The sequence below is a fragment of the Apium graveolens genome, chromosome 8, assembly GCF_009905375.1.
Source record: "Apium graveolens cultivar Ventura chromosome 8, ASM990537v1, whole genome shotgun sequence".
Lineage (NCBI taxonomy): Eukaryota > Viridiplantae > Streptophyta > Magnoliopsida > Apiales > Apiaceae > Apium > Apium graveolens.
Genome location: NC_133654.1, coordinates 19,171,910 through 19,243,998, shown reverse-complemented (window position 1 = coordinate 19,243,998; position 72,089 = coordinate 19,171,910). Strand labels below are relative to the sequence as shown.

Here is a 72,089-nt window from a genome sequence, read left to right as displayed (position 1 = left end):
TGGCTGATGAAGATACCATCACTTCTTCGACTGACTTGAAGTCCAAGAAAGTAACTTAGTTCCCCCATCATACTCATTTCATATTCACTTTGCATAAGCTTGGAGAATCTTTGGCAAAGCTTTTAATTAGTAGAACCAAAGATGATATTATCCACACAAATTTGAACTCGGATCATATCATCACCATGTTTCTTGAAGAAGAGAGTCTTGTCTATGGTACCTCTAGTAAAACCATGCTTCGGTAGGAAATCTGACAGTGTGTCATACCAAGCTCTAGGTGCATGTTTTAGTCCATATAGAGCCTTGAGTAACTTGTACAAAAAATTTGGAAATTCTGGATCTTTAAAGCCAGGTGGCTGTTGCACATAAACTTCTTCTTCTAGTTCACCATTCAGAAATGCACTCTTGAAATCCATTTGATACACTTTAAAATTCGAATGTGCAGCAAATGATAGAAAAATTCTTATTGCTTCAAGTCTTGCAACTGGAGCAAAAGTTTTATCATAATCAATTTCTTCTTCGTGTGAGTAACCTTTTACAACCAACCTTGCTTTGTTCCTGGTAACTACACCATTTTTATCCATCTTGTTCCTGAACACCCATTTTGTTCCAATAATGCTTTTATTCTTTGCTGCAAGAACTAACTTCCAAACTTTGCTTCTTCCAAACTGATTCAGATCTTCCTGCATATCAGATATCCAGTCAGGATCCATTAGAGCTTTATCAATTTTCTTAGGTTCTACTTGAGACAGAAAATATGCATGTAGGCACTCATTAGCAGTTGCACTTCTATTCCTCACACCAGTAGTAGAATCACCAATAATTACATCTCTAGTGTGATTTCTATCCCAATTCCTTGTATGAGTTTGTTGACTTGTGCCTTCATTTTTCTTCATTGTTGGTATGACTGTCGGATCCTTCTTCTCTTTCTCCCCTGAGTTTGTGCTCTCAAATTCAGGTGTTTGAGATGAGTTTCCATTTTCATGATATTCCTATTGAGTAGTCTCTTTATTTAATGTATGTTGTGCATCAACTTCATCTTCCCCATCAGAGTCACTATCAATATTGAGGTTTTCAAATGCCAGGGCTTCAGCTTCATTATCATCAAGGTATTTCAAGCCTGGACATTTGTCATCATCAAAGGTCACATCCGTGCTCTCCATAATCTTCTTTTGATCAATCACATAAACTTTGTAGGTTGTTCTTTCCAGTGAATATCCCATAAAAATTGCTTCAAAAACCTTTGAGTCAAATTTTCCCACATATTCAGAGTTGTCTTTCAAAATGTAACACTTGCTTCCAAACACATGAAGATGCTTTACAGTAGGCTTTCGTTAGACATGATTGAGTAAGGTGACTTGACATGTGCCTTGTTAAGGAGATATATGTTCTGAGTATAACATGCAGTATTAATAGCCTCTTCCCAGAAACTAGTTGGCAACTAGGCATCTTGCAGCATTGTCCTGACAGCTTCAACCAATGTTCTGTTCTTTCTCTCAACTACTCCATTTTGTTGAGGTGTTCTGGAAACTGAAAATTCTTGAACAATACCTTGGTATTTGCAAAAATCACTCAATATAGCATTTATGAATTTTGTTCCATTGTCACTTCTCAATCTTTTCACACAATTATAATCTTCAGCCTTTTTTTCTATCTTCTTGATGTGCTCAATTATGATGTGTGGAGTTTCATATTTAGAGTACATGAACTCTACCCACGTGTATCTTGAGAAATCATCCACCATCACAAGTGCATATTTCTTCCTTGAAATTGATAAGACATTTACTGGCCCAAATAAGTCCATGTGAATGAGTTGCAATGGTGTACTTATAGAATTCACAATTTTTGACTTGTGACTAGATCTTTTCATTTTTCCTTTCTGACAAGCTTCACAAACTTCAAATTGAGCAAATTCCAGTTTGGGCATGTCTCTCACTAACTCCTTTTTGACTAAGGTGTTAATTGCCTTGAAATTCAAGTGAGACAGCTTTTTATGCCATATCTTGCATTGTTCTTATGATGCCTTGGTGTAGAAGCAGCAAATACTATCCTTATTTGTTGAGTCCAAGTCTGCAACAAACAAGCTTCCTTTCCTTGCTCCTTTCAGAGAAACTTCACCAGTTTTCTTGCTGATAAAAGTGCATTCTTCTTTGTTGAATAAAACTTCAAAGCCTTTGTCTGCAAATTGGCTAACACTGAAAAGATTCACTTCAAGTCCAGCTACTTGTGCTACATCATCAATGACAACATTTTCAGAAACAATCTTGCCATATCCCATTGTGAATCCTTTGTTGTTGTCTCCAAAGGTCACCAATGTACCAGCTTTCTCCTCAAACTGCGATAGCAGGGCCTTATCACCTGTCATATGTTTCGAACATTCACTGTCAATGATCCATATGACTTTCTTCACTTTGCCCTGCATACAATGAGATTCAGGTGTGTTTAGTGACCCAAGCAGTATTGGGTACTTTCTTCTTATTAACTGATTTAGCAGAAGTAGAGTGAGTTGTTTCAGATAAAATAGAGTTCAAAGATTGTTGTGCATTTTCTTTAAGGTCTACTTTCAGTTTGTAGAAACTCTTCATCACTTTCAAGTTGCAAGGGATGCAGTCAAACTTGTCACAGAATGAGTAGGGATCATTTAATTCTACTTCATTGTATTTGCAAGCTCCTTCAGTTAGCTTGCTAACAACCTTTTTACAAAGGTGAGTTAGATGATTTGCATAGCCACATTTTTCACACTTCTTTCTAGGAGCATCTGCAACATAAGCAAGATTATTGCTTTTGTTTATCCCTATTTTCTCATTTCTATTTTTCTTCTTCTTTCTTGCATCTTCAATCTTTATTTCTTTGATAGGAATCTTGGTGCTTTGATTGTCCATGAGATTTTTTTCAGGCTTAGAAGATTGAGTTGAGTTTGCATTTTTCTTTTCATTATCCTCATCTGCAATTTCTTGCTTGATAATCAATTCTTCTTCACTGAAGTCTACTTCACAAGCCTTGAACACAGGTGACCCAACCTTTTTAAGCATTGCTGGAACATTTTAATTCTCTGTTGCTTTTCCTTTGCCCCTTATGTTTTTCTTTTTGTTGTTCAAAGCATCATAATCAAGACCAATAGCAGTATTTGCACATGGTTTGTTTTTCTAATGGTACTGACCAACTAGTTCAGATACATTATTAAAGGACTTCAACTTTACTTCATTTTTCTCCAGTTTTTCCCTTAGCACAGCCTCAATATCATTTGCACACTTGAGCTTGTTCTTCAGATAACCATTTTCTTATTTTAAAGCTTCAAGCTCTAATATCAACAATTTAGTTCCTTGTTTTTCATTCTCAGGCTTCTCATTCATTTTTTCCAGTCTGCTCACTTCTTCATTTGCAGCCACCATGCTTGTATGAATGTGAAATATTTCTGTACTCATCTTTTCAATAGTTTCCTTATATTGATTCACATTCAAATCAGTGGTGGTAAGAGTTGGTAATGTGATTTAGATGAGGATGATTCTCCTTGCTCCAGGGTCATGAGTGCATAGTTACCAAGTTCTTCATCTTTATCATTTTCAGAGTCATCCCAACTTTTACCTTCTGCAATATAAGCTTTGCTTTGCTGTTTCTTTAGAAGAGCTTCATACTTTGCTTCAAGTTGATAAGCTTTATCTTTCTTTGCCTTTTTGGGTTTCTTGTATTCTATAGCAAAGTGGCCTAGTTCATCACAATTGAAACACCTTATATTAGATCTGTCAACATATGCAGTTTTGTAGCCATTCTTGCTATTAGAATTGTACTTCCCTTTTTTCTTCCAACTGTTGTCTTTGTTGCAAGACTGTCTTTTAATCTTGAAGTATCTTGGCTTCTTTACTCTAATGTTAGAGAATTTTCTAGCCAAATAGGCCATTGACTGATCTAGCTCATCCAGTTCTTCAAGAGTATAGAACTCATCCTTTTCCGATTCCAGAATGACTTGCTCCTGTGAATCATTTGTTCTTTGCTCACTTGTTGAGGCAACTGGAGTTTGAGATCTCAGTTCATAATTGGATGTTTAGCTTTCATTTACAATTAAAGCACTTGAACCATCCATAACATGTCCTTGATCAGATCTCAATGATTGCCTTTGAATCATCTCTAGTTCATATATTTTGAGAATTCCATATAGAACTTCCAGAGTTATTCTACTCAAGTCTATCCCTTCCCTGATTGCTGAAATTTTCTGTTTCAAATGATCAGGGAGATTAAGCAAGAACTTTAGGTTCACTTCTTCAGCTTCATAAAATTTGTCATGAAGCTGCAAGTCATTTATCAGCTTATTGAATCTTTCAAACACATCAGTAATGTTTTCCTTTGGCTTTTCCATAAAACACTCATACTGTGAAATCAGTATTCTTCTTTGGTTTGACCTAACCTCCTCAGTTCCCTCACAGAGTATCTCAATCTTTTCCCATATTTGCTTGGCAGTGTCATATTTAACAATATTGCTGTACATCACATTGTCAAGTGACTCAATCAATATTAATTGCAAGCTGCTATCTAGGGAAACTTTCTCTTTTTCAGGGTCACTATACTCAGAAGGATCTTTTGGAGCATAATGAGCTGGGATAACCATGTCTCCATCTGTAGATTCCTCAACTCTAACCATAGTAATGAAGGGTCCATTCTTGAGGATCTGAATGTAGAGTGGATTAGCCATCCTGATAAACAACATTTTCTTTTTCCAAAGAGTGTAGTTAGCTTTGTCAAATGTAGGAATTTTGATGCTACTGATTTTCTGTGTATTCATTCTTCCAAGATCTTGAATCTATTTTTTTTTAGATTTTGCTCTGATACCACTTGTTAGGAAATGAATAACACACAGGGGGTGAATGTGTTTTACTGTTTTTGTGCTTTTCTTGAATGTTTATGGTTAAACAAAGTAAACTAAATCTTGTAATGAAATGTGTTCATGCAGAATTTAAGCTTGCAGAAAATAAAGAACACAGATCTTCAAAACTCACTTAATTTTATAATAAAATTAAGACTGTTTTGCTACAAAATTTCTACGCTCTTTGTTGATAAAGAGCTTAGCTTCTCCTTGAGAGTGTTACAAGAAATTTGATCTAAATTGTTACTCCTGACTAAAGGACCGGTGTTAACTTTATAAATTAGTTAATTGCTGGTTTACACAGGGTGTAATAAGATATGCTATTAGCTTTTCTAAACTGTCACTTGTCATTTCTATTTATATAAAAGTAGATCTTCCATTTCTGGCTTAACATATCTTTAACATCCCATGTTCAATCTTCCTTTGTCAGTTAATCTTTACCATTTATCTTGCACATTCTTCAAGCTGCTTTTGTAGACTTGTCAATCCAGCTGGTTGGATTGTTTGTTGATTGTTAATCTTGGATATTGAACTGGTCTGTGATTCTGTACTTTGAGAGTTTTACTCGAGATCTCCAGTTTAGGCACATAGAGATCTTGACATCTTGATAAGTAAAATAACTTATCGAGATCTCTAATGCACTAGTAAATTTGTCTTATAGAGGACTCTGAGTTCTCGAATGAAACTTTAGCTTGTCGAGATCTCTCAGCATCATGTCCTCACTTTGCCTTGTCGATAACTTAGAGTTCTCTAATGAATTTTAACTTATCGATATCTCTGAGTTCTCTAATAGACTTAGACTTATCGATAACTCAGAGTTCTCTAATGAATGTAGACTTGCCGATAACTCTGAGTTCTCTAGTGAAGAAATGACTTGTCGATATCTCCAATCTTCATGTCTTCTTGACTTTTCGATATCTTTCTGAGTTCTCTAGTAGCTTTCCTGACTTCTTTATAAGCCATTCTGGAGTTCTCGAATGACTTCTCTATAACATCAAATCTGTGACTTGTAGAGATCTTGTTTTAGAATATTTTCCTAAAACAACTTTATTCAACTTCAAGCTTCTTTATAATTCTTTTGAGGCATGATCTTCTTGATCTTCTTCCAGATAGAATTCTTAGGCTTGATATTATTTATAGAAAAAGGCTCCAGTCTGCTCCTTTGATATTTTTACAGACTTTAAATGTTACAAATACAAAATACAGATTAAGATCACAATACGACTTACTTAGGGTTGACAAAATATCTTAGTCTTGTTATGGTACAGGTATATCTTGCACATCAATCTCTCCCAATTGGTGAGAAGATTGCTTAACACACATTCATGCCTGTTAACAAGACTAACCCCAAGCTTAACAGATTCATTATTCTCCTTAGATCAGATGTGCATTTAGCTTTGCTTCATACGTTGATCAGGAACACTAATAATATTGTTATCTTCAGTAATCTTTGACATCATCACTTATGTATGATATTCATGATACCCATTGAAGAACCCTTACTCTTGGATTATTTTCTCTCAAATATATTATAAATTTTTAATTGTTTATTAGTTTAATTATTTGATTAATCACACACCACAAATTCTTCTACACACCTCTGAACTGTAAGAGATAAAAGAGTTGAAATTGGTGTTGATAGTAGTCCTTCCTTGCGAACGATAAAAATACCCATCAACACCTTGGCATCAAACTTTTCATACTCTTGCACAAGAACAACTCTTCTATTTTTCTTTATTGCCATTGTACCTTGGTACTATGTCTCCAAATCATCCCATATCTCTTTTACATTTTTGTAGGTAATCACCCTGTTAGACATCACATTGTCCAAACTGTTGTGCAAAATATTCTTGATTTTTGCATCTTTAAGCATTGCAGCCTTCTTAGGTTCTGACCATTCTAATTTTTCTTTTCTGATGTAATGTTCAGGAACAGTTGTTGTCATAGACACAACTTTCTCAGGGTAAGGAGTCCCTTTGTTGATGATGTCCACATATACATCATTAATAGCTTCAAGGAACATCAACATCTTTACGCTCCGTGTAGAGTAATTAACTTTCTTCGGAATATGAATTTTCATGCTTTCATACTTACTTCCAGACATATTTGATCTTTGCAAATAAACAATTAATTTGACCGTTCTGACACCACTTGTTGCCCAATAATGATAATTATTTAAGGGGGTTGGATACAATTATCAACTAAATTGATTGATTAAATAAGTAAAGTAAGAATAATAATTTAAAATTTGATTAAATAACAATTTATATTGATCTTTAATAAACTGTTACAAAACTCTCTCAAGAACAATATTCTTAAGAGCTGATAGGTTATGAAAATATTCGAGTTGCACACACCACAAATTGATAACCTAATCTGTGTTTATATATCACACATCTACAATCAATTCCTATCAATTACAAGATATGTTACAGTATGAATTATATAGTTTTTATACATATCTAAATCAACAACGACGATCCTATAAGTCAGCAGATTCTGATTTATCCTGTAGCCATGACTTACCCAATCATATCTTGACAGTCTTCAAATCCTGATGCATATCCTGACTGCATCAGATCCTGACGGCTTGACGAATCTTGATTATCAAACTGCTGCATATAAGAAAAGCATCAAGACTGTGATGTCTAGATAAGGTAAGTCAACAAAGATGGCCCTTAAGTTTTTATTAGGGAAGTAAGTAAGTGATATGGAGGTAAAGTACTTTCATCTTAAAAAAAGAATGAAAGTTTTGGAGGTAAAGTATGTAAAATTTAGATTTATGACCACTTGATTTCGTTCTTTTTAAAAACTTGGGAGCATGATTAGGAATGAAAGTGAAACTATTTTATTTACCTTTCACTTGCTTTATACGCTTTTTAAAATTTGGGAGCAAGAGCTTAATATTGATCACTGTAGTACATAAGAATACAACATATATAATAATTTAATTCAGGTTCAGCGGTATGATTGCTAGCATAGCTATATCTATTAACCCCATCTTTTTGGTCTTGGATTTTTATTCTTCCTCATAACTTCAATCCTTCCTCGGGCTCCTTTCCTTCTCCTTATTAACCTCGACTGGAAATCCTGATTTTGTGTAAACACTAATTAAACACGCGTTTCCAGCCTTTTTTTAAAATTATTATTTTATTGAGAAAGAAAACACCACACGACTTTGCATTTATAAAAAAAATACATCTTTAAGTTATGTTTTAGTGAGCCAATAAGGATCATTTTTTCCATGATGTTTGAGACCTTATTTAAAAAAATTGTGTCATTGAGGGCCAACACCATCATTTCATTATCATCTCAACATTTAGAAATTTATTTTTTTTTATCAAAGACAATATATAATTGTCAAGATCTATATGCAAGAATATATGATATCACATGAATAACATATAATTTATTTTTATTTTGATAATCAATCGTTATATATAATCTAGTATCATATTCTATAATCATTATATTTTAATAATCGTTTGTTATATGTAGTATCATAGATTTTATATAAAAATTCCCTTAAAAAGTATTAAATCATTATTTAAATACGTGTTATGTTTAAGTTTTATCTTTTTCATAAAATAGTTCTTTTCATGTGTTAGATATGGATTAATATTATCATTTAAATAGTAACTTAAATTAACACACACACATATATATATATATAATGATTAAAAAATATTATTATAACACTTATATGACAAATACATATTAAGTGAATTATTAAAAACACAAATAAGACATTAACCTAGTATTGTTGAAGTGTGTGGGTTAGTGGCTAAAATTAAATTCAATTCCTATTAACAACATTATTTTAAAATATAATAAATATACATGCAAATTTGTAATTTTAAATAAATAAAATGTCATTAATTTTATATCATGTTATGCTATTATAAATTGATTAGTATTATTATTTTAATAGTAACTTAATTCTTTTAGAAATATATAAATAATTAAATCTGTAATTATAAAAAAAATATGACTAAAATACTATTTTATGACTCTAATGTGACAAATACATATTAAATGTATGATTTAAAGAATAAATGACATATTAGCATATTGAAGGGTGCATTCTAGACCTTAGACTAAGGTTTAATTAGGAATAGAATTTCTCACTAATTTTAAATTTATGTTGGTGTATTATATAGATAAAGATTTATACAAAAATACCGTCGATAGACATACGTACATGGTGCAAATTCTACAGATGCTAATATACTGAAATTTGAAAATATCCTAGACGTGACTAAATACTGGTGAAATTAAATTTAAATGGTTGTATGCATAGTATCTATTAAATTAGTCGAAGTAACCATTTGGGTATGAGTCATTGCATGACAGAGGTAGAAATAAATTGTACCCTATCTTGCAGTAGACGGCAAATATTTATATTTTTTATTTTTTCTTGGTTAACAGAGTATGGTCTAGAATCTCGGATGACAACCAAAGGCGATACATATAGCTTTGGGATCCTGTTATTGGAGATGCTCATAGGGAAGAAGCCTACTCATAGTAGTTTTTGTGGAGGAATTAACATTCACTACTTTGTTTCAATGGATTTGTTTAACGATGTAACTGTGTTTGATTATTTATTTAAATTAAAGTATTTAAAATAAGTTAGTTGTTTGTTTATTTCATAGTTAGAATAAGTCAGTTGTATAAGGTGATTGTATGCAGCTAGAATAGGTCGTGTGAGTAGTTCAGATAAATTAGGAAGTTGTGGAGATGAATCAGGTATGCAGTTCCTGGTTTATCGTTATCATCTCTGCATTTTAAATACCCGCGCATGTATCATTTAATATTGTGACTTCTGTCTTTAAGTTTTTTCATTCAGAAATATTAGTAAAGTGAGTTGATTATAAACTTTGTTTATAGATTCTTATTTACACCCTATACCTGGTATCAAAGCCACGCTCAAACTGATACAAACAAAAAAATAAATGGCCATGGAAATAAGGGGAAGAAGAGCTCATTTGGGTTGAGCTATCAAATCCTAACTAAACAAACTACACGGCGTGGGCTATAAAAGTGAGAGTATTTATGCAAGCCCATGGTGTGTGGGATGCCATAGAACCAAAGGATTCCAAGGTTACTGTTTAAGAGAAGATCGACAAAAGGGTGATGGCGATTATTTTTCAGGGAATTACAGAGGACTTGTTGATGTCAATCGAACAGAAGAAAACCTCCAAGGAGGTGTGGGAAGCGATCAAGATGGTGCATCTGGGTGCAAACAAGGTGAGAAAGCGAAAGCTCAGACTCTCAAGGCTGAATTTGAGTCTCTCACTATGAAAGAGACTGAGCAACTCGATAATTTCTGTATGAGATTGAATGGGCTGGTAACAAATATCCGAGCCCTTGGGGAGAACATTGAAGAAACATATGTGGTCAAGAAGCTCCTTCGAGCTGTGCCCACCAGGTTCCTGCAGATAGCATCATCCATTGAACAATTTGGCGACTTGGAAGAAATGTCTGTGAAGGAAATAGTTGGATCCCTTTAAGGCCCATGAAGAGAGATTACGTGGGCAAACAGAGAGTGGTGTATAACAACTTCTTCTTACAGAAGAAGAATGGGCGAAGAGGGATAAAAAGGATAGTCAGTTACTTTTGACACATGAGGAATGGCTGGAAAGGACTAGAAGGGGAGGCATACGCAACAACAATGAAGCTAGAAGCAAGGAATTTGTACGTGGTAGTCACGACAGAGGGAAGGTACGATGTTTCAATTGTTTAGCCTATGGGCACTATGCTGCAGAGTGCCGTAAACCCAGACGAGATAGAGAACAAAGAAATGAAGTCAATCTAGTTGAAAAAAATGACGACGATCCAACGTTGTTATTAGCCAAACACCATGAGGTCAAGGAGGAGATTATATTACTGAATGAAAGAGGCGTGACACCAAAACTCAACACTGTGACGAATAATAAAGGCGGGCAATCAAATGTATGGTATCTTGATAATGGGGCGAGTAACCACATGACTTGCCAGCGTTCAAAATTTAAGGATTTGGATGAAGGCGTGACTGGGAGAGTAAAATTTGGAGATGGTTCAACCGTCGAGATCCAAGAAAAGGGGTCACTGTAGTTTATAACTAATGATGGCAAGGAATGTTTTCTAAAGGAGGTATATTTTATCCCTAACTTATGCAATAATATCATTAGCTTAGGTCAATTATCAGAAAGTGGTAGTCAAGTTGTTATTAAGGGAGAATATTTGTGGATCCATGATGAGAATAACATGCTGATATTGAAAGTCAAAAGATCGATGAATAGGTTGTATAAGGTGATACTTAGAGACAGTAAGAATGCATGCTTACTGGCTAAAAGTGATGAAATTTCATGGTTGTGGCATTCACGGCTGGGTCATATAAATTTTCAATCCATGTTGCTTATACCAAGAAATGGGATGGCACGAGGACTACCTGATTTACCAACCCGAGGAATGTATGTAAGGGATTCTTAATGTCGAAGCAAGCAAGGCGTTCGTTCCCATCTCAAACTGAATTCACTGCTAAAAAATGCCTGGAACTTGTTCATGGAGACATATGTGGTCCTATTTCACCACCAACCCATCTGGTTACAAATATTTTCTATTGTCTGTCGATGATTTTGGTCGTGCAATGTAGGTCTACATGTTGAAAAGAAAAGATGTGGCATTTACGTTCTTTAAATAATTTAAAGCTTTGGTGGAGAAAGAATCAAGCCAGAAGATAAAATTTTTGAGAAAAGACAGATGTGGAGAGTTCAAAAGAGTTCCGTCAATTTTGTGAGGATGAGGGCATTGTCAGATACTTCACAACGCTATATACTCCACAATAAAATGGCGTTGTGGAACGTCGCAATCGCACAGTGGTGGCAATGGGAAGAAGTTTACTAAAGGAGCGAAATATGCCATCATACATGTGGGGAGAAGCCATCAGACATATTGTTTACCTACTCAATCGACTGTCAACTCAAGCAGTATCAAGAGCAACCCCTTAGAAGCTTGGACAAAATTAAAGCCACAAGTTGATCACTTAAGGGTTTTTGGATGCATTTCTTACATGAAAATTCCTACTGTGCATATAAAAAGCTGGACAACAGAAGTATGTGTATTGTGCACCTTGGGTGAGAGGCAGTTACCAAAGCTTATCATTTATACTGTCTAGACACTGGGTCTATACACATCAACAGAGATGTAATTTTTGAAGAAACAAAAGCGTTGAATTAGGGTGAAACGGTAGTAACAAATACAACAGGTGACACAGTTGAGAAAATGCAGCGATGTCATCTACATTTGTTGTGGCTGATTCTCAGTTTACAGATCCTCAGAGAGAAAAAGCACCTTGCAGTGAAGAAAACTCACAGTTCAACACGATGGAAGGTGGTGAGGATGGACAAAGTTTCTTGTTGATGGCACACACATGTACATCAAGCTCACACAGTGGAAGTATGAAAACACAATCAGCCACACCAAATTCACATAGTGAAAATATGATTGAAGAACGGTCTTCACAAGATGATACTTATGATGGGAGTGAACCACCACAACGTTTCAGGATTCTGAGCGATATCTATAATGAAACGGAAGAAGTGGAGTTGACTGATGAGCTGAATGATGATTTATTATAGCTGGTACTGATGAGCCAGTCAGTTACAATCAGGCCGTAAAAGAAAATGCATAAAAACAGGCTATGGACTGTGAAATTAAAGAAATAGAGCGGAATAAAACTTGGAAACTAACAGACTTGCCACCAGGTCACAAAGCCATTGATTTAAAGTGGGTAATAAGGTTAAAAGAGACACAAATGGTGATATCTTGAAGCATAAAGCATGACTGGTGGCGAAGGGATACGTGCAAAAATATGGTATTGATTTGAAGAGGTTTTTGCCTCGGTAACTAGGATGGAAACAATACATCTTTTGATAGCATTGGCGGCTAAGAATGAATGGAAGGTACATCATTTGGATGTAAAATCGGCTTTCTTGAACGGTAATTTAGTTAAAGAGGTGTATGTGAATCAACCAAAAGGGTATGTTAAAGCAGGACATGAGGGAAAGTTTACAAGTTATATAAGGCATTATATGGACTATGACAAGCTCCACGGGCTTGGTACACTCGGTTGGACAAGTACTTGGGTAAACTCAGATTTATAAAATATCCCCTGGAATATGTTGTCCATACAAGGCGTGAAGGTGATGAATCACTGATTATAGGTGTGTACGTGGATGACCTAATTATATTAGAAACAAGTGTAAAGAATATTGTCAGATTTTAGAAACAGATGAGTGAAGAGTTCGAGATGACTGGCTTGGGGAAGCTTAGCTACTACCTTGGCATCGAAGTTGATCAGGTAAAGGATTATAAAGTTAAAACAAATGGCTTATGCTTATGCTAAAAAGGTTCTTGAGAAAGCTGGTATGTCTAACTGTAATCCAGTAAAATTTCCGATGGAGCCAAAGATACAGCTGCATAAGGATGAAAAATGCAAACAAGTTGATCCCACAGAATTCAAAAGCATGGTAGGTGGCTTAAGATATTTAGTACATACACGTCCAGACATCGCGTATGCAGTTGGGGTGGTAAGCCGATTTATAGAGAGGCCTACTACGTTATATCAACAAGCAGTCAAGAGAATCATCACGTATGTGCAAGGAACGATAAACTATGGGCTGGTATATACTAAAGGTCATGGGGATTATATGTTGTCTGGTTTTTCAGATAGCGATCTTGCAGGAGATATGGTTGACAGGAAGAGTACAGGTGGAATGGCTTTTTATCTTGATGAAAGTTTGATTACATGGGTATCTCTAAAGCAGAGGTGTGTAGTTTTATCCTCATGTGAAGCCGAATTTATGGCTACTGCTGCTGCAGCATGTCAAGGGATATGGCTACATAGACTACTCAGTCAAATAACAGATGTCGAGGCTGGACCAGTTGTGATTTATATTGATAACAGATCTGCTATTGATTTGGCAAGAAACCCAGTATTCTATGGACGTCCAGTAAACACATAGACGCACGCTATCATTTTATTTGGGAGTGTATGGAAAAAGGTCTGATTATTATCAAGCATGTATGCACTGATCAACAGAGAGTAGATGTTCTAACAAAGCCTATGTCAGTTGTTAAGTTCGAATGGATTCGGAGCTGCTGGGGTTAAAATCGTAATTACGTTTAGATTAAGGGGGAATATATTGGATTATTTATTTAATCTAAACGTATTTAAAGTAAGTTAGTTGTTTGTTTATTTCCTAGTTAGAATAAGTCTGCTGTATAAGGTGATTGTATGCAGCTAGAATAGGTCGTGTGAGTAGTTCAATTTATCAAGGAAGTTGTGGAGATGAATCATGTATATAGTTATCTTTGCATTTTAAATACCCGCGCATGTATCAGTTAACATTGTGACTTCTGTCTTTAAGTTTTTCCATTCAGAAATTATATCCTATATATAATTGGAATAAGGGAGTTTTTGTGGTATGTTCGTCACACATATGGTTGCACCTGCTAAAGTATAGTTGTAATATAGACTATATTTATTTCATTTATTCTATTATTTTACTATAATATATAATAATCAGTATAACAAAACAATAGGCAATTAATTAAGAAATTGAACTATGATTATATATTCTTAAATAATATAAAATAATATTAAAAGTACTATATTATATATAATAAAATCAACAATTATCTTAATAAAAATAAATACAAGTAACAATTAACAAATCATTTATAATCGGGTTAAAGTTGTATCATTTTTTTTAAAACATCGGAGTGGGTAAATTTGATTTCAAATATTTTGAATAGATAATTTTCATTTGTATCTTATAAAATAACAAAAAAATTTAGATTATATGTAGGTATAAATATTACATTATTTTATTTAGTTTTGTAAAAAGGGAAAATTATGGATTATCTTTCAAAAAAATTTGAGCACGCGAATACTCTAAAACATAAAAACGAGAAATATATATAAAAATAATAATAAATCTATTACAATTTAAAATGAAAACAAAGATCTAATATAAAAATATTATAGATTATATTTATTTTATTTATTCTATTATTGTATTAAAATATTTAATGAATTCATAACAAACATAACAAACATAATATGTAATTAATTAAAAAATTGAACTATAATTGTATATTATTAAATGATATAAAATAATGTTAAAAGTCTTATATATATATATATATATATATGTAATACAAGCAACAATTATCTTAATAAAAATAAATATAAGTAACAATCAACAAATTATTTATTTATCGGGTTAAAGTAGTATCATTTTCTTTAAAAAAATGGAACGGGTAAGTCTGATTTAAAATATTTTTGAATAGATTTTTCGGATTATTACTAGAATATAAAAAATAATAAAATATTGTTACAAATACGGAAGATGAAATCCCAAACAACAACTTTTAAATCTTTGATCAAACTCCTGAAAAGAAAATATATAAATAACAAAATAATTACGTAAATATATTATGTGGTATGATTAAAATATTCTCCTTACAAATTATGTGAAAAAATCAGGCAACGAAGAAATAAAATAAATTATAACACATATGTTATTTTTAGGCTATCAAGGTCAAATATAAAAATACAATAATAACTAAATATATAAGTAGAAAAAGTACAATTTTTTGAAAAATATATTTTTTACGAAAAATATAAAATTTGTTTAGGAATTAAAATTATTATATTAAAATTTAGATAAAAAAGAAAAAATATTCAAAAAGATTATATAAAAAAATAATAATAATCACTTGTCAAATCTAGTATTAGTAAAGTGAGTTGCTTATGACCTTTGTTTATACATTCTTGTTTACACATTACACCCTATAAACTGAAATTGCAGACCGGCAGGTAATGACATCGGGATGACAAACAAGTAAAGGAATGTCTGACTAGAATGTTCAATATTGGTTTAAAATGCTCCAGGCCATCACAATGGATCGGCCACATGCATGTCGTACTACTTGAGTTGGAATCCATTAGGAACAACTTTCAGGTTATTTAAACGTACAACCCGGCGTTTTAAAAATCTTTTCATATAAAGGTTTAACATTAAGTAATTACGTAATCTATTACTAAACCGTCTAAATTATTTTATTATTTATAATGATTCTTATACCAAAAAAACATATAAAGTGATTAAGGGGGAATATATTGGATTATTTATTTAATCTAAATATATTTAAAATAAATTAGTTGTTTGTTTATTTCCTAGTTAGAATAAGTTAGATGTATAAGGTGATTGTATGCAGTTAGAATAGGTAGTGTGAGTAGTTCAGATAAATTAGGAAGTTGTGGAGATGAATCGGGCAGGGTTTTATAGTTATCATCTTTGCATTTTAAATACCCGCTTGTTTATACATTAATGATTACACCCTATAAACTGAAATTGCTGACCTGCTCAAGGAATGCCCGACTAGAATGTTTAATATTGGTTTAAAATGCTCCAGGCCATCACTACAAGTGGATCGGCCATACATGCATGTAGGACTTTGTGAGTTGGAATCCACTAGGAAAAACTTTGAGGTTATTTGAACGTCCAACTGGCTTTTAAAAATCCTTCCATATAAAGGTTTAATATTAAATAATCAGGTAATCTATTACTAAATTGTCTAAATTATTTTATTATTTTCAATGATTCTTATACCAAAAAATAAATTTGTAACTTCATATGTTAATATTTAAAAAATCAAGTTTGAGTCTAGCCAATCATAAGGCATCAAACGTAGCTACACTCTAAACTATTATTATTTTCAACTATTTTTAATCAAAATAACATTTTACAACTTCATATTTTGAAGTTAACATTTAAAAAATCCTCGCATATAAAGGTTGAGTTTATGCTATTAAATTATCATTTTAAATTAAAAAAATAAATGTAAGTAATCAAATTTTATTTCATAACATAAAATATTTAGAGCTAATATATAAAATTTATATTTTAATATACAAAAATCATTGTTTATATTATATAATCTCGTAATTTTAAAAAAAAGGTAAGCAATCAAATTTATTTCAGATAATATAAAATTTAGAATTAATATATAATATTTACATTTTAATATTCAAAAACCATTGCTTATATTATATGATAATTTTGAATAACTTTGAGTTATTACAAAATCAATTTGGACTATTTTATTAGTTTTCAATGATTTTTATACTAAACAAATTTTTGCAACTTCATATTTTGAGCTTAACATTTAAAATATGTAACTATATTATGAAAAAAATACATAATTACAAAATTTTACAACCTCATATTTTGAATTTAATATTTAAAATTTTGTAACTATATATCATGAAAAACAAAATATACCAAAAATTATAATATAATAATCTCATCATAATTTGAAAAAAAAAATTAAAATTTAAAACTTATATAATAATTACATTTTAATATTAAAAAATATAAAACATAAAATTATATTTGACTATTAAAAAAAGAACACCGCCTAAAATTATATGTATTATAATATATATATATATATATATAATGAGCACTCATATTTGTAGTCCAATATTTAGAACTCAATTTAATTCAAATATATAATAACTTTAAATAACTTTGTTATGTAATTCTCTAGAGATCTCTATAATATAGTTTTAATTAAATTACCACCGCACATGTACATAATACATAGATTTCAAAAATATAACCAGCTATGATTTTTTTTATAATATACATTTAAAATATTATTATTAATATTTTAGATAGAGTTTATCATTTTGTATTATTTATTAAAAAACAATATTTTAGATAGAGACATAAATATCTTTTAACATTATTTACTCTTACTTATTACTTATTAGAGTCACCTAGTCCAATATTTAGAACTCAATTTAATTCAAATATATAATAATTTTGTTTGTTATGTAATTATCTACCGAGATCTCTATAATATAGTTCTAATTAAATTGTCATCACAGATGTACATAAATCATAATACATAAGATTTCAAAAATATAAGCAGCTATGATATTCTTTTTTATAATATACATTTAAAATATTATGAATAATATTTTAGGATAGAGACATAAATATCTCTTAACATTATTTCAAATTTGAAAATTCAAATTTCAAACTAAAAGATAAGTTCCGATAAATCTAGAATTTTTATATAAATATACATGTGCACAAAGATTTCACTCATAAAAATTTAAAAGTGCTTTGAAATGACACTTGATAAGAGCACATAGAATCAGTTTTCACAAATGCACCTACATCTTGGTCCGAGCCTCACTCCATTATCATCGGAAGATTATCCTCTATGAAGAAATTAAGTACATAATTCAAAACCTATTTTCATACATGATCACTTTCACATTCTCGTCACAAATATATCCTATGATAACAAGACCACCAATAGAATTGTAGCACCAAATATTTGGTCAAGTTTTTTTTGTAACTTGCATGAATTTTAAAATTATTATGTCAATATTGTTCACCGACATTATCTTTCAATTTTTCTTCTTTTTTTCTTAGTATTCTTGCACTATATTGTATTTTCTTAATAAAATTACTCATTATCTCCAAATGTGCTTAGTACAATAATTTTACGACATGATGGTTCTTTGTTACTCATTTTTTAAGATTATCGCATATAATTTTAATTATTAATCTTAAAATTCTTCTACTAATTTTGAAAAAAATAAAAAATATATATGTGTAATGTTATACAACTTAAGAATATTTCGGTTACACTTGAAATTACATGACGTAGAATTGTATCAATCCTATAGAAAGTAATATGTATTATTACTTTATCAAGAAAAATTATTTTAAAACTCTTCTGCTATTTATTAAATAAATAAAGCTCAATATAATCATTTTTTGAACAGATTTAAGGTTTCTGCTTATGTTGTGGACTCTACCACTGTCATTGAAGTTATATTTTTTGATCGTGAAATTAGAAAATTGACATCTAAATATGTGAACAATGTAAATGAATTAATGTAGGTATAATACTATACCAGCCCTCTCCCTTAAAGCCCGAGAGCTCTAGGTCTACAATATATATATATATGTATATATATTTATATTTATATATATATATAATGTTTGTGTTAAATTTAAATAACTCAATTATCATGTCATATAATATTATTTTTTTTTTAGGCTGAAAAATGTTCCTAGCCATGCTCAAGAAGACAAAAAATTAATACTTACACTTTTATTGGATAATAAAAATTATCAAGTTCATGAATATTTATTATATTCTATGACAGATGACTATGGCATCTCACCTGGAGACGATCACTATGCATGTATGGTAAATCTCTTAGGCCTAGCTCGGGTTACAAAAGAAGCTGAGGCCTTAATCCTAAATATGCCATCCAAACCAGGAGTCCTAGTTTGGCAGACTCTACTTGGTGCCTGTCGACTTCATGGGGATATTGATATTGCAACTTGTGCAAAAGAGCATGCTTTATATTTAGACAGACATACCCCTTCAACTTATGTATTGTTAAGTAAAACCTTCGCTGATACGAGCAACTGGTATGCTGTTGGAACACTGAGAGAACTAATGGGAAAGCGGGATGTTAAGAAGAGGTCGGGCTCTAGTTGGATTAGCTAAATGGAGACTAAAAAAAACAAAATGCAACAGGTTGGGATAGACCCTGGGAATCTAATTTTTCTTGATCCATTACTTTGTATACAACTATTTGAGAAGGGTATGATGTTGGATTCTAATCTAAACTGTTTGGGCTTTGGTTAAGTTGATGGGCCTATATTTTTGTTTATGTTTAGTGTTTAAAAATAATAATCGTTGTTGTATCAGATATAGCAGCATGAAGTAGTCAACCTCTTAGTGGAGAGATTATAGGAGGTAGTGAAGTTTATTTAGTAGTTGAAATAGTCTGGGAAGTGGCTGATATAGTTCCTAGTTTGTAGCAGCAGTTTAGTATCACGTACCCTGTACTTTGCTTATTTATTTGCAGCATGTAATTTGTTTTCTTAGAGAAATTAGAAGATAATACAATATAGTCCTAGAGAGCATTTCGGTATTGTACATATCAATTTTTCATCATGTTTATTATGTAGTTATCATTCTAGTACATCTTCTATTTTTAACATGGTATCCGAGGTACCGATCTTTGTGGCATAACAATTTGTTTTTCGAGAAGAAGCTTCAGGTGAGAAGGCCAAATGATGGAAAGAAGTCCCGAGAGAAGCCTCAGAAACAAAAGCAAGAGCAGACGAGAACAATAATTTTGTTATTAACAAAGTGGTGGTGGTATCTGTGAGAAAGTGATGGTAGTAAGAAAGCAACATACTGTTGTTGTCCAAGAGCTATTGTGCATGTGATGTGATGTATGTCTATTTGCAATCAACCGAGAAAGAAGAAATCACGGAAGATAGAATGATGGTGCTGGTTGTCCATATGAGTATACATATATATTACCTGTGTATGTATAGACTGGACAGAATATAGCAGAGAAAAATGGGAAGATGAGTTCAATGTTAATGATATTGCATGGGCACAAGGGTGAGGTTGGCGGACTGGTCAGGAGGATTGTGGTCTAATTCACAAGAAGTGATGAAGAAGAAAGCCAAACGGGCTTCTGATATTGTGAAACTTAAGGTGCCAGACGGGCAAGTTTGTAGTGCCAGGCGGGAAAATAAATGACGTGTCAGACAGACAAATGAAAGCCATACGGGCTGATTGTCAGATGGGAAAATAAGTTATTGCCAGATGGGCATAGAAGAAATAAGCTTAGCTTAAAACAATTTAGATTAAGGAGGTGATTGTTAGATTCTAATCTAAACTGTTTGGACTTTGGTTAAGTTGACGGGCCTATGTTTTTGTTTATGTTTAGTGTTTGAAAATAATAATCGTTGTTGTATCAGATATAGCAGCATGAAGTAGTCAACCTCTTAGTGGAGAGACTATAGGAGGTAGTGAAGTTTATTTAGTAGTTGAAATAGTCTGGGAAGTGGCTGATATAGTTCCTAGTTTGTAGCAGCAGTTTAGTATCACGTACCCTGTACTTTGCTTATTTATTTGTAGCATGTAATTTGTTTTCTTAGAGAAATTAGAAGATAATATAATATAGTCCTAGAGAGCATTTCGGTATTGTACATATCAATTTTTTATCATGTTTATTCTGCAGTTATCATTCTAGTACGTCTTCTATTTTTAACATATGATAGTTCCAAAGGGCACTATCAAAAGTCATTTGTGTAGTCACTCGTACATCTTACAAGGTTACCGGTAATGCTGTTGCAATGGTTGTATAGTGCTATCGGTAATATAATTTGCACCTTGGACACAAAATTGTTGCATTAAAGGCATGGTTTCACTTCAAGGAAGCTAAACATGTGTTCTTTTAAGAAATTATTTTACCGGAGAACTGTATATTATGTTCTGCAAATTAAATTTAGGTTTAGATAACAAAATTTTTTAGTTCAAAAAAAGAAAATTTAGGTTCAGAATAGATATCTATAATAAATTATATAATTCATTATAGTCTGTTGTAAATTTTGACAATGTTATATGATTTGAATACATAGCACAAATTCTGACAATGTTATATGAACGCGATGAGGAGAAGTGGAAAATTATTTAATCTCTTGTTATCGCAGAGGAAAATGATTTAATCTCTTATTGTCCCAGTTTCTGAGTTCGATTATCGCTCACCCTTGAATTGTTAGAAGAGACCTAATTATTCAAAAAGAAAAAAACTGGCGTTCATATAATTTGGGTTTTTGAAACCATTTGGTTGGATCATTACCAGATGGTATTGGTGCTTTAAAAACCTTAGTTGAATCGGATATTTCAGAAAATGAGTTTTTGGTTTATTTCCAACAGAGCTGGGTGATTGCATTATACATGCAACTATGCAAGACAACTTCTTCAACGGTTACATCCCCTTGTCAATGCAAAATTTATGAGGTCTACAAAAATTTAATCATTCTCGTAAGCTTATCTGAGAAAATCCCGTATTACTTTGAAACTCTGTCCTTACAGTATATATCTAACCTGGAATCATCTTGAGGGAGAGGTACCTATAGAATACAACTGCGTTCTCAATAGCAGGTAACAAAGGGCTCTGTCAAGGCATATCTCGGGGTCCGTCCTTTTTTTGGCACATTTATTCATTTTTATGGCATTTCAAAAAGGGTGTCATGCGAGTCGAGTGTGCATTTTTTTGATGAAGACACATTTTTCACTGATTTTTCAAATGTAGTTGGAAATTTTTTTTGTAAAAACTTTTTCCCGCATAATAGTACCTTTGTAATACTTTGATTACTTTATATTTTTTTTAAAAGAAAGCGTGAAAATTTAAGATTTGTAAATACCCAAAAATGGTAGCAGAAATTCATGATAAACTAAGAAAGAACTAATACATAACAATAATTCGATACAAAATTAAAATTAGCACGCAACTATTAATGATAATAACATTACCCCATGAAAGATACTACTAATATAGATTTACAATGCATAAATATAAAAAGAAAATACATAATGGAAAGATAATGCGGATACAAAATACGAAATCGAAAAATGCAGGCCGTAAAATCAAAACACAATGATTCTCATCAACATGCTGCGATCCAGATTCAACATCACCATGATCATGGGTCACCAATAATTCGTATCCACACAAGAGGTGTATTATTAACCCTAAATCTACATTGTAAATGTATGGATAAAAAATTAAGTTATATTTATTAGGCGTATTCAATTCTAAGGTTTGTGAGCTCAAGGCCTTTAATAGTTGCGCTTGTGTTTTTGGCTATAAACTACCCTCACAAGATACCTACGTATCTCTGTATATTTAGAGAATCAAGCCAAAATGTAGCTCGGAATGAAGGGGTGAGACCTTTTATATAGATGTTAGATTTCCATGTATTGGACTAGGGTTAGGAGATTTGGAGAGCAGGTCTCCGTCTTTGAATGGACGTTGGAGTCCTAAAATATAGAAAACAGATTTCTTATTGATTTAGGTGCCTTGGAGGCTACTCTTCACAGAATTGTATCCTTTATTGGACACATTTAATGAGCTGTTAATTTACCCTATTTATTAATTACGAAATTAATAAACAGTTGTAGATTTGGATCTCATTAATTGGGCTTTGTTATTGGACCATATTAGGTCTAATCAATTCAACATTTATTATGTCTCTCGGCTAATTTCGGGTCCATATCATTTGTCCCCCAACTTTTGCGAAACTGGGTAAAGATTTCGTAGAAGTTAAGTTTATATCAATTCTGGTTATCGTTTTTATTGTAAAGTGTGGAGCGATCTGCACTGTTACAGGGATTTGCCTTACTCGAGGCTTCAACATATTTTTAGGAAAAAATTTATAATTTTCCATATAGTTTTTCGTACCTACTCCCATTTTTAGGAATTTTATGTTATTTTCACTTATTGTTCCGGGACTCTCTCGTGTCTCCAAATATTTTTTGCAAATTTTCCTAATACTTTAAGAATTTCTTTGTGCCAACGGGCATTTTTCTCGTACCAACAGGACTTTTTTCCTAACATTTTAATAATTTTTTCGTACCAACAAGTATTTTTTCCTAATAGTTTAGAAAATATTTTATACCAACGGATATTTTCCTAATATTTTAGGAATTCTTCCATACCAACGGGTATTTTTTCCAAATTTTTTAGGAATTTTTTCGTACCAATAAGTATTTTTTCTAATATTTTAGAAAATATTTTATACCAATGGGTATATTTTCATAATATTTTAGGAATTTTTCCGTACCAACGGGTATTTTTTTCCTAAATATTTAGGAAATTTTCTTTACTCATAGGTATTTTTTCGTGATTTTTCCTAGTATTTTAGGAATATCTCCCTACCTCCAAGTACTTTTCATGATTTTTCCTAATACATTAGGAATTCTTTCGAGCCTCTGGATATTTTTCTTAAATTTTCCTAATATTTTAGGAATTTTTCAGTATATCCGGGTATTTTATCTAATATTTTAGAAATTTTTTCGTACCGAAAGGTATTTTTTCTAATAATTTAGAAAATTTTCCGTACCAACAGGTAATTTTTTTCTAATATTTCGGGAATTTTTCAGTACCAAGAGGTATTTTTTTCTAATAATTTAGGAATTTTTGATTTCTTATAATAATTAATTAATTATTTCAAATCATTTCTTTTGAATACTAAAATTATCATAGGACCCACCATTCATTCTGTCGGCGTTGGTGCACCACGCCTAGGAGGTGATCACCAAACAACGGCCAGGAGTTTTGCCTCCTTGGCGTTGATAACTTTTTTTCAATTTTTTTTGTCATTTTACTCACCTTTTTCTTTCGTCTTTTTCTTGATGATTTTTTTTTCTTTTTATTCATCAACTCCTCCGTCTTTTTCTTCATAAATGTTTTTTTAATTATGAACTCTTGTCATAATTTCAATGTGTCAGCGAACATATTTATTTTTTGTGCAAATATGCATAACATAACTAATTGGATAAAGAATAATCAAAATTATTTTCTATTTTTTCCAATTAATTCTAGTTTTGAATTCCTTAATTTTTAAGGAATTTATACGACTTTATTCGGAATTTTTGTTGTTATTAGACGTTAATTTATGCAATCGTGCATTAAATAATATTCTCTATTTTAAGAATTTTGTCTTCTTTTTTTCTAATATTTCAAAAAATAATTTAATAATTATTTCCTCTCTTTTTCTTTTTCTATTTTTTGAATAAAATATTCAGAAAGTAGTTTGATTGTGCACCTCCATCCTAGGCGTGGGTTACCACTTCCTAGAAAACAACTTCTTTTCCACGCCTATAAATAATGTTTCCTAGGCGTGGTTGGAGCCCGGATCCATCAGTACTAGACGTGGGTTATTCCCGCCTAAGAGGCAAGTTGGCAAACACGCCTAAAAACTTTATCTTCTCGGCATTGAAACCTTGCTTCCTGAGCGTTAATTGAATGCTTTCATGGTTGAAGCCTCCCTAGGCGGGGGTTATCCCCGTCTAGGAGACATATTGTTGAACACGTGAAGAAATCCCACCTCTTGGGTATTGGTTGAGCTTCAAACTTTATTTTATTTTTCCTTTTTTTAATAAGAAAATAGTATCTTCATTTGATCATAAATCATAGGCGTGGGTTACCCCCGCCTAGGAGACGGTATTGTAATGATGATTAAAAATTGTGCTTCCTGGGTGTTGTTGGGCTTCAAGCCTTAAAATCCTTGTATTTTACCCATATCCATGTCATCAACTCATAATTTGAGTTTGTACGTGTCTTTCTTTTTTTGGACAAGGCCATATCAGGGCTATTAGGTCTTCTAATGAGTGATTATCGTGGCCTTGCATGGCTTCATCTGGCCATTGTTGCTCTTTATTTTACTCTTATCTGCTTTCGTCCTTTATGGACTCTGAACATTTTCAGTGTGCATCCTAATTGTCCTTCAGGACTCGACTTGTGATCCTTTAGGATATTTTATCTTTATGCAGTTATCTTTTTTTTGGCGGTTGGTCTTGCTGGACTTGAATTCATTATATGCTGGCTCATAAATAAATTGATAGAAAAAATGATAGAAATAAACTCGCATAAGTAGATAATATCCTGAAAAAATGGGTTCAACCCTTACACAGAATAGAAATTGGTTTCCTCGAACTTATTTCTACTTGCTAGATACATTCATGCTATGAGGCTTTATATTTTTCCAGCCCAAAAAAGTCAAGAAATCTTTGGGGCTACAAGCCTTTTATTTGCACGTGTCAAGCATTTACTCATCATTTGAACTCTCCAGTTACAAGATATTCTGGTACGTGATCGTTACTCGAGTTTAATTAACTGCAATTGAATAATTGCGACACCTATGTGCCTCTAATTGGACAAAAATTGGGATCTTCGGGCCTTCAACAGCTTTTATTTTCATTTCCTTCCGTACTATTTCAGTACTTGGCACATTTTCTGTGCTTGCCACATATTTGCTTTTCTATCATTCACAATAAACCTCCAAGTTTATGACATAGCAAGGCTTTGGCATTTTCTTACCATTCATGGTTTCCAACTTATTGGATTTTTTGTCCTAGAACGCTCTCGACTCAAAATGGCCCTTTCCGATTAGGGGCTAATTTTCTTTACGTCCAACTCCGGATGCCTCAACCTTCCTCAAGACTAAGTCTCCTTTCTGAAAGACACTTTCTCTAACCCTTCTATTATAGTAGAGGGTGGCTCTTCATTGACGCTCTGCATTACGGGCTTCAGCTTCATCCATGACCTCATCAATTAGGCTGAGGGCTAGTCTCATGCCTTCTTTATTATTCTTTGGCTCGTAAGATCTAACTCTTGGTTATGCATGTGTAATTTTCAACAACACCACTACCTCAGCTCCATAAGATAGGCAGCAGTTCATCCACTAACGTGTTCCTCGAGGGTTCGACCTTTTTCTTAAGTCCATCAAGGATAATTCGATTAGCAACATTTTTCTTGCTTATTTGCATGTTCATGGTCAGTTGCGGTGAATCGAAGTTCTATGCTATTTTTATTATAATATACCTTGAACTGTTTATTTTCAAACTGTCACCCATTATCCATGATACAGATGTTTGGGATTCTAAATCGACATATCATATTTTTCCAGAAGAATTGGGAGATTTTCTTGGTGGTTATCTCATGCTTGATAGATGTAAGCCTCTCTAGGGGCTGTAGAACTATAGGATCGTGCTCTGGCATCTCACACTTCTTTACATAGGCTTTTGCATCGGCCATCATTGTTGGCCAATCCTAATCAGATTATATTGTTAGCAAGGGCCCTTCCCCCCAAGTTCTTGTCTAAAAATCCCTCTATGGGCTTCGTTAAGTGCCTTCTCTGTCTCAAGTGGTTTCAAATACTTCAAGTAGGGAATGATGATTGACCTTTTATATAGAAGGCCTTCGATCAAAGAATATCTCAGCGCTCTCACCGATAACTTGTGTGCCTTCCGGGCATCATCGAGAAGCCATTTGGTCTCATGGTGAGCCTTGATAGGATCAATCCAACAGCTTTCTATTTCAAATGGCGCTATCAAGTTTATGACGTATATGGTATAGGTCCTCAGGACTAGGAGGTAGATATTTCTCAGATAGTTTTCGACCTCCGATAAGGAAAACTTAGATAGGACATCCGCCATTGTGTTCTCCTCTCTCAGAATATGTTCTGCGTACCATTCATCAAATTGAGTCGGTACTCCCTTCACGATTCTCGGGTACTTCTCCATTTTATCATCTTTGCCTTAAACTCTCCATTAATTTGAGTAATCACAAGTCTCGAGTCTCTAAATATTTTAAGATTACTGCCCCTCACGGCTCTAGCTAAGCCTAAGTCAACTATCAAAACTTCATATTCCGCTTCGTTGTTTGTTGTTTGGAAGTCCAACTTCAAAGCGTAATCGATGATGAACCCTTAAGGGTTTGCAATACAAAGCCTACACCACTTGACTTCGTTTTTTATGCTCCGCTAGAAAAGTAAACCAGTACTCCAGAGTCAAGTCTTCGCCATCCTTCTCTTTCTTTTCTTCTGCGGTCACTACATCTTGCCCCCCGACTTCTTGCTCGTTAATGAAGCATTCAACCATGAATTCTTTTAATTCCTGAGCCTTGATGGATTTTTGAGGTTTGTACTTAATGTCAAATTAACCCAACTCAATTGCCCATTTGATGAGCCTTCCACTGGCTTTCGGGCTATGTAGGATATTTCTTCAAAAGTTGGCCCATCGGGACTTCGATCTTGTGTGCCTGAAAGTATGGTCGCAACTTCCTCTAGGTTGTTATCAGGGTAAGTACAAACTTCTCAGCAGTGGAGTAGTTCAACTTCGCTCCGCGGAGCACCTTGCTTATATACTATATAGGTTTTTGAACCTTCTATTCTTCTTGACCTAAGACGGCACTCACTGTTTGTTCATAAACCGTAAGGCATATGTACAGAATATTCTTCGGAACTTGTTTAGCCAACAACATGCTTCATTCATGCATTTCTTCAGCTATTCCAGGTCCTCTCGGCTTTCAGCGGTCCACTCAAAATTCCTTACCCTCTTCAGAGTTTTAAAAAAGGGCAGACATTTTTCTCCTAATTTGGAGATGAATCTTTTCAAAGCCGTAGTTCACCTCGTCACTTTTTGAACGTCCCTTATGGAGTATGGTGGCTTCATGTTGAGGATGACCTTGATCTTTTTGGGGTTTTCCTCAATTCCTCTCTTCGAGACCATGTGATCCAAAAGGTTTCCAGACCTAACGCTTAATATGATCAATATGGTCGGCCTTAGATAGGCTTTTGTTGAGTGGCATTTATGACACTTTATTACGCTCCGTAAAGCTTTGAATTGGTGCATTTGTACACAAGTTATTGGTGTTTTAATGTGTTTTCTAGTATTTTTCCTAGGTAATCAGGTGAATTAGCATTATTTTGGTGCTAATTTGGTGTTAAGGTGGTGTTGGAATAAAAGCTTTTGGAAAACCGGCTCAAATCAGCAAGAAAAAAAAAGTCAGAATTTTATACAGGAGGTTAGCGCGCCCGCGCTGTAATAGCGCGCGCCCGCGCCCAAAGTCCAGAAACTCAGCGCGCCCGCGCTAGTCAAGCACGCGGCCGAGCCAGGTCGAGAGCAGAAAATCCTGATTCTATTGGGCTTTTGATCCAGAAGACTTCTACTCTACATGGGGCTGCTATATATACATAAATAAGTTCGTTTTCAAAACGAGACATACCAGAGCACAAGAAGGTGTAAGAAGACCGTTTTAGCACAATTAAACCAAGGCGAAGAAGACCTAGTTTTAACTTATGATTCTTTGTTTAAGTTGTAGTGTTGGATGCTAGTTTTCTTATTCTTGAACCTATACTCTTGTTTTGTACTTTGTTTATTATTCATTTATAAAGACTACGTTTATTATACCATGCTTTCATTGGAACTCACATTGATGATGAGTCCGATTATGGGCTAATCGTTATCGTGGGGTTCTAATGGATTTATTAATGGATTTCTTTAGTTGATTTGTTCTATGCCTTAGTCTGTAGTGATTTATGATATCCTAGTATTGGTTGTGCATATTCGTCTTATGAGCGTCGCGAACTTATAAGATAGTGTGTTAATTCTTAATGTAGCGAAAGTGAATTTAAGAGTTTAAAACTTGCCATGCTAGCATAGGTTCATATGTTATTGTTATGCATGATTTGTGTGTAATTTTAACCATCTTACTTGCCCTATGTAATCACGATAGATAACTTGCGCATTAAACCATTATGTTGTCAAATTCTATAGACATATAGGGTCTCAATATAATTGGTATCTATTCAGCTTCTATCTCTTTTATGGATGTCTAGTAGTATGGTATTCGTGCAACAAAAGTTGGCGTTTATCAGTTTCGTGTCATCACCATTACATGCTAAAGTTAAGAGCGAAAAGGCTATTAAATAAAGTATTTAATGATGTTAGAATCTCATGCTTGTCATATATATTAATTCAACCATTTTTATCATCTTAGTATAATTGTTAGTTTAATTCTTAGTTATAAGCAATCTCAATCTGTTAATCACCTTAGAATTGGATAATAGCCATATCATTGTTGCATAAGTTCATAAATTACAAAGTTAATCTAAACCAGTCTTTGTGGGAATGAATCTGATTCATATCTTATACTACTTGCGAACGCGTATATTTTCGTGAATTTTAGCGTGTTTAGCGACTAACAAGTTTTTGGCGCCGCTACCGGGGACTCGGTGTTAATTTTTATTTTATGTGTTTGTCATCAGTGGTCTTTAAAGTTCATTGACTCAGACATTGTTACTTATCTATTTCCTTGTCTTATTTCAGGTACTCTAGCGAGCGTGTATGCATACGCGTTCACGGTCTCGTAAGAGAACTCTGGATAAAGCCGAGGAAGAAGCTGTAGTGGTTCGAAGGGAAGTTTTTGAGGACGAAGAGAAAGTAGAAGAAGAAGAAGAAGAGAAAGTCGATGAACCAGCTTTAGTAAGGATGGAAGATCAAGCAGAAATTTCTAAGGCTTTGATGGACTATTCTCAGCCTAAGATCAATGATTTTCAGTCGAGCATCATCAGACCAGCCATCTCGGCTAACACTTTTGAGATCAAGTCAAGCACGATTCAGATGATACAAAACTCAGTTCAGTTTGGGGGTTCTCCTACAGAAGACCCCAACATGCACATCAGGGATTTCATCGAGATCTGTGACAGTTTCAAGTTTAATGGTGTGACTGAAGATGCCATCAAGTTGTGACTCTTCCCATTCTCTCTGAGAGATAAAGCAAAGTGCGGGTTACATTCTCTACCACCAGGGTCTATCACCACATGGGAGGATCTTGCTCAAAAGTTTCTCACTAAATTCTTCCCTATGGCGAAGACTGCTGCAATCAGGAATGCTCTTACTCAGTTTGCTCTGAAAACTGGAGAATCTATATGTGAGGCTTGGGATCGATATAAGGAGATGGTAAGGAAATGCCCACACCATGGAATGCCTGATTGGATGATTATAAACTGTTTCTACAATGGATTGGGTGCTACTTCTAGACCCATGCTCGATGCAGCATCAAGAGGAGCCTTGTGGGCCAAGAGCTACAATGAAGCTTATGAATTGATTAAACTAATGGCTGCTAATGAATACCAGAATCCTTCTCAGAGGCTAACTCAGGGAAAAGTAGCAGGAATTCTGGAGTTGGATGCAGCAACTGCTATAACTGCCCAACTTAAGGCTTTGACGATGAAGGTGGACACTTTGGCTAATTATGGAGTTAATCAAATCACTAGTGTCTGTGAGCTTTGTGCTGGTGCCCATGAGACTGATCAGTGTGCTATTTCTAGTGAATCAGCTCAGTTCATGAGCAACTTTCAGCGATCACAACAACCTGTTCCAGCCACCTATCATCCTAACAACCACAATCATCCTAATTTCAGCTGGAGCAACGCTCAGAAAGCGATTCAACAGCCTTATCAACAGCACCCAGCTAAGCAGTACAACCCCCCTGGTTTTCAGCAATCGCAATATGCACCAAGACAGCAACTTCAACTACAACAAGATAATGAAAAATCTGAATTAGACGAGTTAAGCTCATGTGCAAGAGCCAAGCTGTTTCTATCAAGACCTTGGAAAATCAAATTGGTCAAATTGCCAATGCCTTGCTAAATCATCAACCGAGTACACTACCTAGTGACACTGAAGTACCAGGATAGAGGGAAACTAAGGAATAGGTGAAGACAATCACCTTAAGGTCTGGGAAGGTTGTGAATCCCGAAAAAACTCAAGTTTTGAATGAAGAAGCTGGGGATGAAGAAGAAGTAGAGCAGCAGGAAGCAGAAGTAGAACCAAGTAAGACTACTGTTGAGCACACTACTCCTGAGGGTAATACAGGGGAGAAACAGATCTATCCTCCACCGCCTTTTCCTAAGCGACTGCAGAAGAAAAAGCTGGATAAGCAATTTGAGAAGTTTCCGGAGGTGTTCAAGAAACTTCATATCAACATACCTTTCACTAAGGCTCTTGAGCAGATTCCTAGTTACGCAAAGTTTATGAAAGGTATTCTCTCTCGGAAAGTGAAGCTAGATGATTTAGAGATTGTCACTCCCATGGAGGAATGCAGTGCTGTGCTGTAACAGAAGTTTCCTCCAAAGCTTAAAGATCCGGGAAGCTTCACTATTCCGTGTACTATTAGAAAAGTGTCTTTTGACAGATGCTTATGTGACTTGGGAGCTAGCATCAATCTGATGAATCTTTCAATCTTTAAGAAGTTGAACTTGCCTGATCCAAAACCGACTTATATGACTTTGCAGTTGGTCGATCGTTCGATTACATATCCTCAAGGTATTGTGGAGGATGTCTTGGTCAAGGTTGATAAACTCATCTTTCCTGCTGATTTTGTAATTCTTGATTTCGAGGAGGATAAGAAGATTCCCATAATCTTGGAAAGACTTTTCCTGGCAACTGGCCGTACCTTGATAGATGTGCAAAAGGGTGAGCTTACAATGTGAGTGCTAGATCAGGATGTAACTTTCAATGTGTTCAATGCTATGAAATTTCCTATGGAAAATGAGGAGTGCTTAAAAGTGGAGTTGGTTGATTATGTGGTTACTTCAGAACTTGATCAATTGTTAAGGTCTGATGCCTTAAAGAAGGCCTTGTTGGGGAATTCAGATAGTGAAGATGAAGAAGGTGAAGACAATTACAATATCTGAATGCTTCTCCCTGGAAGAGGAAGATTGATATGCATTTTGAATCTCTTAAAATTGAGGAGTTGAACAAAGCTCCTAAATGCCTCAAGCCATCTATTAAGGAAGCTCCCACTCTTGAGCTTAAGCCTTTACCTGAACATTTGAGGTATGCGTTACATCTACTTTGCCTGTTATTATTGCATCTGACCTTTCAGGTAGCGATGAGGAGAAGCTTTTGAGAATTCTTAGAGAGTTCAAATCGGCAATTAGATGGACTATAGCAGATATTAAGGGAATCAGCCCTTCTTATTGCATGCATAAAATTCTGCTAGAAGAAGGTAGCAAGCCTACGATTTAGCAGCAAAGAAGACTTAATCCGATCATGAAGGAAGTAGTGAAGAAGGAAATTCTTAAGTGGCTGGATGCAGGGATTATTTATCCTAATTATGACAGTTCTTGGGTGAGTCCAGTTCATTGTGTACCGAAGAAAGGAGGTATCATAGTTGTTGCTAATAAGAAGAATGAGCTCATTCCTACTCGAACAGTCACGAGATGGAGAGTTTGTATGGACTACAGGAAGCTGAACAAGGCCATTAGGAAGGATCACTTCCCTCTGCCTTTCATTGACCAGATGCTGGACAGGTTGGCTGGCCACGAATACTACTGTCTTCAGGATGGCTATTCGGGTTATAATCAGATTTGTATCACCCCAGAAGATCAAGAGAAGACTACCTTCACTTGTCCATTTAGTACTTTCTCCTTCAGACGAGTTTCTTTTGGTCTGTGTGGTGCACCAGCCATATTTCAGAGATGTATGATGGCCATCTTTTCTGATATGATTGGCCAGGAGGTGGAGGTGTTCATGGATGACTTCTCTGTATTTGGCGATTCTTTTGATGAATGCTTGCAGAATCTTGGTAATGTTCTCAAGAGGTGTGTTGAGACCAATCTGGTTCTCAATTGGGAAAAATGTCACTTTATGGTGCGATAGGGCATTATACTTGGGCACAAAGTTTCTAGTAAAGGTCTTGAGGTGGACAAAGCCAATGTGGGGTTATTAAAAATCTTCCTCCACTTATTTCTGTTAAGGATATTCGCAGTTTTCGTGGTCATGCGGGTTTCTATAGGCATTTCATCAAGGACTTCTCTAAGATTTCGAAGCCATTGTGCAGTTTGCTAGAGAAAGATGTCCTTTTCAAGTTTGATGATGAGTTCCTTGCCGTTTTTGAGATATTAAAAAAGATTTTAATCACGGAACCTATCATAATTGCACCTGACTGGAATGAACCTTTTGAGATGATGTGCGATGCAAGTGACTATGCAGTTGGAGCAGTTCTTGGGCAGAGAAAGAAGAACATATTTCATGTGGTCTACTATGCTAGTAAGACCTTGAATGGTTCTTAACTAAATTATACTACTACGGAGAAAGAACTTTTGGCTATTGTCTATGATTTTGAGAAATTTTGATCTTATCTACTTGGGACTAAAGTGACAGTTTTCACTGATCATGCTGCAATTCATTATCTCGTCTCGAAGAAGGATTCAAAGCCGAGATTGATTATATGGGTTCTTTTGCTTTAAGAATTTGAATTAGAGATCAAGGACAAAAAAAGGACTGAAAATCAAGTTGATGATCATCTCTCGTATTTAGAGAACCCTAATGCTATTTCACTGGACAAGACATTGATAAATAAGTCTTTTCCCGATGAAGCTGTTTGGAGTGCAAGAGGAAGAATCGTGGTTTGCAGACATTGTGAACTACCTTGTGAGTAATGTCATGCCTACGACTTATCATATACTCAAAGGAAGAAGTTTTTACATGAAGTGAAGTGGTATATGTGGGATGAGCCGTTTCTTTTTCGACAAGGAGCTGACCAAATCATCAGGAGATGTATTCCTTACAGAAAAACGGGGGATATCTTGCGAGATAGCCACTCAACGGCTTATGGAGGACACTATGGTTGAGAAAAGACAACAGCTCGTATTCTTCAAGCAGGTTTTTTTTGGCCGACCTTGTTTAAAGATGCTCATCAGTTTGTTTTGAAATGTGATCGATGTCAACGTGTGGGTAATATATCTAAGAGAGATGAGATGCCTCTTAATGTGCTTCTCGAGGTTGAAGTCTTCGATGTTTGGGGAATTGACTTCATGGGGCTATTTGTCTCATCTTGTAACAATCAGTATATCTTGTTGGCGGTTGATTATGTGTCAAAATGGGTTGAAGTTAAGGCGTTGCCAATGAACGATACGAAAGTAGTGCTTAATTTTCTTCACAAGCAGATATTCACAAGGTTTGGAACTCCAAGAGTCATAATCAGTGATGAGGGGTCACATTTTTGTAATCGCAAGTTCACTGCTAAGATGCAAAGGTATAATGTGAATCATCGTATTACTACGGCGTATCATCCTCAGACAAATGGTCAAGCTAAGGTATCTAACAGAGAGATCAAGCGCATTTTGGAGAAAGTTGTGTGTCCATCGAGGAAAGATTGGTCTTTGAAGCTTGATGAAGTTGTTTGGGCGTATAGAACAGCATACAAGACTTTGTTGGGAATGTCGCCGTTCCAGTTGGTTTATGGTAAGGGGTGTCATTTGTCGGTGGAGCTCGAGCATAAAGCATATTGGGCTTTGAAGAAGTTGAATCTTGACTTGGATGCAGCTGGAAAGAAGAGGATGCTTCAATTGAATGAACTCGACGATTTTCGACTTTAAGCTTATGAGAACAACAAAATGTATAAGGAGAAAGTCAAGAGGTGGCACGATAGGGGTCTAGTGCTCAAATCATTTCTGTCGGGCCAATAAGTTCTTTTGTTTAACTCTCGTCTCCATCTTTTTCCAGGAAAGTTAAAGTCAAGGTGGTCAGGGCCCTTCATAATCAAAACTGTGTTTTCATATGGAGCGGTGGAAATTTTTTAGAGTGATCTGGGCCAAGCATTCAAAGTCAATGGTCAGAGGTTGAAGCATTACTATGGTGACACGGCAAACCATGAGGTGGTTAGTGCCGTTTTGTTGTCCGCTTGATCTTAAGATTCTACGTCGAGCTAACGACGTAAAACAAGCGCTTCTTGGGAGGCAACCCAAGTTTGTTGTACATTAGTAGGTAGAGGAAGCAAGAAGAAAAGAGAAAACACAAAAAAATTAGAAAAAGAAAAAAATTCAGGGCCAACATCAGAAGCCAAGCGCGGCTGCGCTGATCTAGTGAGTGGTCGCGCTATTTTTCCGGAAGGTAAGCACGCCCGCCCTGATCTAGCGTGCGGCCGTGCCGATTTGACAGAAGGTGAGGGCGCCAGCGCTGGTCTAGCGCACGCCCGCGCCGGGGTCCCGACTCAGAAAAATAAAAACAGCAGTTTATGAAAAGAAATTCGGGATTTTTACTATAAAATCAATTTCTACCCGAATTTTACTCTTCCACATCCTAAATTTCCCTCTCCAAATCAAACCCATTATTCCCACGATTGCCATAATCAATTCTCACTTCTCTTCCATATCTAATTCTCTTCTCACCACCTATATATACACACACTTATACACAAACTTCTCCGCCACATCACAAATTCTCAAACACAAATATCTCTCAAACACTTAGCTTTTATTCTCTCTTATTCAATCCCAATGGCACCTAAGAGACAAAGAACGCAAGTAAGCAGCAGCACCACCGATTCTTCATCTACGGGTGGTGTGAGGCCGAGGTTTTCGACTCCAGAAGCTGAAGAGGAGTACACGAGGCTTCTCTCGAATCCTATAGCAAAGGAGCGAGGTTTTCTGCCATCAGGGAAGGATGGTAAGTTTTTGAAGATGATTCTGGAGATGGGCTGGGTTCCTTTTTGCGAGGCTCCTGCTGTTGTGCCCATGAATATTGTGCGAGACTTCTATGCTAATACAAAGGCGGAGAAGAATGGCTTCACGGTGGTTAGGGGATGATTGTGGAGTATAGTGCTGATGCGATTAGGAGGGTGATTGAACAGCCGGTGAGGAAGCCCGGTCAGGACACTTGGAATGATAAGACTCCGGAGGACTTCAACTTGGATCTGATCGTTGCTACTCTGTGTGTGTCTAAGACTCACTGGAAGTTCAAGAGGGGCATAACTGATTACTCCATGTTCCCTGCGTCATGCATGAACAGGTTTGCACTGGCTTGGAACTCGTTTATTTGTGTTAATATCATGTCATCATCACATGTGTATGAGATTACTGTAGAGCGTGCTCATCTGCTGTGGGGTATTCTTCAGGGCGATTATATTGATTTGGGGATGGTTATATATTAGGGGATTTTGAGATTCTTGAGAGGAGGTACTACGGGTTCTATACCTTATGTGTCTGTTGTGACGAAGCTGTGTATGGCAGTTGGTGTTCGTTGGCTCGCATATGAGCGGCTGCAGCTTCCCAGTGCTCCCATCGAAAGTTCTATACTGTTGAGTATACAGGAGTGGTATGGAGGGAAGCCCGATCTTAAGGGGCTTGGTTATCATATGATCATCTGCCAGGTGGTAGACCGGCAGATCAGACTTTTGCGGGAGGTTCTTCGCAGGCCCGTTGAGCAGCTTGGAGAGCTCAGTTAGGAAAGGAGGCTGGTCCGTCGCAGCAGTAGCAGGAGCAGGAGGAAGCAGGAGCAGAGGTAGGAGCTGGTTTGAGTACGACGCAGTTTAGGCGTCTAGCGAGGAGGATGGATGTTATGCATGATATTCATAGCAGATTTGTACGTGATCTCACCCAGGCACTTGGGACTGCATTCAGAGCCACCGGTGTTGACATCTAGTGGCCAGTATTTGGTGAGGATTCCGTGTATCCACCTCCAGACACGCCTGACACTCCACCCGTTGAAGGTGATGATCCTGATTCGGAGTAGGTATGCCTGATTCCTTGCTATTACCTTCACTGAGGACAGTGAATATTTTAAGTTTGGAGGTAGTAGTTGAAGGAATATGTTTTGTGTGAGTCATATACTGTTTGCATATTCATGAAAGTTTAGTGCATATAGTTGCATATTTTGCCATGTAGTAGTTTTTTTGTTTTTTTTATAATTGTTATGATAGTTTGTTCATGTAGTTTCATGCATTTGCATAATAATATGATCCCTTAGATGATTTTTCTGATTGATTTGTGATGTTGATGCTAGTGTAGTGATGTCGTATTTAGTGATGTTAAGTCTTATCGAGTTGATTTGCATGCTAGAGGAAATTATATTTCACTAAGTCGTATAGGTTTCTAAAGTGCTAGATCATGGTCATGGTTTATTTGTTTGTCGAGGTTTAATCGCTTGTTTATATTTAGAATTTAGGATATTCTCTTAATAATAAATTAACATGAATATTAAAAAATTGGAGAAAATTGGATTTCATTGCTAGTTGTGTGGCTAGGTGTCAAATGGCTAGTAGCCGGCTCATATTTATATGAGTAGTCTAGGATTGAGCGAGATGGAGCGAAACGCACTCGTTCAGAATTTTGTGAAAAGAAAAAAAAGGAAAAAAATATATTTAAGTGTTAAGTATAATTGATCACGAGTGGGCTCTTTAGTATTCGAGTTATTAAGTTCTTAGGGGACTTTGTGCCTAGTGACCTAAGGCTTTTATAGTCTGGGATCCGCTAACCTAACACTCACTACATGGGTACTAATGTATAAGTCTTTTGTGGACCTCACTCATTGCACGGTCAAATAAGCATATTTGTGTTGTTTTGTTGTGAATAAAAGTGTGAATCCATGAAAACTTCGATATAAGAATTGAAGTGTTATAAGTTATATTAAGTCTAGCTTTTATTCTATTTATAACCTTGTGATTGCTTTGATGAGTAGTGAGTCATGATTATTGATCTATTTGCGATAGTATGTCTGTAAGCAGTTGCACACACGCACATCTCTGGTTTGTAGGTTGATTTGTGAGGTTTGATTGATCTTTATGTGAATAACTACATTTGTTGATATGTTGCGTGTTGATTGGGTTAGTTATTCTATGGGGATCGTTGTATTCATTTAGTTACATTCATGCATTTTTATTTCTTGTTCTTTGAGTCTGTTTATGCTTGAGGACAAGCATCGATTCAAGTTTGGGGGTATGTTGAGTGGCATTTATGACACTTTATTACGCTCCGTAAAGCTTTGAATTGGTGCATTTGTACTCAAGTTGTTGGTGTTTTAATGTGTTTTCTAGTATTTTTGCATTTTCAGGCATTATCTAGGTAATCAGGTGAATTAGCATTGTTTTGATGCTAATTTGGTGTTAAGGTGGTATTGGAATAAAAACTCTTGGCAGACCGGCTCAAATCAGCAAGAAAAAGAAGAAGTCAAAATTTTTTAAGTCAAAATTTTATACAGGAGGTAAGCGCGCCCGCGCTGTGATAGCGCGCGCCCGCGCCCAAAGTCCAGAAACTCAGCGCGCCCACGCTGGTCAAGCGCGCGGCCGCGCCAGGTCGAGAGCAGAAAATCCTGATTCTATTGGGCTTTTGATCCAGAAGACTTCTACTCTGCATGGGGCTGCTATATATACATAAATAAGTTCGTTTTCGAAACGAGATATACCAGAGCACAAGGAGAAGGCGTAAGAAGACCGTTTTAGCACAATTAAACCAATGTGAAGAAGACCTAGTTTTAACTGGTGATTCTTTGTTTAAGTTGTAGCGTTGGATGCTAGTTTTCTTATTCTTGAACCTATACTCTTGTTTTGTACTTTGTTTATTATTCGTTTATAAAGACTACATTTATTATACCATGCTTTCATTGGAACCCACGTTGATGATGAGTCTGATTATGGGCTAATCGTTATCGTGGGGTTTTAACGGATTTATTAATAGATTTCTTTAGTTGATTTGTTCGATGCCTTAGTGTGTGGTGATTGTATGATAGCCTAGTTTTGGTTGTGCATATTCGTCTTATGAGCGTCGCGAACTTATAAGATAGTGTGTTAATTCTTAATGTAGCGAAAGTGAATTTAAGAGTTTAGAACTTGTCATGCTAGCATAGGTTCATATGTTATTGTTATGCATGATTCGTGGATAGTTTTAACCATCTTACTTGCTCTATGTAATCATGATAGATAACTTACGCATTAAACCGTTATGTTGTCAAATTCTATAGACATATAGGGTCTCAATATAATTGGTGTCTATTCAGCTTCTATCTCTTCTGTGGATGTCTGGTAGTATGGTATTCGTGCAACGAAAGTTGGCGTTTATCAGTTTCGTGTTATCTGTTTAGTGTCATCACCATTACATGCTAAGGTTAAGAGCGAAAAGGCTATTGAATGAAGTATTTAATGAAGTTAGAATCCCATACTTGTTATATATATTAATTCAACCATTCTTATTCTCCTAGTATAATTGTTAGTTTAATTCTTAGTTATAAACCATCTCAATCTCTTAATCATCTTAGCATTGGATAATAGCCATATCATTGTTGCATAAGTGCATAAATTACAAAGTTAATCTAAACCAGTCTCTGTGGGAATGAATCTGATTTATATCTTATACTACTTGCGAACGTGTATACTTGCGTGAATTTTAGCGCGTGTTTAGCGACTAACGGCTTTTGACTAACATGTCATCGACATTGACCTCCATGGTTTTCCAATTAGATGGACGAATATCTTATTCTCCAATATTTGATAGGTGGCTTCTATATTCTTTAGTCCAAAAGCCATAAAATATAATAAAAGACACCAAAGTCAGTTATGAAATATGTTAAGAATATGTCATGAACTTGATGATAAGTTAAATAAAACACTTAGTAGATATCATTTATAGTGAATTTATAGCTTTCAACGGATGATCACTTCAACATCCGTTGAAAGAGTAGCTTATGCAATAATAAGTTAAGTAGCACATTCCTGCATATTATAATGCCTTAGTGAACTAGATGTTATAGAATATTTAAGTCATGTTGGCTACTAGATTGATATGCAAGATAGGTTGGTTAATTATAAATATTAGATGCCTTGTAATCTTGTATAAATGAAATGGAGTTAACTGGCATGAAGATAGTCTCAACGGATGTCTTACTAGGCCAACGGATGATCAACCATAGTCTCAACGGATGATCAACCAAAGTTTCAATGGATGATCAACCATAGTCTCAACGGATGATCCAATGAAGTTTTCAATGGATGATCAAATTCAAAAGAGCAGTTGATACTAACTTGACAGTCACATGCGTTAAGTGTATGCAAATAGAATGTGACAGCCTAATTACAGGTTTTAGAGAACAAAGAAGCATTTTCATTTACATGATAAATTGAAGATATTCAAAGATGTTGGATTGAGAAATGAAGAAGCATGAGATTAGACTAGAAATATTTTTTCTTATTTGTTTGTCTCCTTATCATGTAATTTGGTGATATATAAATCAAGTGTAGCAAGTAGAATATTATCTAAGTTAGTAAGAAATTACCAGAGAAATAGAAAAAGTAATATCTGAAAAGAATTTCTCTGTTCTTGTGAGTTCAACTTGTAAGTAGCTGTGTACAACATTGTAACACAGAGTTCTCTAATTAATATATATCTCTGGTGGAAAAGTTCAATCCACCGGAACGTTTTTAAGTACTTGTATTTAATTACTTTGTGTTTTGATTTTTTTACTTCTTTCATTCTGCACCATTGCTAAATCAAACACAATTATATATTCATAGTAGAACTATTCTTAAAATCAAAAAGAAGCTAGAATTATATTCAACCCCCCCCCTTCTGTAATTATTTGTTAGATTGTTTGGGAATAACAAAAGATACCTTGCGGTTTTTGTCCTTGTGCATTTTAATCGGATTATAGCCGCTTAAGTCATCCATGAATATTAGCATCTCGTGTCCAGCTGTGGCATCGATCAGGGTATCAATCCTTGGTAGGGGTAGCACTTCTTTTGGACATGCATTGTTCAAGTCAATGAAGTCCATGCATATCCTCCACTTCCCATTGGATTTATTGACCATCATAGGGTTCGCCAACTATTCAGGGAATTGTACTTTATCAATAAATCCAACTACTAGACGCTTCTCAACCTCATGTTTAATGGCTTCCAGTCTATTAGGGGCATATGTTCTTTTCTTCTGTTTGAAAGCATTTTGAGTCATATTGACGTTCAACTTATGACTTATAAGGTTGGGTTCAATACCAGGCATGTCAGCTAATGTCGAAGCAAACACATCACCGTTCTCTTGCAAGAACTTGGTCAGTCAGCCTTTTAGGGGATTTTCCAAAGATGCTCCAATGTATGTGACCTTATCCGAGTCAACTGGTCTAGGGGAATTGGGATCAAGTCCTCAGCGGGCTTCCCCCGACGCTCTTCATTCTCACAGACTTCCATATCTTATATGAGGAGGACCTGCTCCCGGTTCCATTAGGCCTAAGTGCTGCAACAAAACAATTTCAGGTCATTTTTTGATCTGCTCTTTATTTTCCAAAACCTTTTCCGGTGGGGAAATTGAGTACCATGAGGTAGGTAGAGGCTGCCTCGATAACGTGAAAGTTCAGCATCTCTATGGCCTCTATTGGATCTTTCTCAATAGTCATGGGAAGTTTAATCGCTCCTTCTACTTAGCACTCCACTCCATTAAACCTATAGATGGATGTGTCCAAAGGGGTCAGTTGGAAGTCATTATCTTTAGAGAACTTAAGACCGTCAAGGTCGGGATCCCTGAAGCCAAGTGTCATCTCAGTCTTAACACGCTTAGGTGCATCTTTGATTATACTCATCACCTCTCTAGCGTAGTTCTTTCGAGAGTTCTTTGTTGTTAGAGCGGACGTTGGCCATTCTGAGATCATATTGATTACTGGCCCTCTGGGATATGGGTTACGATCTTGGTCGTTACATCTTCGATCACTGTTTCTTCGATCACAATCTCTTTTCTGGTCTCTTTCACCTTCACCCTTGGTGAATCGTCCACACTTTCCTCTTTGGATTAAATACTCAATTTCTTCCTTGAGTTCTCTGCAATCGTCGATATCATGACCAACATCTCTGTGGAAACTATAATGTTGGCCCTTTTATCTTTTCTCGGGGTCTCCCCCTAGTGGCTTCAACCATCTAAACTCCTTATCCTTCTTGATTTCTAACAGGATTGGCTCCTTGGAGCGTTTAACCTTGCGTACTCAGTGAATCTTTGCCCTTGATTCTTCTTGGAAGTGGAATCAAAGTCAGTGCCAGTTCAAGGATATTTGTCCTTGGCATTGTACTCTTGTTCTGTTTTTTACTTCATGTTTCATGTGGGCTTACTGCTTATAACTGTCTTATTCATGCTTTCCTCCACCTTGATATACTTTCCAGCTCTCTCATGTAGTTGTAGCATGTTTTCAGGTGCACACCTGGCCAATGACATCTTAAAGAGCTCATTCTTAGTTCCTTATTACAGGATTATCATAGCTACTTCATCACCTATATTCGGGACCTTCAAGGCTTTTTTCTTGAATCGGTTCAGATTTTCTCTCAATGATTCCTTTGTCCATTGTTCGAGATTTAAAAGAGAAGCGGAACTCTTCTCGTGCACTCTCCCACTAATGAATTTATTGATAAAAGCTTGACTGAGACCTTTGAAGGATCCAATCGAGTTGGGGGTAAACGATTAGACTACCTTGGGGAAGGCCTGATACATAATAGCGTCGTTCACGGGCTGCATCAATCGGGCATTGGAGAACATCTTGATATGATTTGCGGGGTCGCCTATGCCATCATATACCTTGATGGTTGACATCTTGAACTTCCTTGAGATGCGGGCGTTCATGATATCCTCAATAAATTGGGGTTTTGGATCATTGGGATCTTCTAGGGATATCAAGTCAATTGGATCAGCCCTTGGGGTTGTGTTCCTTTGTCTTAGTGTTGGACCTTCCAGATCTATGACAGGAGAAAAATCCCTTGGTCTCGCTGTTTGTTGGGGTCTTGGCATCTGGTGCATCTCCATTTTATGCTTCAACCTTTGTATCTCAGCTTTATGAGCCTTGATCCTCTATTGTATATCTCGGGGAATCGTCCCTTGCATGCTACAGGGCTATTGATAGCTCCTTGGTTAAGCCTCATTGCTAGCACGCCTCCTCCTTGGGGAACGCTTTTCCTCTAATTAACCATAATCTCTATCAGAGTAAGGTGCATAGAAGTCTTGATCTTCGGGTATAGGGGCCATGCCACGAATATATTGGGGCGTCCACCCTTGTTCTTTTTCTTGGCATGAGAGCCCACTTCCTCCAACCTCAGGGTACACTAGCATCTCACATGGAGTATTGGTGGTTATCAGGATCACAATATTAGAAAACTCATGCCCAGTGGGTCGAGAATTCAGCATTGGTTGCAGCGGTTGGAATTGGGGATTCATCCCTACGAGGGGATCTAGTAATGGGGGATTCGTCCTTATCAGTTATTCATTCTGTATAATATGGATTTCTCTCCTTCCACGTGCGGAGGTTTAAGACCTCAAATATAGATATATTCACCTCCTTATAGTGGAGAAATCACATCTTACTCACAGGATCTTGTCCCTCAAATTCTTGTTCTTAGAGAGTTCGACGCTTGAACAGAGGTATATGTAGGCTACTTTCCAAAAATGGTGGTTGAGACATTCAGTTCTTTAATAGGAGAATTGATAAGTTGAGTCATGGCTAGTGGATTTTAATCATTTTATTATCCCAAAGCTTGTGGGAGTTTATGGATTTGTGCTTCATGAACGCAGATCCTCTCCTTTGGTTTGGGCATCCCTTCACATCTTCGGAGCTAAAAATGCCTTTTGGCAACGGGGTTCTTTACTCGACCATAGCCTTCTATTGATGGCCTCCTTCATGAGGTGATCTCTTCAACAGTTTAACAATCATTATTCTGGATATATAGGCTTCCCATAAAGCAGGTTAGTGGTGGCTGGAATCACAATCATAAACATCTGAAATCAATGTGTGCGGGTGTTTATGAGAGCATGCACCATCTACAACTGAGATTTCTCTCCTTGAATTTCATTAAGTGGGGGATTCATCCCTTGAGTTGATGGTTGTGCCACAAGGACCTCTTTCCTGAAAGTTCGCCCCATTGAGTGTTGAGGGTGGAATACAGTGAATCTTATGTGTTCCGTATCTTTTCCATGGTTGTTGTCTTCTTCCCACGGACGGCGCCAAATGCATAGATAAAAAACTAAGTTATATTTATTAGGCGTATTTAATTCTAGGGTTCGTGAGCTCAAGGCCTTTAATGGTTGCGCTTGTGTTTCGTGGCTAAAAACTGCCCTCACAAGATGCCTACGTATCTCTGTATATTTAGAGAATCAAACCAAAACGTAATTCTGAATGAAGGGGTGAGACCCCTTGGACTAGGGTTAGGAGACTTAGTGAGCAAGTCTATATCTTTGAATGGACATTGGAGTCCTAAAATGTAGGAAGCATATTCCTTATTGGTTTAGGTGCCTTGGAGGCTACTCTTCACAAAATTGTATCCTTTATTGGACACATTTAATGAGTTGTTAATTTACCCTATTTATTAATTACGAAATTAATAAACAGTTGTAGCTTCGAACCTCATTAATTGGGCTTTGTTATTGAACTATATTAGGTCTAATCAATTCAACATTTATTATGTGTCTAGGCTAATTTCAGGCCCATATGAAGTAATTTGATATGTTGCATACTTGAGACTTGGCAGGAAAAAAATAAATTTTGTGGGTATATTCACTATAAACTCTCACGAGACAACACTCGTCCTACTAGGGCTGCTTAGGGATTTAGCGGTTTGTTGCATATGCTCAATGCAATCGTGTCATCTACAAAAACGGTGTTAGTTAGTCATGACTTAGTTTTATTTTGTTCATTTGCTCGAGGACGTGCAAATGCTTAGTGTGGGGATGTTTGATATAATATATTTATATATATTTTTTAGATGATTTTATCCCATATTAATTATATTTTGCATTAATTTGGATATCTATTTAATATATTTTAATTTATTTATTGTAGGAAATAAAAAATCCTTGATTTGGAAGAATTTGGAGTGAAAAGACCTATTTTGGAGTGAAAATAGAAGAAAATTTGTATTATTTGGCTATACGGACTGTAAATACTGTTTGAGCCGTATCTAGAGATCCATAAATCCGTTTTTGATGATCTTACAGTCCACGCGAAGCTTGCGAGATTTTTCATAATTTAGATATGGGCCTAAAAGCAAAGTCCGACTGAAAGAGCCCAGAAACTGGGGAGAAAAAATAGCTGCGAATTTTACATTAAATTTCTACTTACGCACTTATGTAATTCTTTTTACATTATTATTAGAACATAAAAATACTTTTAATATAGAAATACGATCAGATTTTATTATTAGAAAATAGTTTTAGTTATTATTATTATTTTTTATCATTAGTTAGGGAAATAGAGACATACTTAAGTACTTATATACAAGGAGCAAGGGTTTTATTCTTTATCTCTTCCATTGTATGCACTTGGATTTATCTTGGATTTATTGTTCTTATTTTATACAAAATTTAAGGTATTTTTATCTCTTTTTAGTTATTAGCATATATTTTCTATGGCTTTCATCATTATTCTTTTTGCTTTTATTGTTAATATGAGTGAGTAGATTCATCCTAGTGCTTAACGAAAGCAGTGTTTGCATCATGAATATGCATTGATTTATTAGTAGATTAATGGGTAAATAGTATCTTGAATTGATATGTTTTATTGTTTAGTCTGTGTAATTGATCAATATCGTGGATTAATTGAATGCAAATAGTAGTAATAAATCGAAAAAAATTACTCACTAGAGGCACACATACGATTAAGAAAATTGAGGATGTGTGCGAGAGCATCATTGGATTTCTGAAAGTATATTACTTCTTGAAAGATAAACTTTTACTTTAACTACTCGACCCAGTAAATTGTTGTATTTCTGTGAATATTTTGGTGTAAGAATGGTGTAACTGCATTGCCCTAGACTTTAGTTAACTGATTTTAAACACATCTTATTTGCACTATTTAGTTAGTTAAAACTACTCAACAGTCGTTCTTTCTCTAGAAACAATTTATAATAGTTAGATTAAAATCCTCGAAACAGTCTCCTTGTGAATACGACCCATACTTTCCTGTATCCTCTAACAACAAACACTGGGCACTTGCGATATTATAAAATTAACACATCAATAGCTTGTTCCCTTTTATGCGTACCTTGTTTCGTTTCAATATTTTGTTTCTATTAATGTATGTATATTGATAATACCTTTGTTTTATTAAAACTCATGCGTTGATAATACTTTTGTTTATCCCTTGATCACATTTGAACTTACGTTCCTTCATAATACCTTTACTTCTATACTTGAATCCCCAAAATGAAAATAAGAATGATTTTCGACTTGAAGAAGTCTGAATGATTTCAAAGGTTGGTAAATGCTTAAAAATGAAAAGTGTTTTAAATGCAAATGATTTTCCAATATTAATGTTTTCATTGAAATCCTAAAGATTTGAGGCGTAAATGGCCGTGTAACAACGATCCAACCAAGTATATGGATCTCGGAGATGGACCGGTAATTAAAAGGCCGATATAGTACCTCAGGTACCTTTATGACCGGAATGGAGGTCACTACAGACTGATCAACCGTATTATATATAAATGATAAACATTCCAATTGAACTTTAAAATTTTACAGAAAAAAATTTCTTGTGTTTTAAGCCCTATTCATATAAAAAAATATGATTTGATTTTAAAGGTAAATTTGGTTTTAGAATGTTTTAACAGAAAGTTGATCATAATAATTTTCCTGAACCAAGTTAGCCAATCTTTTCAAAGTTATGATCTTCAACCCTCAGTACCCTGAAACAATGATCCAACCCGTTTGTGGGATATTATTGCCAAGTTATTAGTTAATCATTATAATAGTTTTTTTAACAATTATTATAATCGTTACTTGCCGAGCTTATAGTTCACCTTGCTATTGTTTATTTAACTTTGACGAGCAAAAAGAATGTGAGATTTAGGTGCATCGTCCTTAAGAGTGCATGTATATTGGATGAAAGAGTGATTATAGATACAATTAGTCATCTAAGGAATTGTACATTTTATTTTTAAAAAATGTTGTAATAATTTTATAATATTGATGAGTAATTGTATCTTGTTTCATACATTATCATGTGTATATCCTTGTAGCTTTTCGGACTTGTTTACTATTATTTATTTATGCAAGATATTATTATATAAGGTGTCGTGAGTCTTCAATCTAAATCCTTGATTTGAGGGCATCACAAAATAACTCTCATATATATATATATATTTAGGCATTTTTCCAGTCAAACGGTAATTTTTTTAAATACGACTTCACTGTATTTTTCTCCATCTCCTAATGATCGATTTGCATACCATATATGCTATATTTCAACGTGATTTAGATTTTTTTTTAATTTCTAATTTTCATTATAATAATATTTCTAGTGGAATTGAACTATATATATCTATGCTATATTATAATAGACGAAACATTAAAAATTTGGTAGTCGGTCGGTCGGTACTTGCTGAAATTACTTAATTATCCTTAACCAATTATTCTATATCTAATTGGTCAGTTAGTTGATTGTTCAATTGCAATTCTTATTGATATTGGAGTCAACTTCCTATATCAATTTAAATTCTATTTCATATCCAACTCTATATTATTATTAGTTGATATTAAGGTCAATTTCTTCTACCAATTTTAAATTATAATTCATATTTAGTTATATATTATTCTAATTGATATTTCGAACTAAAATAAATTTAAGCAAACTAAATATAATTAGTTGAATTTAGTTAATATAATGTGTATCGGCTTAAGAAAAAATATTAAATATTACTGATCCGTCTAAAAAATTATACTATTGAACTAAGATAACAAAATAATACATATTAACATCCAAGAAAATTAAAATATAATCCAACCAACTAAAATAAAATCATATATATTAATTAATTGGGCTAAAACAAAATTATCTTATTGATCCGGACATAAAAAATTAAAATTAGACTCAATTTAATTAGTTGAATTTGGTTGTAGTAATGGGTTTCGGGCTAAAATAAAATAAAGTAAACCACTAATACGGGATAAATTAAATTAATATCATATTAAGCATAATTCGTATCCTATTAATATGAACCAAAAATTAACTTTTAACTAAACATAATTATTATTATTATTATTAAAACACACATAAAATTATCAATAAATTATATTATTCATCAGGACTATTGTCCTTTTCAAATAGCTCTTATAGTTTATCGATTAAGTAATAAACTCTCTAAAATAATATTTTGATTAAAGTTCCAACATAATAGAAATATTGTAATTTTATTCTCAAAAAACTATAAAATTGCTACAATATTTTTAAAAATCTATGAACATATATGTGTATTAATATAATTATCATGAAATCATATAATTTAAAAGGGTAAAAGTAAAAAAATTTAATGAACAAATTTAAAAAATTCAATTCAAAATATTTTATTTAAAAAATTATATAATATTAAAAAAAATTGTGCATCTGTTCGGGTTTTAAGCTAATATATATATATATATATATGTAATAGAAAAATAAATTTAATCATCATGTCCATTCAAAATATACGTTGAATGGACATTCATGACTTGTGTATTCTACATTGTATCTTGCAAATGTGTTTACTGTATTTTTTAATTTTTTGCTAAGTTATACTCATATGAATTATGCGTGGATAGATCCTACAAGCATCCCAAAAATGCATATACTAGTTATGCATACAAGAAGAAGATTTAACTAAATTTTCCACCCCTAATTTTTATTCAAAAATAAAATTGTATGACTATTATACAAAATACAGTTCACTGCCTTAACTTTTAAAATCAAATAAAATATGCAGCATTTGGACAATTTTATGTTGAAAATGTTTTCATTTGAAGAGGAAAAATTGGAATTGTGGTGCATGTTGTATTCAATATTGAAAGTGAAGGGTAGTCAACTGATTTTTGTTAAGTAATTATACAGGTTTGTTTTTACATGAAAGATAAGAGATGCAAAATGTAATTATCTCTAATAAGAACATGCATCTTTAATGTAATACCCCTTACTGAGTGTAATTATGTGCTTCGTGTATAAATATATGTTTTCTTATTCCATTTTAGTGTATTTTCATTTTTTTTGAATTAAAAAATAATAATTTAAAGTATCGTCATCATTACATACAAATCATGAGAGAAAATCCTCTTTGTCTGGTACAAATTTTGTACTAGGGTTATTGTTATAATTAAAATTTGGCAAAAGTTCCACACGGTTGATTCCGAGCTGCTTATGAACCAACAACGGATCCACGATGATTCATTGCTGAAGTCCACGAGGAAGCCACATGGACTTCCGCAATAATTCATTGCGGAAGCCACGTGTACTTCCACAATGATTCATTGCGAAAGTTATTTCCTTCTTTAATTATTTTAAAATAAAATAAATTTATCATCCTTATATTATATTTAAATTTTGTTGTCAATATTAAATAATTCAACTATAATAAAATTAAGTATTTTATAAATTAAGTAAAAATATGTATCCCTGAATAATAAAATTATAATTCAAATATAATAATACTCATTTCATATCTATTACTATTAGATTATTTCGAGAAACGTTTATCCAAGAAAGTTTTTGATTCGTAAACTCACGAGACCATGCGTTTATGAATCAAAAATCATTACGTGTACACGTTTCTCAAAATAATGTATAGTAGTAATAATTAAATGAGTAATATTAATAAAAATTATTAACATTGTATTATTTAATGAAATATATTTTTACTAAATTTATAAAATACTTTTCGAAAGATATAAATGTGAACATAAGAAGCCCACTTTATAAATATTTAATTTATTATATTTGAATATATATATATATATATATATTCATATTTATATTTCAAATTTAAATGTACAAAATTTTTATTTCGAAAAAAATGATAGAATTTACACTCAAAATACATCATTCGTGGTTATGATGTGTTAAAATATTTTGATACATAATTGTATATTATTTCCTTCTAACCGGACTTTATATCATAAATAAATTATTCTAAAATTAATATTATATTTGTTAAATTTTTTATTTTTTTAGTGTACTTAATTTACCAAAATAGAAGGTCAAATCAACAATATTTATGTTCAAAAATATTTTAAAAATGATATCAAAAATTTATATAAAATCAACAAGGAGTATCAAATTTATAATGAATTTTAAAAATTTTTATTATTTTTTCTGGGACACAAAAAAAAACTTATTTAGAAAAAAAGAAAAAAAAATTCTGCAAATTCACCTACCTCCTGCCGAAGGAGTATTAAATACATTCTTACCAACCTCCTTTTTCGAATTTTCAAATATAAATTACTTAAAAAATTTATAAAAAATTGAAAATAAAATAAAAATTTTCAAAAAAAATACACTGCTTATTATAATATAAATTTTTAAAAATATTTTTAAAAAATTTGAAAATTTAAATAAAATACAAGGATGATATATTTATTTTATTTTAAAATAATTAAAGAAGGAAATAGCTTCCACAATGACTCATTGCGGAAATACATGTGGCTTCCTACATTTTTTCTGAAATTTTTTACAAGAATTTTTTTTATTGTTCCTTTTTTTATCACTTGATTCGAATTTTCAAATTTAATTACTTTACAATCATAAAAAAATGAAAATAATATAAATTTACTTGTGAAAGGAGAAGAATAAGAAATTTCGTCTGTCTTAATCGCTTGATCGCTTGAAATTGTGTCGGTTATATCTATTTTTGAGTTTTAATCGAATAAAAACTTGTGAAATGATTCATTACCGAAGGACCTTCCGCACTGCCCCAACCAACCATGGTTGGGGAAGAGGACCCTTAAAATTTATACAAAAAAACTGTCAACTGTCAATTAGTTATCACCTTCCCCTAACACTGGCAGGGGACGGAACACCCCTTTCACTGTTAAAATCGTCATCAAATTCACTTGTTTACACACACAGAGCATTGTTATTGAAACTTACTTCAGAGCTGGCATTGCTGCTTGTTGCAAGAGGGGAGTCTGAAACACTAGCTGTCCTGCTTCTCGGTGCAGGCCCTGATCTTACACTATACATGGAGGAAGCAGGTATATTTGTCATCAATGGTCTTAGATTTCCAGGAATATTCCGCCTTATATCCTGCTCCACGAAGGATCAATACATAAATTATTAGCAACTGCACCAGGTTAATTTGCGATAGGTTGTTAAATTAAAGCAAATGATTGCAGTATAAGAAATAATTTTATTTTTTTAGAATTAGATCTAGAAAGCAGGGCAGATAAGAAATGTACCATATGGCTTATAGCCATGTCCATCGACTTCTTAGAAAAATTTCTTCCAAATCCTGAGCCGTCTGGAGACGAAGATTTGCCAGATAAGTTACTACAAGGTGAATGTCATCCTGCTTTGGTGGCACAAGTTTACGCATATTTATAACCCTCTCAACCATCTTGGTTCCGTACATGACAGGACTCACGTTGTCATTAACTTTAGCATATGCACGATTTAAAGCAGGACCAGAGCTTCCAGTGTTATAATTCATTCCATTTGGAGGGCGTCCTCTAGATGGTGAACATGATTGACGTCTAATCCTTCCATTAGGAGCAGGATCAATTAAAGTTGATCGAACACTAGGCTCACCAGGTCTGCCCCTGGTAGCTGAAGTAGGCCGGTCAGAAAGTGAAGTACCTAAATTAGGTGGCACTTCATTAGAGAAACCTGGCATCTCCACTGGGTTCCACGGTTTTGGTCTCACTGTAGAGGAGCTAGGTCGCGGAGGTGCTGAATTTCTTGTCACATTAGGAGCTGCTTTCACAACTGAAGGAGATTTTACTGAGGGAGCAGATGCATTTGATGACGCTGACAGAGTATTTGGTCTACGAGTTGGTGTTGCTGCCCTGGATGTAGGCTTTGTTGCAGGTGCAGAAGGTCTAGTTGGTGTTGAGGATCTTGCACTAGACCTCGATGTAGGAGTAGAGGATCTTGCAGTAGACCTTGCTGTAGGTGTAGAGGATCTTGCAGTAGCTGTGGGTGTGGAGGATCTTGCAGTAGCTGCAGGTGCTGAGGATCTTACCGCTGTAGGTGTAGAGGATTTTGCAGTAGACCTTAATGTGGGTGTTGAAGATCTTGCGGGGACTGTGGGCTTAGTTGAAGGCAAGGTGGAACGAGAAGGTGTTGAAGACCTCATAGGTCTAGAGGTCATGGTGACAGATGGTTTGGATGCGATAATGGATGAGGGTTTAGAGGCTGAAGCCGGTGTAGGTTTGAGGCCGAGGTCAAAGTAGGCCGTCCAGTTGGTGTAGCAGGTCTTGATCCTGGGCCGCTTGAAGAAGAGGGCCTTCTGACTCCTGCACTAGATGACAGGTGGCTCCTTGTAGCATGCTCCAGCTCAGAATTTGCTAGCTAGAACCAGAGTAAACAATAAACATAACAGGAAGAGATTATGAGTGTATTTCAGCATATGCAGACTTAAATATTTTTCGGCAGTAAAAATCTACACAACTGTATATTAGTATTTTGATAGCAATGTCCCTCACTCTTCATAACATGCTCTAGATTAAGATTACAAATAAAGAATCAAGCATCATGTTAGTGCTCAAATAATAATTTTGATTGCAATGTCCCGCTCCATTCCGTTCCGGGGCGACGGGAAAAATGAAGCGGGGAAATGGGGCGGTTTTGAGGCAAAATAAATTTATGTGGCACTGGTATGGGAATGACGATCACCGAGAACCTTATACAATGTGCAAATTATACATTGGATTTAATTTATCTTATATGTGTGTATATATACACACATATCACATCAAATAAAAACTATCTTTGTATACAAAATTAACAAACTTTTGTTCAAACATGTTGACCATTAGTTCTATAAGGTGTTGTGTTGTAATAAAATAAAAACATATCATCGCGATATTTAAAAAATACTTAATTTAGTTTTTTTTAATGCATGTTCATAAACTGAGATAGAACGACGACTATAATTGTAATGAATAATAAAACAAAAAACTTTATGACCCTAACAATGTGAAAAACAAAACAAGTCATATTAAACTTTGTTTTTTGATTGAATCAACAAAAGAAATTAAAAAAATTGAACAAAAATCCCATTGAACTTTCATCAGCCATCATTCTTTAAGTAGCAGTAGGTGTCCGATTTTACTTGTGTTATGGTGCACAACTACCTAGATAACGGAAGAGACACCTCATTAACTTTATAAAAACAAAAACCTGAAATGATTAAAAACAATGAGTGATGAAACCCATCCAACAACCCAAAAAAATAATAATGTATTTGCTTTTAGAAACAATTCAAGCATGTCCCGATTCATCTGATATTTCCCGCATATATGCACATATTTCATAAAAACTACTACAAACATGCACAACTAATAAATTCACAACATTATATTCAATAATTCACATATACAAAATTTTAATCAAATGATTACTCTTTAACAATGTATTCCAATTTCTATTCCCACAATCTTAAATCATCGTAACATTGCCCAAAATTACAAATGGGATCATCCAGTGAAAACAAAGCTTGATAACGTTAGATTTTTTTAGGAAAGTACGTAGACTGTAGACTAGTTATAACTACCACACTACACCAACTATGGGGTCTTATAACTTACTATGGGGTCTTGTAACTTAATTTGACATGCTAAGACTCTAGAGATTTTGAAAATTTGTGTCTTGATCGATCACTTGCCAATAAAATAATTTTGATAAACAAACACAAATTTACGAACACATTGTATAACAATACGAATCGTATTGACTTATTTCTGAAAGTATGCATTTTTGTAGAATTAATCTCAATTTAATTTTTTCCAGATTTAAGACCCACTGACTTTTTCCACCAATCAATTTTGTGTTTCTTGTGACAAATTTATACATAAAACACATAAAAATACGTACATGTTAAAACGCATAAACATCATTTCCGGTCCTCAACCCTCCTCCCACTCCACCCCTAGCCCATTCACACGTACCAAACCCGCATCCTCCCTATTTTCATTTGAATTGCATCTCTCTTCAAAAAAAATCTCCTAATTTTCTATTCCGCCAACTTTCAATTCCACACTTTTCCGTTATCCTCATTATAAATGGAACCCAACCACAATTTTTAGAATTGAAGTGTACTATAGATTCTGATTTCCCAATAATATAATAGGTAGTTATAGGTTTTTAAAGACGACGCTCAGTTGGTGCTGTTTCGGAGGTACTAAGCGTTATGATTCAGCGCATCGCCAATTATACTTTAAGTTGGACTATATATCAATTTGATACATATGGATATTTTGTATATCAATTTGATACGTTACTTAACAAGTGTAATAAGTTGGTGGTTGGGGCCAAGTGAACTGAGTTCAGATAATCAAGACCACCTGTTTTCAGTTGAGTCAAAAAGGACCACTATCCCAAAAGTTATTAGTATTTATTTAGCTTACCTGTTTTTGTAAACATTATTGCACATTTCAAACAAAATAATAAAATGGTACCTTATCATTGTTGGAATTTCATATGTTACACGAATAAGTCCTTTTTAACTCGGCCCTCCTTTTTAACTCCAATTCCCACTCCAGAAACCTTTTAGCTAATTCCTCTACATCCCTGCACAAATCAAGGACAAAAAAGAATCCTAAATAAAAAGGAAATAAGGTAAAAGGTACATTTGTAGAGAGCAAAACAGTAACACTAACATGCTTTTCAGAACATGCAGTATTCTAAACCATGACTCTCACAAAAACAATTCTGTAGAAATAAGCTTGTTTCCCTTGTATGCATGAATCAGTGCGATGCGCGTAAGATTTATACAATCAAAACAAAACATAAAAAAGGAAGCGAGCAATAAAGAACTGCAGCTGTCTGAAGGCTAAACAAAAGTTTACTGCGCAATGCGCATAAATTTCACACATATAGTAAGGACAACTTTATGGGTGTGCAACTGCGCATATTTGAAGGTAACTCAATAAACATAATACTATATACATATAATACAAAATCTATGTTTCTCCCTTTTGGAAGTCGGAGAATACATGATGAACAAAAAGACAATGACATTTGTTCACAATTGATGATTTCACCACTACGGGAAGAGAAATTGGCGAAGACAATTTGTGATCAACAAAATTAAATTAAAAGTTAAGGATTGTAGACACGTGGTGCATAAGATGAGGATTTGGCATCAGGATTAACAAAAGCATCTAAAATCGAAGATTAATTCTCGTAGGTTTATCATTTTCGCTAATATTTATTTTTATCACATACTATTTTTATAGTGCACTAAGACAGTGGTCTTCATGGAACCAGCCTCCCTGCTCTTCGGAATAGGGGCATGTTCTGCGTACATATTACCCTCTCCAGACATGCAGGACACGGGACATGAATTGAATCAAAAGGGCCCTTTTAACTACTGGATATGTTTAGTTTGGTATTATACATATTTATGCAGCATATTTCTTGCGTACATGCTAATAGTTTCACATTAGAATCCAACCATGCATGAAATTTATGCTTACAAGCTTTGAATTAAAATTTGTACAAACTTTTTATAGCATTTGTTTTTTATTTATATTTATTATCTTAAACTTACTCACAACCAATTTCTTGTTGACCACATACCATATATACCACACTGGCGAAAAATTTAAATTTACCAAAATTTCAGAAATTATTTACAAATAATCAAGTTCCAAGTATAATCAAATGAATAAAACCGGCTTATCCTAGATGCCACCGAACTAATTATTTGTTAGAACATTGTATAAAACTAAACTCCGGTGGGTAGTACTCGTCTTCACCAAAAAGCAAACATGCAAATAGCAATCAATCCAACACTTCCATGTAATTTTATGTGATACCAAATATAAAGGAATGAAAACTGCCCTTTGAGAAATCACCTAAAATTGGTTGAGACTAAAACCAAGTAAAAATACATAACGAAGGCATAAATTTACAAAGAGAAATCAATCAAAATTATATCATGTTCAGTTGTTTACTTATCTCTATCCGTACCCTACCCCAACCTTTTTTCCTAATAAAGTGGTTTGCCTAATTAATAAAAAAATTATAAATCACATATTATTTTCCAAAAAATTTAACACTGCTATGTATAAACATGCATAAACGCAACATTTTTGTTTCGTTTTTTTATATAAGTTTATCATGATCGTTTCAAGGCAATCCTGTTCAAAGTTCTAGGTAAAAGTAATGACCTTACATGTATGTGTTATTAAGGCAATAGGCAAGACAAGCGACAAGGGTTTTATGATGATTATTATTATTAGGACATAGGGCGCCAACGGTTTTGCATTGATGTACAAAAGAGCAGTGGATGAACCTCCACTGCTCTATCACACATCAATGCCTTTGTCGACCCCATTTATGCTAAAAAATAGTGTAGTGGATTAAAATTGTGTCAATTATTTAACTACAGTCCTTACCTAATAAATACATTAGTTTTGTGACTACATAATTAACATAAACTTTTTTCTTAAAAAAAAATTTACGTTCCAAATTTTTAACATTGCCTATTAATGAAAACAACAATTTTATTTCTTTATTGGGAAGAAATGTAAGAAAACAAACAGAATATAAATATATATGATCTTCCGCTCGTAATGTCCTTACCTACTTTATTTAAGGTCGATTATCAAGACTCGTAATGTCCATACCTATGTTATTTAATGTCGATTATTAAAGGCAAGAGGTGAGACGAAATTGAAATTATCTCTAAATGAATGAAACAAACTGAGACCTCACCTTTCATAAAATATCATAAAAATGTTCAAGACTAAAATCAAGTAACAAGAACCTCTTTGTAAACAAAGGCATTCATGTGCAAAGAGCAGTCAATCCAAATCAGCGTCCCCATTTGGAACAAGTGAACTGTTATCTATCTAATATTTGACATTAACATGACAACAATATGATATTAATAATAGAATATTACAAGACAGTGATGAAAAATAATTGACATGATTTCAAGTTTAAAATAATATTCTACATTTGACTACCAAAGTTTGGGTCACATACTACAAGACAAATTTACCCTAAGAAAATGTAATAAACAAAAAATGTAAAAGTCTATATTTTATTTACCGTACAAATAAAAATATTTTATTGATTTCATTTTTCAGTTTTAGTAATAATGATACAAATTCATATTGTTTAATTTTTGCTTATATATAATAATTATGTATTTATCAATTATCATCACAATTTCTACAACAATCGGACGAAATTCAAAAGGCCGTGATTAGTAAATGGCCTCAGCATCACCTAGTCGAGGAAATGTTCGGCAAATGAATCTCCATATCAAAATCTTTTTTGGTAAACTCTTTTATCTTTTACTTCCAAGAAAATATTATTTTATACCTTATCGTCTTTGTAAAATGTAAATTTGTCGAACATCCACAGGAAAAAAATAATGTTATATTGTTATTCCCTAAAAAATTTATTGTTTCTCGTTGCTTTGACGTCAGGTCTAGATATTGAAGTTAATACACACACACATATCATACAGTTCCCTCAAATGAATGAGTTATATCTAACACACTCATAAACTTAAAAGTACCGGTATCCCTGTCAATTTTCTGTACTGAGATAATTGTCTTACAACTCCCAAGAGAAGTTTTAAAAGTATGGTGATCCAAAAATATTGTAAATGATAAAATTAACAGGCTAACCTATCAATTTCTTTCATCTTTGCAGGATCCAGATCATTATCATCATAATCTCCCTCTACATTGAAGCTCTCATCTTGAGTGCCCAATATCTTTAATGCATCATCAGCAAAACCACTACGATTTGCAGAACCGGATTCATTCATGTCCTAAAATGTTAACATACATCTTCTTAGGTACTTCAAATTATGCATGAAATTTTGCAGTAACAAACAACACAATACACTACCGGGAAGAAGTGTCGGAAATAACCAACAATAAAACAATGGACTTCATGTGCCTGACCTGCTCACGGTTCTCGGAAACTTCCTTTAAAGCAGGGGCCTCGGTTGAAGCAAAAGCACTACCGGAAAGAGTTTTCTTTTTCTCCTTCCCTTTGATACGGTTCTTTTTCTTCTTCTTTGAGGTTTGACCCCCTTTGGTATCTGCATATATGATGGACCTAATTAATATTGATGTTTTGCATTATGAAAAATAAAATCTCCTTGTCTTCATTAAACTACACTATGAAACTGTAGGGTTTGAAGCAAGGGAAAACTATCAGCTAAGTGCCTAAAGAATCATTGGAAAGATGCCATGTGCTAACCACGCCACAAAAACCTTAAAAAAGATCACTTTGTACTACAAAAGAAAAAAAATAATTGTATAATTTGTGTATCATTTGGAGATGAGCAAATCACTATGAGTAGGTGTGGAGAATTTTCACAATCTTCGTTACTTAAAACAGACTAGATACCGAAGCTGCACTAAACTTATCAAAAGAGTATATTAAACACACTTTAACGTATAACGATACGACTAATATATGAAAACATGGCTGCTTAGTCATGCTAGTAGTAGTATGTTTCTTTTTGATTTGATCGGATGCATGTCTCACCGTCTAAATAATTTTATTGGCAAACATGGTTTTCTCTTTAAAATTGTTGGGATTCACCTAACATCTTTCATTTTCTACGTAAAATTGCAAGCCATTCTTTTTGTGTTTTGATATGGCATCATGAAAAGAAAAACAGGCTACCAACAACACATAAAGGACTACTAGTCCTCTCAAAAGAAAAAGGACCAGAAATGTATCTAATTTAAAATATGCGAACAATTCTAATTGCAGATATATTTAATCCAGTACAGGACACACATAAAAAATTGGAGCAAAAAGATGGCAATACCTCCATCTCCGTTGATAAAAGAAAGGAGGTCATCAATTGAACGATCTTCACGCTTCTGAACCTCCAGTTCTGCCTCCGCTTTCTATATAAGGAAGAACATCAACCAATAACAATGCAAATGATACAAAAAATAAATCTTAGAATAGTACCAGTGATGGTCATCACATTGAAGATGATAGTAATTTTACCTTTAAGTTCACTACCTCGTTGAGCTTTTTCTTCTGTTTTTCCAACAGTTTATGTGAAAGCCTAGTACGTATATCGACCTTTGGATTTTTCTGACGCTCTAGCTCATCTCCCTGCATCAATTGAAAAAGTTTATATAACAAAATGTAAGGAACATGTCAGTGGTTAACATGCAGTGAACTTGGTGGCTGCAAGAAAAAAAACCTTTACACGCAGCTCGAAAGAATTAGATTCTTGCTCTACTTCCGGGACATTTTTCTGAGTGTTTTGAACAAGAATATCGCGGATCATTTCAAATAGCCCTTGAAGTTGTAAACATTTTGCTGCACGAAGCAACATCCAAAGAGTGTCTTGATCCTTTTTAAGAAATTCATCAAAAGAGAACTGGCACTGTTCAAAGAAAAAGCAGATATTAATTCAAAATTTATAATATCATTTGTAAAATTATTCTACAGAGGTACTGCTGTCACAAATCTTATAACATTAACCTCAGTCGGCTGGCTATATTAAAATAAAATTGATTAGCTGATTATCAGTCACGGTTATAATTAAGACAACAAGCAAACATGAAGCTTAGACTCCATCTGTCAACTTTGTAGAGATTGAATTTTTCACAGACCCATATGCCATAGTCATTTGTTTCTATATCAAAACGAGTAAACGGGTTACGCTTGGATGCAATATTTACTCCACGTATCTATCATAATTATGCATTGGTGTGCACAAAATAGAAAAGTTTCCTCATAATAACTTTTACAAATAATCCCTTTATATAAAATTGAGTGTCAGGAAGCACATACTAACAACAATAATTAAGAAAACACGAATCAAACCTCGCAAGAATCACCAGGTACTCGAGAAAGTTGAAAATATCCAAATATCATTTCAACTGCCTCTTTTTCAACAACTGGAGATAGACAAACTGGGTGGCTCCTAGAAAACCCAAATCCGCATTCTAATGCATCGCAAATATAGGGGCACTGCCTGCCAAGCTTAATATCTACTTCTAGATAGTCATAAGTAGCGGTTCGAAGATATATAGGCTCTGCCATCTGAAAATAGAAAACCATCCGAAATAATCGTCATTCAAAGATACAACATAATTATACAAGCACAACAAAGTATACTACATGGGCAAGAAAAACTTAACTAATAATGCGGCTAGAGAAACAATACAATTATGCAAGAAGAGTAGTGCATAACAGTATACGAGCACGGAACAACACGAACACGATATACAATGTCTAATACCACACTAGTAGCTAAAATGTAAGACATAAACAAGATAATAAAACTTATAAAGTATAGGAAAACATACAATTATACGAGTAAAGTAATGCATGACATTACACATGATTATTAATGTTTAATACCACACAAGTAGCTCAAATATAAGACTTAAAACAAAAAAATACAACAGACTAACAGAGTACGGTCATAGTTAACAGATTAGAAGCCCTATTTCCTTCCATTGGGATTATTAACAAGAATGATAATAATCAAAATGTTTATAACAAATAAAAGATAAACAATTATCATAAACTCCTAATAATTAATTCAGTTTTACTTTCCGGTCTATCATCCCAAAATCCCAAACCTTGCAAACCGAGAGATATTGACCCGACCCAGATCGTAAAAACATCGAGTCACGAACTCACGATTGTCTATTTAAACATATCATTTTCTCGGCCCGTTTGTATTGTGACTCGGCCCATTCTAATTTTATTTTTCTCTAATTGGTCAATTTTACACCACCGTTTATTTAGAAATACTTTCAGGCCAATTAAAATATTATATATTGAATAAGTGGACAAGGAAAAACCTTTAGGCAATGCTCGAAAGATTTAAATAAATCTTGTTGTACTTCCGGGATACGTTTCTGAGGGTATCGAACAAGAATGTCGCGGATCATTTCAAACAGCCCTTGAAGTTGTAAAAAGTTTGCAGCACGAAGCAACATCCAAAGAGTGTGTTTATCCTTCTTGAGAAATTCATCAATATAAAACTGGCACTGTTCAAAGAAAAACATATATTAATTCCAATTTAGGATATCCTTTGTAAAATAATTCTACAAAGGTACGGCTGTCACAAATCCTATGACAGAAACTTCAGTCTGCTGGATTTACTAAATTGAAATTGATGTATTGATTATCAGTCATGGTCATGCTTAAGACCCAGCAAGCTAACATGAAGCTTAGAATCATTTGTCAACTTTGTAAAGATTGAGTTTCTCATATACCCACAGGCCATAGTCATTTGCTTCTATAAAAAAATGAGTAAACGTGCAATCCTTTGATGCAATATATTATTCACTCCACGTATCTTTCATAATTACGCATTCATGTGCACAAAACAAAAAAGTCCCCATGTAATAACTTTTACAATTAATCCTTTTAAAGCAAAATGGGTGTCAGGAAGCACAAACTAACTACAAAATTAAGAAAACACGAACCAAACCTCGCAAGAGTGACTAGGTACTCCAGAAAACTGAAAATATCCAAATATCATTTCTACTGCCTCTTTTTCAACACCCGGAGATAGACAAACCGGGTGGCTCCTAGAAAACCCAAACCTGCATTCAAATGCATCGGATATATAGGGGCACTGCAAGCCAAGCTTAATATCTACTTCTAGATAGTCACCGGTAGCAGTTTGAAGATATATAGGCCCTGCGGTCTGAAAATAGAAAATTGTCAGAAATACTCTTCACTGAAAGATACAACATGATTATATAAGCCCAACAAAGTATACTATATAGGTAATAAAAGATTAATTGATAATGCAGCTTGATAAACATTACAATTATGCAAGTAACGCGTGACAGTACAAGAACACGATTATACTACGCAAGTAGCTCAAATATAAGACTTAAAACAAAAACTAAATACAATACAATTATACGACTTAAATAAAAGAAGTTACATAGTATAGGAAACAATACAATTATATAAATAAAGTAAAGCAGGAACAGGTGAGTACACAAACACAGAACTACACGAACACTAGTATGTCTAACCAGTAACAACACGAGTAGCTCAAAATATACGACTTAAAACAAAATAATAGAACTTACAGAGTATGGCAAACAATACAATTAGTATAAAAGTAAAGTGAAGTATGACGACACGAACACGAAACGACAAGAACACGATTGTCAATGTCTAATACCACACAAGTAGCTGAAAACTAGAACTTACAGAGTATGGCAAACAATACAATTAGTATAAAAGTAAAGTGAAGTATGACACGAACACGATTGTCAATGTCTAAGACAAACAAAATAATATAACTTACAGAATATGGCCATAGTTACGAGATTAAAAGCCCTCCTTTCTTCCATTTGAATTATTAGCAAGAATGATAATAATCAAAATGATTAAAACTCCTAATTATTCCTTCAATTGTGCTTTCCATTCTATAATCCCAAAATCCCTAACCCTAGCAACCCGAGAGATATTGACCCGAACCCGTATGGCAAAACATCGAGTCACGAAGGCAGGATCGTGTATTTAGAAATACATTAAATCATTTTAATTGGAATTATTATTTTAAAATTAATATTTTTAATACACCCAATGAAACATTGAATAAGTGGTCAAGAATAAAATCGAAATATTTTACTTGATCCTGATAAAAATCTATTAAAATATTTATAATATAAAAAAACAACATATTATTTTATGTTACCTTATTTGGGGCTAACTTTGTTTCAGTCTCATTTTCGGCCAACTCTGCTACAATTTCTGACATATTTGATTGGGTAGACATGATTGAATCATTTTGTGCAGACTTCATTTCAATTTCTGAAATATTTGACATGGTCAATATATTTGATAACCTGCATAGAGATAAAAATACAAATTACAATGATCAAAGAATTAACTATTCCGACCATATATATATGTTCAAACGACTAGAAGATGTGTAATCAGAAAATTAAATTTAAATAAGTAAAAAGTAAGGGATTGTAACCTTGTATTATTTGTTTGAAAGCTGTTTGAGTTAGAACTTGTAATAGTTTCTCAATAGTTGCTCAAGAACACTTTGAACTAGAACGCGAGAACAATTGTATAAGAAGAATCGGGTTTTAAACAACTAAGTTTTGGAGAGCAATTGAAATAATGAAGAGGACAATAAGAATGAAATGAAATATATAGAATTTTTTTATATGATATCTAAAAGATGTAATGTAGATATCAAAATATAATAAGATTCTATGACATTTTTAGAAATTAAGCGGATATAGATATGAAATAATATGCATAGATATTATTTTTATTATGATATCTAAAAGATGCAGTGTAGATATGTAATATAATAAATAACACTACACAGGATTCAAAGACATTTTTGAAAACCTGATGAATATCAACATTTACTCATTTTTTTGAAATATATAAAAATATTCTCTCAAGATTTGATATCTCAAACAGAATAGTATCAAGATAAAAATACGAAAGAAAATGATTCCAAATGCATTTTTAGAAATTATATGGGCATCTAATTTAAAATTTCATTATTTTATATCTCATTTAAATAATTTATTGTTTAAATTTACACTGGGTACTTAAAAAGTAATAACATTAACAATTTTATAAAGAAATATTTAGATGGGATTCAAAAATCCTATAAAGTTAGTTTTAAGATATTGATTAACAAGGATTTGGTCGACTGGATTTGAGTCAATTATTCAACCCAACCCAACTAATTCTGCTTATAAAAAAGAAACTCATTTACCAAAAAATATATATACAACCCAACTTTACCCTCCATCTTTTGGGTTAGATTGGATCGGATCGGGTAAATCGGGTTAAACATTTGACTACAAATGTGCCATTATCTCACGAACTTTGGAACGAAGGAAAAAAATCATTAGTTTCTGGTCAAAAAAGAAGTTATGCATTTTTCATTATATTTAAAAGAATATATATTGATCAATTTAATATTGTAACACCTCTTACATTTTAAAATGATTTTTGTTGGCTAACTAGATAATTTGCTTACGACTGGACTAATCAACATACAAATACAATTAAAATATTATATTTAACCCAGTTATTTATAAAATAGCATCAACAACCAATTTTATAATTTTATCTATTGTAATATAAAACACATTAATAAAAAGTAAAAAACATGACCGAAATTTTAAATTCTAAGTCCCAAATGTAAAATATAGATATCATTTTATTTAGGTGACAAAAATGCCTACACCGGAGTTGCACAAAAAGCTTATCGGGCTGGGCTTTATTCAGACTTTAAAAAACTTGGCTTTTTTTTTAAAACGGGTCGGGCCGGGCTTTTTTAAAAATCGGGTCGGGCCGGGCCGGGCATCCTAAGAAATATAAGGCCCGTTTTAGGCCCGCAGGCCGGACCAGATCAGGCCGAACCGGACTTTATCCGGGCTTTTTAATTATATAATAAAAATATATTTTAATATTTTATAACTCGAATTATGAGTAGTTTAAATACCATAGAAAATAATATTTTGATATATAAGATAGAGTAGTTTAGACACCGAAATAAATAAATATTTTAATATAATATATAAATAATCATATATACCTTAATTGCTTCTAATATTATAATATATTATTTTAAGAATCATAAAAAGTATTGTATATTTTTAAATTTTATATAAAAAAATTAGTTTTTTAATCGGGCTTTTCAAAAAGACCGGGCTTTTTTCGATTCGGACTTTTATCCGAGCTTTTTTACCCGGGATTTTATTCGGACTTTTTTCGATCCGGACTTTTATCTGAGCTTTTTCATATTCGGGCTTTTCGGGCTTCGGGCCGGGCCGAACTGGGACGGGTTTTTTCCGGATCGGGCTTTTCGGACTTTTTCCCGGATCAGATTTCGGGTTTCAGATCTTTTGAACATCTCTAGCCTACACACATTAAGTGCATGATTGGAAACATATATTGAAATGTAGAGAGGTGGGAAAATAATTATCAGATCCATGTTCAATTCCCACAATTTTGATTTATGATTTCTTAAAATTTATATATTAATTTTAATTATATTCAGGTGATAAAAATGCACACATATTAATCTTATATCTATATAAAGTAAAATCTCGGATGGCTGACGTGGCGTTGCCAGAACGGGTTAAATATATTTTTTTAAGCTTTTACACTCTATCATCCATTTGTTAGTTTTCCTCCATCGCCTATTTGTAATTGCACGACAATTATTACAGAGGAAATCAGCAGTCGGACAGTTACTGCAAAGAAGAAACACAATAGTCATCATCATCATTATCAAGCGAAACACATATAAATCAACATTTTAATTGAACAACCTATTTATAATATAATGGGCTATGAACGGTGTGGGCTGAAAGAAGAAAAAACTAACGATATTTCATCTCTTATAGTAAGTATTCCCGTTCATTTAGGTTTATTTTCGGCCATTTTTTATTTAAAGTTAAGTATGTCTAACTGAAGTACAATGATTCCAGATTATTCCTTTGTTGTTAAAGATTCATTTAATTTGGGGGAGGTTGATTCATGTGATAAGGAGTGAAGAATTATGTGCAATTTACGGTGGATTAAAATAATTTGGGGGAGGTTGTTAAATAATAATTTGTGATGTTCACTGTTAGTCGCTAAACACGCGCTAATATTACACGCAAGTATACGAGTTCGCAACTAGTATGGGTTCTTTTCTAGTTCGTTCCCACAGAGACTGTATTGGTTAACTAATTAATTCACGCACTTAAATAATAATGTATGGTTATTATTCAATGCTAAGATGATAACAAATTGAGGTTGTTTATAACTAAGAATTAAACTAACAATTATAACTAAGAGAATAAGATTGACTAAATTAATATATATGAAAAACATGGGATTCTAACTTCATTAAATACTTCATTCAATATCCTTATTGTTCTCAACCTTAGCATGCAATGGTGATGACACTAATTAGATAACACAAAACTGATAAACGCCAACTTTCGTTACACGAGTACCATACTACCAGACATCCACAAAAGAGATATAAGCTGAATAGACACCAATTATATTGAGACCATACATGTCTATAGAATTTGACAACATAACGGTTTAAACACAAGTTATCTATCGTGATTACATAGGGCAAGTAAGATGGGTAAAATTACCTACAAATCATGCATAACAATAATGAAAGGATATCTTCGATATATTATTTATTTTGGTATTTGTACGATTAAACATAAAATTTAAGTACACTTAGATCCTCTTCATTAGGACATGATTTTAATTGATCCAGATCAAAGTCAAATAGTCAAACCAACTAAATTATTTTCAAGACTATTTATAAAAGAGATATTCCATTATTCTAAAAACATCAAAATTATATTTTATGAAATATATCTCTAAAACAATTTGATCAAATAAGAAATATCAAGTTATGATATTTTTTAGATCACAGTTGCAACATCAATAAGGCAACAAGCTCGAATAAGGAATATATCAGAAATATTCTTTAGAGATCTCGTGCTAAATCAAAAATGTTTTACATTCGCTCCTAAATATATTTTACATCCTTCAAAAGAGTTTTTATTCAAAGTTTATTAATATTCATGGTTGAAGTATTAATATCCATTTTTACACCCATTATGTGTGTTCGTAAAGTAATTTTCTCCTGTTTCGTAAAATCAGCATTTCTCGGATAAAATTATTCAAAAATACTCAAAAATATTTCACACCTCTCAAATACATTTTATATATTAGGAAATATATTTTAAGTATCTATACAAGTCAAAACTTTGGTCAAAATATCCATCTCTTTCATTCCAAGACCAATAGTATTTTTATTCGGAAGTAAAGGCTGACATAACCGCTTTAAATCTAAATAAATACTTCCACATACTAGAATTACTTGAAATTTTTTATGGATCAATTAAATGGTATTTTATATGCATGGTAAAAATTTCGTAGCATTTCGAGAATTTTTGTCCGGACACGAATTTCGAGGTAGTTGGTCCCACAGTTGACCACGTTTGACCTAGCTACCATTGACCATTATTGACCAAACTTTGAAGGACATCATTTTATAATATTTAGGTAATTATCATATTTTTTATGATATTTATTTAAGAGTTTTTGGGGTGGTCATAATTAATGGTGTTTAATCCTTAATTAAAGTAATTAAAGAATGATTAAAAGAAAAGGAAAATTTATATTTAATATATATATCAGCTGAGATTTGAATGAATACTAGCTTGTGCTTCCTTCCCACTTGCAAAAAAACACAACCTACTTGCCATGTAATCAATCCATGTGATACACTCCATCCACCATCCATTCCTTCTCAAATCTTAACCATTCATTCCACCCGACTTCCTCTATAAATAATCCCCCACCCCAACCCATTTTAACCAAGATAAAGAGCCAAATACTTGCTGGGAATTTTTCAAGAATTTCCTCTCTTCATCTCTTTCAAATTCTATACACACACTTCTTCTCAAAAACCTTCTCTCTCTTAAATATATACACATATACTTAAGATTTTTGATATCCAAGCTTAGCTTCACCCAACCAAGATTGTTCCCACCAAGTGAGCTCATCCACCACCACTTTCCGGCCTCCCGAAGTGCTTCCCAAGTTCGTCCATAGTGCCAAATCCGGCCGAACCTCCGGCGAATTTTTCCGGCGAACTTTTTCGACCGTTTTCCAAAAGTGGTGAATTTTTAGCTTCTTCTTTGGTTTTCTTTATTTTGAGCTTTGTACTTAATTTCTCTACTTCATCTCAAGTTGTAATACAAGATCTCCTATAAACAGGGTTCTCTAAGAAAAGAGAACGAAGATTCGAACTCAGAATTCGAATAAGTACTTGATCTTCAAACTGAAGCTCTAAACGAAGAAGATCTATAGTATACAAGTACTTAAATCTCTAAATAACTCCTCACGAGTGAGATTTCATAAATCTCTAAATAACTCCTCACGAGTGAGATTTCATATTTGGCATCGCGAGTTGGTCAATTACTTGCATTTTATTTATCTCGACCTTGACCAACATATTTCGTGAATATAGTATAATTACGAAAGGTATCGTTTTATAATCTCGCTAACATCTCTAGTGTTCTGAGAGATTATAAATCGATCAATAGTGATCTTCGTAATTTTGTCAAATATAAGAGACGGATTAAATCACACGAGTTGGTCAATTACTCGCACTTCTATTATTTGGATCTTGGCCAACGCATAGTTCGTGTATATAGTCCAATTACGAAAGATATCGTATAATCCCCTTCTAACACCTTAGTGTTTTGTGGGGTTTTTATTCGATATATATATATATATATATAAACTTCATAATCATCCGTCTAAGCTTCAAAGGTGGATTTAATCACACGAGTTGACCAATTACTTTGCATTTCATTTATCTCGATATTGGTCAACGCATAGTTCGTGTATATAGTATCATTACGAAAGGTGTCACTTATAACCCCTTCTAGCATCTTCAGTGTTCCGGGGGATTATAAGTCGATCAATAGTAAACTTCGTAATCATCCACCTAAACTTCAAAAGCACAAATTCAAAGCCAATTACTTGCACCTCTATTATTTGGACCTTGGCTAAGAATCATAGAACCTATAAATTGCTTGAAGTTAAAAGTATACTTTGACCACATAATCATCAAATCATAAGTATACTAAATCCATAAGCCTAAGAGCTTAAAAGGATAGGTACAATTCCGAGATTGTAACCAAAGTATTCTTCGATCCATAAATACATAATCGAAAGAAGAAGAATACAAAAGACGGAGTAATCATAAGTATACTTAACATATATACAAGACGGAGTAATCATAAGTATACTCCGATAAACATAAGTATCCATAAGCCATAGTGCTTATACATATATACAAGACTTCTTATTACTCCGATAAACATATATTTTACAAAGACAGAGTAATCATAAGTATACTTGACATATAAATATATATTCCGAGTTAAGTATATGTATTGAGCTTGAAGATCAAAGAAGTCATAATCCATATTAATTATACATATAAAGGACTTCTTATAATACTCCGATTAACATATAATTCATAGAGACGGAGTAATCAAAAGTATACTTGATATAACATTTTATATCTCAAGTCAAGTATACATATAGAGTATTAATATTCTTATTTGAATATTATACTATCTCTTGGGCTAGTACCGTAACATACTAGTTCAACACATATTTTCTTTATACTTTATGTTTTGTGGATTGTCTTATTAGTTTCGCAGTGAGGTGAGGTGACGTGAGGTGATCTTCGTTCTAAGACCCAAGTCTCATACGCACTAGCGGGGAGTTAGTCATATTTGCACCGTGAAGAAGATGAAAGACCCAAGACCGGATAATAAGATCCGAGACCGGTGAAAGCTAAGGAAGCCAAGTCCACATAAGGGATCTACATCAACTTTGAAGAGATAGCGGGGAGTTATTGTCTAAGATAAGTTGTGTAGGAATTACATTTATTTTGAGGTGGTCACCCTTGTGTTACGCACCAAGATAAATATTTATAAGGGTGTAAAGGCTTCTCCGCCTACTAAAGGAGCAAGTTTATATTAAGGGAAAATCCCGAGTCCGGGAGAGAAGCTCGGGGACTGGAGTAGGGGTGAGCGGATCTATTAGAGGTGGCGCCATCGCGAACAAGGATAAAATCGCCGTGTGGTATTTTCTTTCCTTGCACTTTATTTTCCGCACATATAAACTGCATAACCACTAGGTAAAGTTTTAAAAAAGGGATAAAATTATTTTAAAACGCCATAATAAATTTTAAATTGGTAATTAAGCTATTCGACCCCCCCTTCTAGCTTAACATAGCCCTCATACGGGACCTAACAATTGGTATCAGAGCCAGGGTTTTTAATGTGTTTGTTAAGTGATTTGCAGATTTACAGGCACAACAAAAAGTGGTCCAAATGGCGTATATTAATCCCGTTGGTTGTGGTGAAGGATTGTCAAGCTCACGACCACCTTTATTCGATGGCACCAACTTTGCAACATGGAAAACTAGATTTCGCATTTATGCAAGATCTCAAGGAGTCAAAGTTTGGATGGCTATCGAAGACGGTGTTCGCATACCTACCAAAATTGTCGATGACATCCTCATCGAAAAGAAGGTTAGTGAATACAATCTCGAGGAAGAAGCCACAATGAATATAGCCACCAAGGTAGAAATGGTTCTCACAAGTGCACTTGCAGAAAAAGAATACAAAAGAGTAAATAATAGCAAGTTAGCACAAGAGATGTGGAACAAATTAGTGGTAACCTATGAAGGAACCACTGATATAAAAGATTCTCGGATGGAAACATTGATCCAAGATTATGAGAACTTTAAACTCCAAGAAGGAGAAAATATCATCGATATGGAAACAAGATTTACTCGTATAATTGATGAATTATCTCAACTTGGAAAGAATTATACTCAAAATGAAAAGAATAGAAGAGTGCTTAAATCTCTACCTCCAAGTTGGAAAGTCAAAGTTACTACTATAAAAGAGATGCACAATCTAAATGAGTATAAGATTGATAACCTCTTTGGAAATCTTCGTGCTTACGAAGAAGATAATATTCCGGAAAAGGTTGCTCCAAAAGTGGAGGACAAAAAGAAAAATATGGCACTAAAGGCCATATTAATAGATGAAGATGAAAATGACGAGGAGTTAAACGAGGAACTTCAAAATCTCAATGAGAGTAAAATTGCTCTTCTCACGAAACAACTCCGTCATGTGCTTCAAAGCAAAGCTCAAAGATACGAAAAAGGCTTCCTAAAATCAAATAATCAACAAAGAGTTTTTAACTCTAACGGAAGGCCTAATTACTCCCAAATTTATTCTTCCAACTATAAGAATAATTTTCCGTCAACGAGAAACAACAAAGGCAAAGGCAATCAAAATATGAATACCTATAGTAATGCCAATGTCTCTACTACTCATCCCGTTTACACTCCTCCAAAACCAAAAGATGCATCTCCGGAGGAAACACAATATGTCTATTTTGAGTGTAAACAACCCGGACACTATAAAAGAGAATGTCCTAAACTTTCAAAGGGACGAAGTCTCATGGCTGAAAATGGTTGGGATTTAAGTGAAGATGAAGAAGCTCCGGAAGCTAGTGAAGAAGTGGTGAATCTATGCTTGATGGCTCTCGGAGAAGAAACTACATCTAGGGAAGTCTCCTCTACAAATGAAGAGGTAACATCTAACTACGTCTCAATTAAGTCATTATTGGATGAATCTAATTTATCACTTATGGACATGAATAAGCATGATTTAATTGGACTTATGGTAGAATATAAAAATAAATACAAAGATGTTGATCAAAGGCTTCACTTAGTATGGTCCAAGAAAATGAAAATAGAAGAAATACATCATACTCAAAATAAAGAATATACTCGGATGATGGACTTAAGAGTCCAAGATGAAAAAGAGATTACATCTCTAAAAGATCAAAACCATCTCATCAAGGTTGAAGTAAATAAACTTCAAGAAAATATAATCAACCTTGAAATAGAGAATATATCACTAATCCTCAAAGAGGAAGAGATGGTACGTGAAAAGGTTCAATTGAATGAAAATATATGTGAACTCACGTTGATCTATTGAACCTAAAGATTCAAATGGAATCAAGTGTTCAAAATAAAGAAACATCTTCTAAAGATAATTTTGATAAAGAAAATGAGCTAATAAAGATCAACGAGCTTACAATTGAAGCTCAAAAGTTGAAAGAAGAAAATCATAAGCTCATAGCTCAAGTTAAGGATCAAGAAATAATCCTTAACAACAAGATTGATGCCTTACAAAAAGATAATGAAAGTCTTGAAAATGTTCTTCAAAGATTTATAAAAGGCAATAAGATGTTGGATCAAATGGTGCATACAAAAACCTCATACAATCATGAAGGTTTAGGATATAATAAGAATTCTCCTCCTAAAAATAATATTCGGAGATTTGTATCACCAACTAATACTTCACCTGAATCACCGTCGTATAAATGTTCTTATTGTAACAAGATTGGACACACTGTTCAATATTGTAAATTCAAGAATGGTGAAATTAAGGGGAAGCATGTATGGATTCGCAAGGAATCA

At 33.9% G+C, this 72,089-nt stretch overlaps 2 protein-coding genes, 1 non-coding gene and 1 pseudogene across 7 annotated transcripts; 1 reads left to right on the top strand and 3 right to left on the bottom strand.

Annotated features, from left to right (window-relative positions):
• Positions 1-13,224: 13,224 nt before the first annotated feature.
• Positions 13,225-13,863, top strand: LOC141679354 (secreted RxLR effector protein 161-like). Its single transcript, XM_074485855.1, has one exon. It carries the CDS (start codon positions 13,225-13,227, stop codon positions 13,861-13,863), a length of 639 nt encoding a protein of 212 aa, XP_074341956.1.
• A 16,333-nt stretch (positions 13,864-30,196) lies between these two features.
• LOC141682285 (small nucleolar RNA R71) lies at positions 30,197-30,303 on the bottom strand. Its single transcript, XR_012559686.1, has one exon. It is a non-coding gene; the product is annotated as a small nucleolar RNA R71 (small nucleolar RNA).
• Positions 30,304-50,667: 20,364 nt separating this feature from the next.
• LOC141679353 (uncharacterized) lies at positions 50,668-52,827 on the bottom strand (annotated as a pseudogene).
• LOC141678501 (SKP1-like protein 21) lies at positions 51,533-63,117 on the bottom strand. Of its 5 annotated transcripts, none has more exons than XM_074484840.1 (12): positions 62,982-63,117; positions 62,697-62,847; positions 61,467-61,685; positions 60,832-61,020; positions 59,843-60,061; positions 59,214-59,399; positions 59,012-59,122; positions 58,824-58,905; positions 57,943-58,082; positions 57,661-57,806; positions 54,472-54,583; positions 51,533-52,363 (listed from the first exon to the last, which is right to left on the bottom strand). In XM_074484840.1, exons 2-11 carry the CDS (start codon positions 62,826-62,828, stop codon positions 54,490-54,492), a joined length of 1,518 nt encoding a protein of 505 aa, XP_074340941.1. In that variant the 5' UTR covers positions 62,829-62,847; positions 62,982-63,117; the 3' UTR covers positions 51,533-52,363; positions 54,472-54,489. The 5 variants fall into 5 exon arrangements, with proteins under 5 accessions (XP_074340941.1, XP_074340942.1, XP_074340943.1 ...); XM_074484841.1 differs by having other exon boundaries at positions 60,832-61,014; XM_074484842.1 differs by lacking the exons at positions 62,697-62,847; positions 62,982-63,117 and adding an exon at positions 62,304-62,494.
• Between the last annotated feature and the right edge of the window lie 8,972 nt (positions 63,118-72,089).

Coding starts and splice junctions, on each gene's coding strand:
- LOC141679354 (XM_074485855.1), top strand. CDS start 13,225: ATGGCTTATGCTTATGCTAAAAAGGTTCTTGAGAAAGCTGGTATGTCT.
- LOC141678501 (XM_074484840.1), bottom strand. CDS start 62,828: ATGTCAAATATTTCAGAAATTGAAATGAAGTCTGCACAAAATGATTCA. Junction 60,062..60,831: donor CTTTCGAGCATTGCCTAAAG/GTTTTTCCTTGT, acceptor TTCTATTTTCAG/ATGGCAGAGCCTATATATCT. Junction 58,083..58,823: donor TTTTATCAACGGAGATGGAG/GTATTGCCATCT, acceptor TCATATATGCAG/ATACCAAAGGGGGTCAAACC.